Source organism: Heterodontus francisci, unplaced genomic scaffold, assembly GCF_036365525.1.
Source record: "Heterodontus francisci isolate sHetFra1 unplaced genomic scaffold, sHetFra1.hap1 HAP1_SCAFFOLD_113, whole genome shotgun sequence".
Lineage (NCBI taxonomy): Eukaryota > Metazoa > Chordata > Chondrichthyes > Heterodontiformes > Heterodontidae > Heterodontus > Heterodontus francisci.
This window is the reverse complement of record NW_027141007.1, coordinates 4,605,634-4,677,722: the sequence shown is the minus strand read 5'-3', so window position 1 is coordinate 4,677,722 and position 72,089 is coordinate 4,605,634. Positions and strand designations below refer to the sequence as shown.

Below are 72,089 nucleotides of genomic sequence, written 5' to 3'. Positions count from 1 at the left end.
CCTCATGGTAGACTGGTACAAAAGGTGAAGTCACACCGGTTCAGAGGTGAGCTGGCGGTATGGATACAGGACTGGCTTGGTCACAGAAGGCAGAGAGACGCAGTGGAAGGGTGCTTTTCTGAATGGAGGGATGTGACTAATGGTATTGCACAGGGATCAGTGCTGGGACCTTTGCTGTTTGTAGTATATATGAATGATTTGGAGGAAAATGTAGCTGGTCTGATTAGTAAGTTTGTGGATGACACAAAGGTTAGTGGAGTTGCGGATAGTGATGAGGATTGTCAGAGGATACAGCCGAATATAGATCGGTTGGAGACTTGGGCGGAGAAATGGCAGATGGAGTTTAATCCGGACAAATGTGAGGCAATGCATTTCGGAATGTCTAATACAGGTGGGAAGTATACAGTAAATGGCAGAATCCTTTGGAGTATTTACAGGCAGAGAGATCTGGGCGTACAGGTCCACAGGTCACTGAAAGTGGCGACACAGGTGGATAAGGTAGTCATGAAGGCATACGGCATGCTTGCCTTCATCAGTCGGGACATAGAGTCGAAAAATATGCAAGTCATGCTGCAGCTGCACAGAACCGTAGATAGGCAACACTTGGTTTATTGCGTGCAATTCTGGTCGCCACACTACCAGAAGGATTTGGCGCTTTGGAGAGGGTACGGAAGAGGTTTACCAGGATGTTGCCTGGTCTGGATGGTATTAGCTATGAGGAGAGGTTGGATAAAATCGGATTGTTTTCACTGGAACGACGGAGGTGGAGGGGCGACATGATAGAGGTTTACAAAGTTATGAGTGGCATGGAGAGAGTGGATAGTCAGAAGCTTTTTCCCATGGTGGAGGAGTCAGTTACGAGGGGACATAGGTTTAAGGTGCGAGGCGCAAAGTTCAGAGGGGATGTGCGCGGCAAGTGTTTTAACACAGAGGGTGGTGAGTGCCTCGAACAAGCTGCCGTGGGAGGTGGTGGAAGCAGATATGATCGCGACGTTTAAGAGGCATCTTGACAAATACATAAATAGGAATAGAGTGATACGGACCCCGGAAGTGCAGAAGGTCTTACTTTAGACAGGCATCATTTTCGGCGCAGGCTTGGAGGGCCGAATGGCCTGTTGCTGTGCTGTACTGTTCTTTGTTATTTGAGGTCATTCATCCTGTCAGATCCGAGACAGCCAACAAAATTACCCGCCCAATCTGATCCCAATCAGTACTTGGTTCATGGCCTTGCTGGTTACAGCATTTTAGGTGTCTTTCCCAGTACGCTTAAATCAAATTGGGATTTCTGCCTCCACCACCGTTCCTGGCAGTGAATTCCAGGCACGCACCATCCTCTGAGTGAAAAAGTTTTTCCTGATGTCCCCTATAATCCTTCTAACAGCCACCTTATATCTGTGGCCCCTGGTAATCGACCTCTCTGCTCGGGAAACAGGTCCTTCCTGTCTACTCTCTCGACCCGTCAGAATTCTGTACCCATCAATTAAATCACCCCTCAGCCTCCTCGGTGCAAAGGAAAACAACCCGAGCCTATGCAATCTTTCCTCATAGCTGCAACTTTCGAGCCCTGACAACATTCTTGCAAACCTCCTCTGTATTCTCTCCAGAGCGATTATATCCTTCCTGTACTGTGCTGACCGGAGTTACTTGCAATGCTCCAGCTGTGGACTAACCAGCGTTTTATACAATTCCAGCATTACATCCCCGTGTTTGTATTCTATACCTCAGCCAGTAAAGGGAAGCATTCCTTATATATAAGGTGCGAGGGGCAAAGTTTAGAGGGGATGTGCGAGGCAAGTTTTTTACACAGAGGGTGGTGAGTGCCTGGCACTTGCTGCCAGGGGAGAGGTAGAAGCAGATACGGGAGCGACGTTTAAGAGACATCTTGACAAATACATGAATCGGAAGGGAATAGATGGATATGGGCCCCGTAAGTGCAGAAGGTGTTAGTTTAGGCAGGCATCAAGATCGGCGCAGGCTTGGAGGTCCGAATGGCCTGTTCCTGTGCTGTACTGTTCTTTGTTCTTTTGTTCTTTATATGCTACCTGTCCTGCCACCTTCAGGGACTTGCAGATATGCAGTTCAATGTCTCTCACTTCTTTTACCCCTCTCAATATCTTCTCGTTTACTGTTTCCTCCCTCGCTTTATCTGCCCTTCCCAAATGCAATGCTCCACACTTCTCTCGATTGAATTCCAGTTGCCACATTTCCGCCCATTCAACCAAACCACTGATACCTTTCTGGAGTCTATGGATATTCTCTTCACTATCAACTGCACGAGCAAAGTTTTTGCGTCATCAGCAAATTTCCCAATCATGCCTCCCACATATAAGTCCAAATCATTAAAGTATACCAGAAACAGCAAGGCACCCAACACTGAGTACTGTGGAACGCAGGTGCTGTGTTGTCTTCCACTCCATCTGTATGTCTGTGTCTATGTGTATGTGTGTCTGTGTCTGTGTCTGTGTCTGTGTGTATATGTGTCTCTCTGTCTGTCTATATCGGGCTCATTGCCTGAGTGTGTGCTTTCTTTTTTATTACTATTCTTTCATGCAATGTGGGCGTCGCATGCCAAGCCAGCATTTATTGCCCATCCATAATTACCCTTGAGAAGGTGGTGGTGAGCTGCCTTCTTGAACCACCATAGTCCATGTGGGGTAGGTACACCCATAGTGCTGTTAGGAAGGGAGTTCCAGGATTTTGACCTAGTGACAGTGAGGGAACGGCGATATAGTTCCAAGTCAGGATGGTGTGTGACTTGGAGGAGAATTTGTAGGTTGTGGCGTTCCCATGTATTTGCTGCCCTCGTCCTTCTAGTTGGCAGAGGTTGTGGGTTTGGAAGGTGCTGTCTCCGGAGCATTGGTGCATTGCTGCAGCGCATCTTGTAGATGGTACACACTGCTGTCACAGTACGCAGGTATGGTGGGAGCTTGTGTGTGTGTGTGTGTTTCTGTATGTCTGTCTGTATCAGTGCCTGAGTGCGATGTGTGTGTGTGTGTGTTTGTATGCGCGTCTGTGTCCGTCTCTGTGCCTGGGGTGTGATGTGTATGCTTGTGTGTGTGCGTGTTTCTCTCGCTCTCTCTATCCCTGTGTGTATGTGTGAGTATCTGTGTGTCTGACACTGTAACACTCTGTGTATGAGAGTGTATGTGTGTCTGTATGTGTCTGACTCAGTGCCTGGGGTGCGGTGTCCGTGCACGTGTGTGTGTGTGTGTGTGTGCGTGTGTGTGTTTGTGTGTGTGGGTGTGTCAGTCAGTATAATTCTGGTTCAGTAATTGGTGTAATGTGTGTGCATGCCGTTGTGTCTGCGTGTGTCTGACTGTCAGCATGTGTGTGTGTGTGTGTTCGTCTGTATGTGTGTCTGACCCATTGCTTGGCATGTGCCGTGTGTCTGTATGTCTCTGCCTGTGTGTGTGTCTCCGTGTATGTGTGCCTCTCTGTTTGTCTATATGTCTGCCTGTGTCTGGCTCATTGCCTGAGTGTGTGCTTTCTTTTTTTGAAATTATTCATTCATGGGATTTGGGAGTCGCTGGCCAAGCCAGCCTTTATTACCCGTCCCTAATTGCTCCTGAGAAGGTGGTGGTGAGCTGCCTTCTTGAACTGATGCAGTCCCCTGGGGTAGGTACACCATGTGTGTTGTTAGGAAGGGGGTTTCATGATTTTGACCCAGCTACGGTGAGGGAACGCTGATATAGTTCCAAGTCAGGATGGTGTATGACTTGGAGAGGAACTTGCAGGTGGTTGTGTTCCCATGCATGTGCTGCCCTTGTCCTTCTAGTTGGTAGAGGTCGCGGGTTTGGAAGGTGCTGTCTGAGGATCATTGGTGCGTTGCTGCAGTGCATCCTGTTGATTTGCACACTGATGTCATTGAGCGTCAGTTGTGGAGGATGTTTGTGTGTGAGTGTGTGTATGTGTGTGCATGTCTGTCTCAGTGCCCGAGGTCTGATGTCTGTGTCTGTTTGTTTCTATCTGTTAGCATTTGTGTACGTGTGTGTGTGTGTGTGCGGGGGCAGTGGGTGGGGAGGAGGTCTGGTTCACTTCCTGTGTGTGATGTGGGTGTGTGTGTGTGTTTTAATGTGACTGGATCAGTGCCTTGGGTTTGATGTTTGTGTGTGTGTGTGTGTGTGTCCCTCTGTCTGTATGTCTGTGACTATGTACGCGTGTGCGTGTGTCTACATGTGTGTTTGGCTCATTGCCTGCCTGAGGCCTGGTGTGTGTGTGTGTGTGTTTGTCTCTCTCTCCCTGTCCCTGTGTGTATGTGTGTCTCTCTCTCTCGCTCTCTCTGTGCCGCTGCTTCTGGGCGTCATGTGTGTGTGTCTCTCTCTCTCTCTGTGTCTTTGTGTGTGTCGCTCCCCACTCTCTTTCTCTCTCTCTCTCTCTCTCTCTGTCTCACTCTATGTGTGATATGTGTGTACGAGTGTGTGTGCGTGTGCGTGCATATGTCTCTATGTGTGTGCATCTGTGTGTGTCTGTCTCAATGCCTGGGGTGTGATGTATGTGCATGTCTGTGTGTCTGCTCCTGTGCCACTCGGTGTATGAGAGTCAGTGTGGCTGCATGTGTCTAACTCAGTGCCTGTGGTGTAGTGTGAGTGTGTGTGTGTGTTTCGGTTTTATCTGCCGATATGATCCTGGCTCAGTGCTTTCATGTCATGCGTGTACATGTCTGCGTGTGTCTGACTGTCAGCATCTGATTGTGTGTGTGTGTTTCTGGTTCAGTGCCTGGGCTGTGATGTGCATGTGAGAGTGTTTATTTGTGTCTGTGTCTGGCTCAGTCCCTGGGTGTAATTTGTATGTCTGTGTCTGTGTGTCTGTGTGTGTATGTGCCTGTCTGTCAGTGTGTCTCTCTCATTGCCTGGGGTATGGTCTGTGTCTGTATGTCTGTCTCTCTGTGTAAATGTGCCTCTCTGTCTGCCATTATGTCTGTGTGTCTGTGTGTATGTGTGTGCCAGCCTGTATGTGCGTCTGTTTGTGTGTCTCTGCGTGTGTTTCTGTGTGTGTCTCTCTCTCGCACTATGTGTGTGTGTGTGTGTCTGTGTATGTGTGTTGGTGTGTCTTTGAGTAGGTGCCTCTCTACGTGTCTCACTCTGCGTGTCCGTGTGCATTTGTCTGAGTGACAGGAGTGCGTTGTGTATGAATATCTGTGTGTCTGTGAGCGTCTCTTTGAGTGTGCGTCAGTCTGTGTGGGTCTGAGAGTTTAATACACCGGTGACGTGTTACCAGGTGAACAGTAGAAGTGAAACAAGAATGTTCTCTTGATGGTTTCTTTCACACTGGACATTGCTTTCATTGCAGCAGCTTATTCGGAAGCAGAGACTGCTGAGCAAGTGATCAGCTGGGAAGGTCAGTTTCAACTTAAACTTAATTTTCCTTTTGTTTTCGGCGGACCAGGGGACTGCTGGGGAAGTAAAAACCGATATATTTGGGCTGTTTCTGATCCTGAGACACTACACGTGCAGTGAAACACCGTGCTGGCTCTGCTGTTTGGAAGTGCGGGAATAAGAGTGGAAGGGCTATAGTCATAGGGGATTCGATCGTAAGGGGAGTAGATAGGCGGTTCTGTGGTCGAAAACGAGAGTCCCGAATGGTATGTTGCCTCCCAGGTGCAGGGGTCAGGGATGTCTCAGATCGGCTGCAGAACATTCTGAAGGGGGAGGGTGAACAGCCAGTTGTGGTTGTGCACATAGGCACCAATGATATAGGTAAAAAACGGGATGAGGTCCTACAAGCAGAATTTAGGGAGTTCGGAGCCAAGTTAAAAAGTAGGACCTCAGAGGTAGTAATCTCAGGATTGCTACCAGTGCCACGTGATAGTCTGAGTAAAAATGAAAGAATAGTCAGGATGAATGCGTGGCTTGAGAGATGGTGCAGGAGGGAGGGGTTCAGATTTTTGGGACATTGGGACCAGTTCTGGGGGAGGTGGGACTATTAAAAATTGGACGGTCGACATCTGGGCCGGACTGGAACCAATGTCCTTGGGGGTGCTTTTGCTAACGCTGTTGAGGAGGGTTGAAACTAATGTGGCAGAGGGATGGGAACCAACGGTGACTGGACACGAAGCAGGGAGTAACTAAAGCCTGTAAGAAATTAGATAATGAAGTCAGCGTGACTAAGGGAAAGAGTAGGAAGGGAGCAGATGATGAACGCAAAGGGACTGGTGGTCTGAGGTGCATTTGTTTTAATGCAAGAAGTGTAGTAGGTAAGGCAGATGAACTTAGGGCTTGGATTAGTACCTGGGAGTATGATGTTATTGCTAATACTGAGACTTAGTTGAGGGAAGGGTATGATTGGCAACTAAATATCCCAGGATATCGATGCTTCAGTCGGGATAGAGAGGGAGGTAAAAGGGGTGGAGGAGTTGCATTACTGGTCAAAGAGGATATCACAGCTGTGCTGAAGGAGGGCACTATGGAGGACTCGAGCCGTGAGGCAATATGGGCAGAACTCATAAATAGGAAGGGTGCGGTAACAATGTTGGGGCTGCACTCCAGGCCTCCCAACAGCGAGCGTGAGATAGAGGTACAAATGTGTAAACAGATTATGGAAAGATGTAGGAGCAACAGGGTGGTGGTGATAGGAGATTTTAATTTTCCCAACATTGACTGAGATTCACTGCGGAGCAGCAGGAGAAGGTAGCGACTCTTCGGTGGGTGAGTGAAGGCATCAGGAGCTGTGTTTTAAAAGTAAGTACTTACTGTTTTACTTACTGTTTTCCTTGTCTTTGAGTTTCTTTTGGCGCCGGAGGAACCGGAAGCTGGTCGGCAGCGAGGACTCCTGGGTAGGTATTTTCCTTAAAGGTGCGGAGCTCCGTGGACTCGGCCTCATTTCCCGGCGGAGCAGCAGGAGAAGGTAGCGACTCTTCGGTGGGTGAGTGAAGGCATCAGGAGCTGTGTTTTAAAAGTAAGTACTTACTGTTTTACTTACTGTTTTCCTTGTCTTTGAGTTTCTTTTGGCGCCGGAGGAACCGGAAGCTGGTCGGCAGCGAGGACTCCTGGGTAGGTATTTTCCTTAAAGGTGCGGAGCTCCGTGGACTCGGCCTCATTTCCCGGCGGAGCAGCAGGAGAAGGTAGCGTTAGGGAATTGGAGCTGGAGCTGGATGAACTGAGGATCATTCGGGAAGCTGAGGGGTTGATAGATAGAAGCTACACGGAGGTCGTTACTCCACAAATCAAAGGCAGCTGGGTAACAGTTAGAGGTGGGAAGAGGTCAGTGCAGGGATCTCCTGTGGTCGTTCCCCTCAACAACAAGTATACAGTTTTAGATACTGTTGGGGGGGACGGCCTATCGGGGGCAGGCTGCAGTGACCGGGCCTCTGGCACGGGGTCCTGCACTGTGGCTCAGAAGGGAAGGAGGGAGAATGGGAGAGCACTAGTCATCGGGGACTCGATGGTGAGGAGTACGGACAGGCGGTTCTGTGGGCGCAGGCGAGACGCACGGATGGTTTGTTGCCTCCCTGGTGCCAGGGTCCGTGATGTTTGTGATCGCGTCTTCAGGATCCTTAAAGGGGAGGGGGAGCAGCCAGAGGTCGTGGTGCACATTGGCACCAACGACGTAGGAAGGAAGGGTGGCACAGATGTTAGAAGTGAGTTTAGGGAGTTAGGCTGGAAGCTGAAAGCTCGGACGGACAGAGTTGTTATCTCTGGTTTGTTGCCGGCGCCACGTGATAGTGAGGCTAGGAATAGGGAGAGAGCACAGCTGAACACGTGGCTGCAGGAATGGTGTAGGAGGGAGGGCTTCCAGTTCTTGGATAATTGGACTGCATTCTGGGGAAGATGGGACCTGTTCAAACAGGACGGGCTGCATCTGAACCAGAGGGGCACCAATATCCTGGGAGGGAGGTTTGCTAGTACTGTTCGGGAGGGTTTAAACTAGTTTGGGAGGGGGATGGGAACCGGACTTGTAATCCAGGGACCAGTGGGTCCACTCAGAAAGACAAAGAGTGTAGTGAGGTATTGGGGAAGGTAGCACTGTCACAGAGGACAGATGGGCACGGAGAAGGGTTAAAGTGCGTATACTTCAACGCAAGAAGCATCAGGAATAAGGTGAGTGAATTGAAGGCGTGGATGGGCACTTGGGACTACGATGTTGTGGCCATCACTGAAACGTGGATAGGTGAGGGGGAGGAATGGTTTTTGGAGGTACCTGGTTATAGATGTTTTCATAAGATTAGGAATGGTGGTAAAAGAGGTGGGGGGGTGGCATTGTTAGTTAGAAATAGTGTAACAACTGCTGAAAGAATTTTCGAGGAGGATCTGCCGACTGAGGCACTGTGGGTTGAGGTCAGGAACAGGAAAGGAGCAGTCACCTTGATGGGAGTTTTCTATAGGCCCCCCAATAGCAGCAGGGAGGTGGAAGAGCAGATTGGGAAACAGATTTTGGAAAGGAGCAGAAGTCACAGGGTAGTAATTATGGGGGATTTCAACTTCCCAAATATTGATTGGCAACTCTTTAGATCGAATAGTTTGGATGGGGTAGTGTTTGTGCAGTATGTCCAGGAAGCTTTTCTGACTCAGTATGTAGACTGCCCGACCAGAGGGGAGGCAATATTGGATTTGGTACTAGGTAATGAACCAGGGCAAGTGATAGAGCTGTTGGTGGGCGAGCACTTTGGAGATAGTGATCACAATTCTGTAGCATTCACTGTGGTAATGGAGAGGGATAGGTATGTGCAACAGGGCAAGGTTTACAATTGGGGGAAGGGTAGATATGATGCTGTCAGGCAGGAACTGAGGAGCATAAGTTGGGAGCATATGCTGGCAGGGAAGGGCACGGTCGAAATGTGGAACTTTTTCAAGGAGCAGATAGTAGGGGCCATTGATAAGCATGTCCCTGTCAGACAGGGAAGGGATGGTCATGTGAGGGAACCGTGGTTGACAAGAGAGGTTGAGAGTCTTGTTAGGAAGAAGAAGGATGCGTATATAAAGTTGAGGAAAAAGGGCACAGGCATAGCTCTGGAGGGATACAAGATGGCCAGGAAGGATCTGAAGAAAGGGATTAGGAGAGCTAAGAGAGGGCATGAAAAATGCTTGGCGGGTAGGATAAAAGAAAACCCCAAGGCCTTTTACGCGTATGTCAGAAATATGAGGATGACTAGGGGGACCATAGGTCCGGTCAAGGACAATAGCGGGAGACTGTGTGTTGAGCCAGAAGAGATAAGTGAGGTTTTTAATGAGTACTTCTCTTCGGTATTTACGAATGAGAAGGGGTGTATTACTGAAGAGGACGGTGTGAAACAGACTGGTAAGCTCGAGGAAGTGCTCGTTAGGAGGGAAGATGTGTTGGGGTTTTTGAATAACTTGAAGATAGACAAGTCTCCCGGGCCTGACGGGGTATATCCAAGGATGTTATGGGAAGCAAGGGATGAAATTGCAGAGCCGCTGGCAATGATCTTTTCATCTTCTCTGCTGACGGGGGTGGTACCAGGTGATTGGAGGGTGGCAAATGTTGTGCCCCTGTTCAAGAAAGGGAATAGGAACAACCCTGGGAATTACAGGCCAGTTAGTCTTACTTCGGTGGTAGGCAAGTTGATGGAAAAGGTGCTGAGGGATAGGATTTCTGAGCATCTGGAAACACACTGCTTGATTCGGGACAGTCAGCACGGTTTTGTGAGGGGTAGGTCTTGCCTCACAAGCCTGATTGAATTCTTTGAGCAGGTGACCAAGCAAGTGGATGAGGGTAAACCAGTGGATGTGGTGTACATGGATTTTAGTAAGGCATTTGATAAGGTCCCCCATGGTAGACTTATGGAGAAAGTCAGGAGGCATGGGATAGTGGGGAATGTGGCCAGTTGGATTAAGAATTGGCTAACTGATAGAAGGCAGAGAGTGGTCTTAGATGGTAAATACTCAGCCTGGAGCCCAGTTACCAGTGGCGTGCCGCAGGGATCAGTTCTGGGTCCTCTCCTGTTTGTGATTTTTATTAACGACTTGGATGAGGAAGTCGAAGGGTGGGTCAGTAAATTTGCAGATGATACAAAGGTTGGTGGAGTCGTGGATACCGAGGAGGGCTATTGTCGTCTGCAAAGGGACTTGGATAGGTTGCAGTGCTGGGCTGAAAAGTGGCAGATGGAGTTTAACCCTGAAAAGTGTGAGGTCGTCCATTTTGGAAGGACAAACATGAATGCCAAATACTGGGTTAACGGTAGGGTTCTTGGGCATGTGGAGGAGCAGAGAGACCTTGGGGTCTATGTGCATAGATCATTGAAAGTTGCAACTCAAGTGGATAGGGCTGTGAAGAAGGCATATGGGGTGTTAGCGTTCATTAGCAGAGGGATTGAATTTAAGAGCCGTGAGGTGATGATGCAGCTGTACAGGACCTTGGTAAGGCCTCATTTGGAGTACTGTGTGCAGTTCTGGTCGCCTCATTTTAGGAAGGATGTGGAAGCCTTGGAGAGGGTGCAGAGGAGATTTACCAGGATGTTGCCTGGAATGGAGAATAAGTCTTACGAGGAAAGGCTGAACATTCTAGGCCTCTTCTCATTAGAAAGGAGAAGGATGAGGGGTGACATGATAGAGGTTTATAAGATGATCAGGGGAATAGATAGGGTAGACAGTCAGAAACTTTTTCCCCGGGTGGAGCAAAGCGTTACAAGGGGTCATAAATTTAAGGTGAAGGGTGGGAGATATAAGGGGGATGTCAGGGGAAGGTTCTTTACCCAGAGAGTGGTCGAGGCATGGAATGCCTTGCCCGGGGAAGTTGTTGAGTCAGAAACTTTAGGGACTTTCAAAAGGCTTTTGGATAGGTATATGGTTAAAGGAGAATGATGGGGTATAGATTAAATTGTCCTTGACAGAGGACAAAGGATCGGCACAACATTGTGGGCCGAAGGGCCTGTTCTGTGCTGTATGTTCTATGTTCTATGTTCTATGTTCTAGTGTTAGAGTTCCAGATGGAGCAGAATTTGTAAGGAGCATCCAGGAGGGTTTTCTGGAGCAGTATGTAAATAGTCCAACTCGGGAAGGGGCCATACTGGACCTGGTGTTGGGGAATGAGCCCGGCCAGGTGGTTGAAGTTTCAGTAGGGGACTAATTTGGGAATAGTGATCACAATTCCGTAAGTTTTAGAATACTCATGGACAAAGACGAGAGTGGTCCTAAAGGAAGAGCGCTAAATTGGGGGAAGGCCAACGATACCAAAATTCGGGAGGAGCTGGGGAATGTAGATTGGGAGCAGCTCTTTGAAGGTCAATCCACATTTGATATGTGGGAGGCTTGTAAAGAGAGGTTGATTAGCGTGCAGGGGAAACATGTTCCTGTGAAAATGAGGGATAGAAATGGCAAGATTAGGGAACCATGGATGACAGATGTAATTGTGAGACTGGCTAAGAGGAAAAAGGAAGCATAGATAAGGTCTAGGCGGCTGATGAAAGACGAAGCTTTGAAAGAATATCGGGAATGTAGGACCAATCTGAAACGAGGAATTAAGAGGGCTAAAAGTGTTTATGAAATATCTTTAGCAAACAGTGTTAAGGAAAATCCCAAAGCCTTTTATTCATATATAAGGAGCAAGAGGGTAACCAGAGAAATGATTGGCCCACTCAAGGAAAAAGGAGGAAAGTTATGCATGAAGTCAGAGAAAATGGGTGAGATTTTAAACGAGTACTTTGCATCGGTATTCACCGAGGAGAGGGACATGACGGAAGTTGAGGTAAGGGACTGATGTTTGATTACACTAGGTCAAGTCGGCATAAGGAGGGAGGAAGTGTTGGGTATTCTAAAAGGCATTAAGGTGGACAAGTCCCCAGGTCCGGATGGGATCTATCCCAGGTTACTGAGGGAAGTGACAGAGGAAATAGCTGGGGCCTTAACAGATATCTTTGCAACATCCTTAAACACAGGTGAGGTCCCAGAGGACTGGAGAATTGCTCATGTTGTCTCCTTGTTTAAGAAGGGTAGCAGGGAAAATCCAGGCAATTATGGACCGGTGAGCCTGACGTCAGTGGTAGGGAAGCTGCTGGAGAAGATACTGAGGGATAGGATCTATTCCCATTTGGAAGCAAATGAGCTTATCAGTGATAGGCAACATGGTTTTATTCAGGAAAGGTCATGTCTTACCAACTTAATAGAATTCTTTGAGGAAGTGACAAAGTTGATTGATGACGGAAGGGCTTTAAATGTCATATACATGGACTTCAGTAAGGCGTTTGATCAGGTTCCCCATGGTCGGCTGATGGAGAAAGTGAAGTCGCATGGGGCCAGGATGTACTAGCGAGATGAATAAAGAACTGGCTGGGCAACAGGAGACAGAGAGTAGTCGTGGAAGGCAGTTTCTCAAAATGGAGATGTGTGACCAGTGGTTTTCCACACGGATCCATGCTGGGACCACTGTTGTTTGTGATACACATCAATGATTTGGAGGAAAGAATATGTAGTCTGATTAGCAAGTTTGCAGACGACACTATGATTGGTGGAGTAGCAGAGAGTGAAGGGGACTGTCAGAGAATACAGCAGAATATCGATCGATTGGAGAGTTGGGCAGAGAAATGGCAGATGGATTTCAATCCGGGCAAATGCGAGGTGATGCATTTTGGAAGATCCAATTCAAGAGTGAACTATGCAGTAAATGGAAAAGTCCTGGGGAAAATTGATGTACAGAGAGATTTGGGTGTTCAGGTCCATCCTTCCCTGAAGGTGGCAACGCAGGTCAATAGAGTGGTCAAGAAGGCACACGGCATGCTTTCCTTCATCGGACGGGGTATTGAGTACAAGAGTTGGCAGGTCATGTTACAGTTATATAAGACTTTGGTGCGGCCACATTTGGAATACTGCGTGAAGTTCTGGTAGCCACATTATCAATAGGATGTAGATGCTTTGGAGAGGGTGCAGAGGAGGTTCACCAGGATGTTGCCTGGTATGGAAGGCGCTAGCTATGAAGAGAGGTTGAGTAGATTAGGATTATTTTCATTAGAAAGACGGAGGTTGAGGGGGGACCTGATTGTGGTGTCCAAAATCATGAGAGGTATAGACAGGGTGGATAGCAAGACGCTTTTTCCCAGGGTGGGGGATTCAATTACTGGGGGTCATTAGTTCAAAGTGAGAGGGGAAAGGTTTAGGGTGATCTGCGTGGAAGGTTCTTTATGCAGAGGGTGGTGGGTGCCTGGAATGTGTTGCCAGCGGAGTTGGTCGATGCGGGCACGATAGCATCTTTTCAGATGTATCTGGACAGATACATGAATGGGAAGGAAGCAAAGAGATGCAGACCCTTAGAAAATAGGCGACATGTTTAGATTGAGGATCTGGATCTGCGCAGGCTTGGAGGGGCGAAGGGCCTGTTCCTGTGCTGTAATTTTCTTTGTTCTTTGTTACCAGGTATAAAGTATAAGTGAGGCGAGTGTTTTTCCCTCATGATTTAATTCACACAGGACATGTTACCAGGTGAACAGAATAAGTGAGGCGACTATTTTCTCTGATGGTTTACTTCCCACGGGACATGTTACCAAGTGAACATGAAAGATGAGGTGAGTGTGTTCCACTTATGTTTTAATACACACAGGAAATGTCACGGGATAAATCTACAAGAGAGGTGTGTGCGTTCCGCTGTTGGTTTAATACACACAGGACGTGTTACCAAGACAGCAGTATTCGTGAGGCAAGTGTGCTCGCCTGTTGCTTTGATACAGATGAGCCATGTTACCAAGTGAACAATTTAACTCTGACGAGTATGCACTCGTGATGGTTGAATAGAAATCTAACATTTAACCAGGTGAACAGTATAAGTGAGGTGAATACGTTCCCATGATGGTTTCATACACACTGAATATCTTACCATGTGCAGAACATAAGTGAGGCGAGTGAGTCCCCCTGATGGTTTAATACACACGGACATATTACCTTGTGAACTGTCTGAGTGAGGCGAGTGATCCCATGGTGGTTTAATACACACGGGACATGCTAACACATGAACAGTCTAGGTGATGTGAGTGTTTTGCACTGATGGTTTAATACACACAGGACTTGTTACCAAGTGAAGTGTATAAGTGAGCCGAGTGTGCTGCGCTGATGGTTAAATACACACAGGACTTGTTACCAAGTGAACGTTATAAGTGAGGTGAGTGTGTTCCCCTGATGGCTTGATATACACGGGACATGTGACCAGTTGTGCATGATAAGTGAGGTGAGTGCGATCCACTGATGGTGTAATACGCACAGGTCGTGTTACCTTGTGAACAGTCTAAATGAGCCGAGCTTAATACAGATGGGACACATTAACAGGTGAGAGCATAAGTGAGTTGCGTGTGTTACACTTATGGTTTAATACCCATGGGACATATTACCAGGTTAATAGCATTGCTGAGGTGAGTGTGCTGCACCGCTGGTTTAATACAGAAGGGACATGTTACTGGGTGAGCAGTATAAGTGAGGCAAGTGTTCCTCTGATGGTTGAATACACACGGGACATGTTACCAGGGGAACAGTATAAGTGAGGCGAGTGTGTTCGCCTCATTGTTTACTGCAGACGGGACATGTTACCATGTTCACACTATATGTTTGTTGCCCTGATGGTTTAATACAAACAAGACATGTAGCCTGGTGAACTCGTATAAGTGAGGAGAATGTTCTCCCCTCATGGTTTAATACACACGGGACATGCTGCCAGGTGAACAGTGTACGTGAGATGAGTGTGTTCCCCAGAAGGTGTAACGCACACGGGGCATGCTACCAGGTGCACAGGATAAGTGATGCGAGCGTATTCCCATGACGGTTTGATACAAATGGGACATGTTACCAGGTGAACACTGAAAGTGAGGTGCGTATGTTCCCCTGATGGTTAAATAAACATGGAACATGTCACCAGGATAAATGTCTAAGTGAGGTGAGTGTGTTCCCCTGATGGTTTAACACAAACGGGACATGTTACGATGTGAACATTATAAGTATGGCGAGTGTGTTCTCCTGATGGTTTAAGACAAACGGAACATGTTCCCAGGTGAACAGTGAAAGTGAGGTGAGTGTGTTTCCCTGATGGTTAAATAAACACAGGACATGTTACCAGGTGAACAGTATAAGTGAGGTGAGTGTTTTCCGCTAATGTTTTAATGTACACGGGACATGTTTCCAGTTGAACTTTCCAAATGAGGTGAGTGTTTTCTCCTGATAGCGACTTGGGCAGAGAAATGGCAGATGGAGTTTAATCCGGACAAATGTCAGATAATGCATTTTGGAAGGTCTAATGCAGGTGGGAAGTATACAGTAAACGGCAGAACGCTTCGTAGTATTGATAGGCAGAGATATCTGGGCCTACAGGTTCACAGGTCACTGAAAGTGGCAACGCAGGTGGATAAGGTAGTCAAGTAGGCATACGGCATGTTTGCCTTCATCGGTCGGGGCATTGAGCATAAAAATAGACAAGTCCTGATGCAGCTGTACAGAACTTTAGTTAGGCCACACTTGGAATATTGCGTGCAATTCTGGTCACCACACTACCAGAAAGACGTGGAGGCTTTGGAGAGGCTACAGAAGAGGTTTACCAGGATGTTGCCTGGTCTGGAGGGCATTAGCTGTAAGTAGAGGTTGGGTAAACTCGGCTTGTTGTCACTGTAACGGCGGAGGTGGAGGGGCGACATGATAAGAGGTTTACAAAGTTATAAGCGGCATGGACAAAGTCGATCGACAGAAGTTTTTTCCCAGGGTGGAAGAGTCAGTTACGAGGGGGCATAGGTTTAAAGTGAGAGGGGCAAAGTTTAGAGGTGATGTGCGAGGCAAGTTCTTTACACAGAGGGTGGTGAGTGCATGGAACCTGTTGCCGGGGGAGATGGTGGAAGCAGGTACCATAGAGACGTTTAAGAGGCATCTTGACACTTCCCAAACTCTCAGTATTTAAGAGATAGTCTGTCTTTCTGTTTTGTCTCTACCAAAGAGGATCACATTACAGTTGTTCACGTTTTATTCCATGTTCCATATTATTCGCCGTTCACTTTGCATGTCCAAATTCCCTTGAAGCCTCCTTGCATCCTCCTCATAACTTACATTCCCACCTTGTTTTGTGCAATCAACAGATTCTGAAATATTATATTTGGTTCCCGCATCGAAATCAGTTTTATAAATTGTGAACAGCTGTGGTACTTGTGATACTCCACCAGTAAAAGGCTGCCACCCTGACAATGTCCTATCAATTCCTACTCTCTGCTTTCTGCCTGTTAACCAGTTGTCAATCCATTGCAGTATATTACCCCCCAAGCTCATCTGTTCTAATTATGTTTCCTAACATCTTCTGTGGAGCCATATAAAAGTCTTCCGAAAATCCAAATACATCACATCCAGTGGTTCTCCATTATCTATGCAACAAATAACATCCTCAAATAACTGTAACAGGTTTGTCAAGCATGATTTCCTCTTACAAATATCCATGTCGAATCTGCATATTCGTTCCTTTTTTTTTCTAAGTGTCCTGGCATCTCACCCTTTACAATGGATTGTATCATTTTGCCTACTGCTGACGTCAAACTCTCAGCTCTGCAGTTCTCTATTTTCTCTCTCGCTCCGTTCTTAAATAGTGAGGTTGCATTTGTTATTTTCCAGTCTGTAGGAACACTTTCAGAATTTATGGAACTTTAATATAAAACACCAATGCATCATCATCTCTATAGCCATCTTCTTCAATAATCTGGGACGTAGCTCAGCTGTAGGTCTGTGCTCCAGATATTAGATCTACAAAAGAACAAAGAACATAGAACCATGCAGCACAGTACAGGCCCTTCGGCTCACGATGTTGTGCCGAACCTGTAGGCTACTCTAAGATCAAACTACCTACATACCCTTCATTCTACAATCATCAATGTACCTATCCAAGAGTCGCTTAAATGTCCCTAATGCATCTGCTTCTACTACCACCGCTGGCAGCGCATTCCACGCATCCACCACTCTCTGTGTAAAGAACCTACCTCTGACATCTCCCCGAAACCTTCTTCCAATCATCTTAAAATTATGCCCCCTGGTGATAGCCCTTTCTGCCCTGGGAAAAAGTCTCTGACTATCCACTCTATCTATGCCTCTCATCATCTTGTACCCCTCTATCAAGTCACCTGTCATCCTTCTTCGCTCCAATGAGAAAAGCCCTAGCACCCTCAATCATTCTTCGTAAGACATGCCCTCCAGTCCAGGCAGCATCCTGGTAAATCTCCTCTGCACCCTCTCTAAAGTTTCCACATCCTTCCTATAATGAGGCGAGCAGAACTGAACACAATACTCCAAGGGTGGTCTAACCAGGGCTTTCTAGAGCTTCAGCATATCCTCGCAGCTCTTGCACTCAATCCCCCTGTTAATCAAAGTCAACACAGCATACGCGTTCTCAACAACCCTATCAACTTGGGTGGCAACTTTGAGCGATCTATGGACATGGACCCCAAGATCCCTCTGTTCCTCCACACTACCAAGAATCCTGTCTTTAAGCCTGTATTCTGCATTCAATTTCGACCTTCCAAAATGAATCACTTCACACTTTTCCAGGTTGAACTCCATCTGCCACTTCTCAGCCCAGCTCTGCATCCTGTCAATGTCCCGTTGCAACCGACAACAGCCTTCCACACTATCCACAGCTCCAGCAATCTTCGTGTCATCGGCAAACTTGCTAACCCAGCTTTCGACTTCCTCATTCAAGTCATAAAAAAATCATCACAAAGAGCAGAGGTCCCAGAACAGATCCCTGCAGAACACCACTGGTCACCGAGCGCCAGGCTGAATACTTTCCATCTACTACCACCCTCTGTCTTCTATGGGCCAGCCAATGTTGTATCCAGACAGCCAATCTTCCCTGTACCCATGCCTCCTTACTTTCTGAATGAGCCTACCATGGGGAACCTTATCAAATGCCTTGCTAAAATCCATATACACCACATCCACGGCTCTTCCTTCATCAATGTGTTTTGTCACATCTTCAAAGAATTCAATAAGGCTTGTGAGGCATGACATGGCCCTCACAATGCCATGCTGACTGTCTCTAATCAAACCATGCTTTTCCAAACAATAACAAACATTGTCTCTCAGAATCCTCTCCAATAATTTGCCCACTACCGACGGAAGACTGACTGGTCTATAATTCCTACGGTTATCCCTATTACCTTTCTTGAGCAAGGGAATAACATTTGCCACCCTCTAATCATCTGGTACTACTCCAGTGGACAGTGAGGACGCAAAACTCATCGCCAAAGGCATTGGAGGCTGGATAAGAAGTGTGCACGGCTGTGGACTTCAATATTCATCATGTAGCAGGAGGGAGGGACGCTGGATAAAGAATGTGCATAGTTCTGGTCTCCAGATACTCAATATATAGAGGGAAAAAGGTCCAGAAATGGAGGGAGGTTGCGAGTCTGCACAACGAGCATGTCGAGCTCCGGGCTCCAGAGAGCCGATGTAAGAAGGGAAAGTGGGAACGAGGCTGGATAAGAAGGATGCACAGCTGTGGACTTCAATATTCGGCATATAACAGGAGGGAGGAACGCTGGATAAAGACTCTGCACAGTTCTGGACTCCAGATTCTCAATATATAACGGGAGAAAGGACCAGATAAGGAGGGAGGTTGCAAGTCTGCACAAGAAGCATGTCGAGCTCTGAGCTTCAGATAGCTGATATAAAAATTGACAGAGGGAAAAAGGCTGGATAACGAGTGTGCACCGCTCTGGACTCCAGCCAATTTATCTATAGAGGGAGGGAGGGGGAATGGATGAGCAGTTTGCGCAGAGATTTTCACTGGATACTAAATAAACGAGCTCGGGAGGGATGTTGGATAAGGGGTGTGCCGAATTCTGGGCTTCAGATACTTGATATGCAGAAAGATAGAATTAAGTTGGACCTCTCTGGATTGCGGATATCACATTTACACAGGGACGGAGGGAGTCTGGAAAATGAGTGTGCACAGCTGTTGGCACCAGATACTCGATATTTAGTAGGAGGGAGGGAGACAGGTTAATGTGTGTCCGCACTGCTGAGCTGAAGATACTATATAAACAGATGGAGGGAAGTCTGCATAAGCAATGTTCCCAGTCCTGAGACATATAGAGAGAGGGAGCGAGGGTGAGTGCATAAGGAGTTTGCACAGCCCTGGGCACCAGATACTCGACATGGAGAGGGAGGGTGGTTGGGAGGCCGGTAATAGGATGTGCACAGTTCTGGGCTTCAGACCTATTGAAACACAGATTGAGGGATAAAAGGAGGCTGGATAGGGACTGTGCACAGCTCTGGACTCCAGATACTAGATATATAGAGAGAGGGAGGACGTTCAATCACCAGTGTTAATAGAGCTGTGTTCCAGATTCGTAATATCTAGAGCTGGGGAACGAGGCTGGATGACTAACGGACACAGCTCTGGATTCCAGATACTAGATATATAGAGGGACGGAGGGAGGCTGGATAAGTAGTGTGCACAACTCTAGGCTCCAAATACTGGGTATATAAAGCAGGGAGCCAGGCTGAAGAAGGTGTAGGCAGATCCCTTGGCACCAAATTGAAAATATATAGGGGAGGGTTCGACGCTGGTAAAACAGAGGACACCAGATAATGCATATGTAGAGGGTGAATGGGAGGGCCGCTGAGTATGGAGTGTGCAGAGCGCTGGGCTCCTGATGTGACATGCTCGATCATGGGATCATAGGAAATAGGAGCAGGAGTAGGCGATTCAGACCATCAAGCCTGCTGTGTCATTCAAACAGATCATGGCTGACCATCAATCTTTATGTCGTATCCCCTACTATATCCATATTCCATGAACACATTAGTAAAATTATTAGCAAGAGACAGCATGGTGTTGTGAAGGGAAGGTCGTGTCTCACTAATTTGATTGAGTTTTTTGAGGAAGTGACGAAGATAATTGATAAAGGAAGGGCAGTAGCTGTTATCTATATGGACTTCAGCAAAGCATTTGACAAGGTCCCGCATGGCAGACTGGTACAAAAGGTGAAGTCACACGGGATCAGAGGTGAGCTGGCAAGATGGATACAGAACTGGCTCTGTCATGGAAGACAGAGGGTATCAGTGGATGGGTGTTTTTCTGAATGGAGGGATGTGACTAGTGGTGTTCTGCAGGGATCAATGCTGGGACCTCTGCAGTTTGTAGCATATATAAATGACTTAGAGGACAATGTAGCTGGTCTGATTAGTAAGGTTGCGGACGACACAAAGGTTGGTGGAGTTGCGGATAATGATGAGGATTGCCGCAGGATACAGCAGGATGTAGATCGGTTGGAGACTTGGGCGGAGAAATGGCAGATGGAGTTTAATCCGGACAAATGTGAGATAATGCATTTTGGGAGGACTAAAGCAGATGGGAGGCATACAGTAAATGTCAGAACCCTTAGGAGTATTGACAGGCAGAGAGATCTGGGCGCACAGGTCCACAGGTCACTGAAAGTGGCAACGCAGGTGGATAAGGTAGTCAAGAAGGCATACAGCATGCTTGCATTCATCGGTCGGAGCATAGAGTATAAAAATTTTCAAGTCATGTTGCAGCTGCACAGAACCTTAGTTAGGCCACATTTAGAATACTGCGTGCAATTCTGGTCGCCACACTACCAGAAGGACATGGAGGATTTGGAGAGGGTACAGAGGAGTTTTAACCAGGATGTTGCTTGGTCTGGAGGGCATTAGCTATGAGGAGAGGTTGGAAAAACATGGATTGTTTTCACTGGAACGACCGATGTGGAGGGGCGACATGATAGAGGTTTACAAAATTATGAGCGGCATGGACAGAGTGGATAGTCAGAAGCGTTTTCCCAGGGTGGAAGAGTCAGTTACGAGGGGACATAGGTTTACGGTGCGAGGGGCAAAGTTCAGAGGGGATGTGCGCTGCAAGTATTTTACACAGAGGGTGTTGAGTGCCTGGAACATGCTGCTGGGGGAGGTGGTGGAAGCAGATACGATAGCGACGCTTCAGAGACATCTTGAAAATATATGAATAGGAAGGGAATAGAGGGACAAGGGCCCTGGAAGTGTGAACATAGATAATTCCCCTGGGACAGATGGGATTTATCCTCGGATTCCCTGGGAAGCCAGGGAGGAGATTGCAGAGCCATTGTCCTTGATCTTTATGTCGTCGTTGTCGACAGGAATAGTGCTGGAAGACTGAAGGATAGCAAATGTTGTCCCCTTGTTCAAGAAGGGGAGTAGAGACAGCCCTGGTAATTATAGACCTGTGAGCCTTACTTCGGTTGTGGGTAAGATGTTGGAAAAGGTTATAAGAGACAGGATTTATAAACATCTTTAAAAGAATAAGTTCATTAGCGATAGTCAGCACGGTTTTGTGAAGGGTAGGTCGTGCCACACAAACCTTATTGAGTTTTTGAGAAGGTGACCAAACAGGTGGATGAGGGTAAAGCAGTGGATGTGGTGTATATGGATTTCAGTAAGGCGTTTGATAAGGTTCCCCACGGTAGGCTATTGCAGAAAATACGGAAGTATGGGGTTTAAGGTGATTTAGAGCTTTGGATCAGAAATTGGCTAGCTGAAAGAAGACAGAGGGTGGTGGTTGATGGCAAATGTTCATCCTGGAGTGTAGTTACTAGTGGTGTACCGCAAGGATCTGTATTGGGGGCACTGCTGTTTGTCATTTTTATAAATGACCTGGAAGAGGGTGTAGAAGGGTGGGTTAGTAAATTTGCGGATGACACGAAGGTCAGTGGAGTTGCGGATAGTGCCGATGGATGTTGTAGGGTACAGAGGGACTGTACCCTACAAAGGATGCAAAGCTGGGCTGAGAGATGACAAATGGAGTTTAATCCGGAAAAGTGTGAGGTGATTTTCTTTGGAAGGAGTAACAGGAATGCAGAGTACTGGGCTAATGGGAAGATTCTTGGTAGTGCAGACGAGCAGAGAGATCTTGGTGTCCAGGTACATAAATCCCTGAAGGTTGCTACCTAGGTTAATAGGGCTGTTAAGAAGGCATATGGTGTGTTAGCTTTTATTAGGAGGGGGATCGAGTTTCGGAGCCACGAGGTCATGCTGCAGCTGTACAAAATTCTGGTGAGACCGCACTGCTGAAATAGTTTAAACCCCCCCGAAGAGCACTAGCAAACCTCCCCCCCAGGATATTGGTACCCCTCTGGTTCAGGTGAAGACCATCCTGTTTGTAGAGGTCCCACCTACCCCAGAAAGAGCCCCAATTATCCAGGAAACCAAAACCCTCCCTCTTGCACCATCCCTGCAGCCACGTGTTCGACTCCTCTCTCTCCCTATTCCTCGCTTCGCTTTCACGTGGCACGGGCAACAACCCAGAGATAACAATTCTGTTTGTTCTCGCTCTAAGCTTCCACCCTAGCTCCCTGAATTTCTGTCTTAAATCCCCATCTCTCTTCCTACCTATGTCGTTGGTGCCTATGTGGACCACGACTTGGGGCTGCTCCCCCTCCCCATTAAGGATCCCAAAAACACGATCCGAGACATCATGAACCCTGGCACCTGCGAGGCAACATACCAACCGTGAGTCTCTCTCGTTCCCACAGAACCTCCTATCTGTTCCCCTAACTATGGAGTCCCCAATGACTAATGTTCTGCTCCTCTTCCCCCTTCCCTTCTGAGCAACAGGGACAGACTCTGTGCCAGATACCTATACCCCATTGCTTACCCCTGGTAAGTCGTCCCCCGCAACAGTATCCAAAACGGTATACCTGTTGTTGAGGGAAACGGCCACAGGGGATCCCTGCACTGCCTGCTGCGTCCCTCTCCTTCCCCTGACGGTAACCCATGTACCTACTTCTTTTACCTGAGGTGTGACTACCTCCCCAAAACTCCTCTCAATAACCTCCTCCGCCTCCCAAATGATCCGAAGTTCATCCAGCTCCAGCTCCAGTTCCCTAACGCGGTTCTCGAGGAGCTGGGGTTGGGTGCACTTCCCACAGATGCAGTCAGCATGGACACTCTTGGCGACCCTTACCTCCCACATTCTGCAGGAGGAACATACAACTGCCTTAACCTCCATTCCCACTATTCCAAATTCCCAACAAATCTACTGAAAAACCAAAAACAAAAAGTCAAAACTTGTTAGGTTAGCAATCCAACGGACAGAACTTCCTAAATAAAAAGCTTACCTTATCAACACACCAGAGTCCTTTTTTTCGGTTAGAGGAGGAGGGTGGGTGGGAGACACTACACGTGTAGTGTCTCGGGTACAGCCACCACACAAATATATACATTTTTCCTTACCCAGCAGTCCCCTGGTCCTCCGAAAACAAAAGGGAATTCACTTTTAAACTTGCACTGAAATTGACTTCACAGCTGTAAGCCCGTTCACGCACCTCCGTTGCTGTCAAAGCTGCAGTCACCGAAACTAAAAGAAAGAGATTTTCAACCACACAAATATATACCTTTTTCCGCACCCAGCAGTCCCCTGGTCCTCCGAAAACAAAAGGGAATTCACTTTTAAACTTACACTGGCTGTCCTACTTCATTCTGGGATGTGGCAGTCCTGTACAATTGTGTCATTTCAGTAATTAAATTACAAATGTCTCTCTCAGGTCTGCTCTACTGCTATCTGAGAAGTGGGTCGTCATCTTTAAATTTGGCTTTCACTAATCCAATCAAAATTATTACAATGTCTCTATCAGGGCTGTTTTAGTGAACTCCGGAGTGCAGCTGTCCACATTAACTGCCTAAAATCCGTCACTGCATTTGAAATTTTACAGTGTCTTTCTCAGGGCTGCACTACTGCACTCTGAACTACAGCTGTCCACTTTAACCGTGACTAAACCGTAATTAAATGCCAAAGGTTACAGTGTCTCCCTCAGGGCTGTTCTCCTGCAATCTGGACTGCAGATGTCCAATTTAACCCAGTCTATACTGTAATTAAATTCCAAAGGTTATAGTTTCTCCTCAGGGTGCTCTACAGCACTCTTATTGGCAGCTGTCCACATTAACCCAGACGAGACTGTAATTAAATTCCAAAGGTTAATGTGTCTCCTTCAAGGCTGTTCTACAGCACAATGATCTGCAGCTGTCCACTTTAACCCTGACTATACTGTAATTAAATTCCAATGGTTGCAGTGTCCCCTCAGGGCTGCTCGACTGCACTCTGGTCTGCAGCTATCCACTTTGACCCTGACAATACCGTAATTAAATTTCAAAATGTATAGTGTCTCCTCAGGGCTGCTCTCCTGCACTCTGGTCTGCAGCTGTCCAATTTAACTAAGACCAAACTGTAATTAAATTCCAAGCAGCCAGCGGGTGGTAGAGGAGCAGATATGTGGACAGATTTTGGAAAGCTGTAAAGGTAACAGTGGTGTAGTAGTGGGTGATTTTAACTTCACCTTTGTTGACTGGACTCACTTAGTGCAAGGGGATTGGATGGGTCAGAATTTGTGAGGAGAATCCACGAGGGCTTCTTGAAACAGTATGTAGAAAGCCCAACGAGGGATGGGGCCATTCTGGACCTGGTGTTTGGGAAGGATCCCGATCAAGTGGTCGAAGTTTCAGTGGCAGAGCATTTCGGGAGCAGTGACCATAATTCCATAAGTTTTAAGGTTCTTGTGGATAAGGATAAGAGTAGTCCTCGGGTGAAGGTGCTAAATTGGGGGAAAACTAATTATAACAATATTAGGTAGGAACTGATGAATTTACACTGGGGGTGGCTGTTTGAGGGTAAATCAACATCTGACATTTGGGAGTCTTTCAAATGTCAACTGATCAGAGGAAGAAAGACACGTTTGGCAAGTTTCTGGAAGCTTGAATAATGCGGGATATTGTGAGCCTAGTGAAAAAGAAAAAGGAAGCATTCATAAGAGCTGGAAGGCTATGAACAGACGAAGCACCTACGGAATATAAAGACAGTAGGAAGGAACTTAAGCAAGGAGTTAGGAGGGCTAAAAGAGGTCATGAAAAGTCATTGGCAATGAGGATTAAGGAAAATCCAAGGATTTTTATCTGTCTATAAGGAGCAAGAGGGTAACCAGTGAAAGGGTTGTCCCACTCAAGGACAGAGATGGGAATCTATTTGTGGAGCCAGAGGAAACGGGCGAGGTGCTAAATGAGTACTTTTTTCATCAGTATACACCAAAGAGAAAGACTTGGTGGATGATGAGCCTAGGGAAGGGAGCGCAGATAGTCTCAGTCATCTCATTATCAAAAAGGAGGAGGTGTTGGGTGTCTTGCAAAGCATCAAGGTAGATAAGTCCCCAGGGCCTGATGGGATCTACCCTAGAATACTGAGGGAGGCAAGGGAAGAAATTGCTGGGGCCTTGACAGAAATCTTTGCATCCTCATTGGCTACAGGTGAGGTCCCAGAGGACTGGAGAATAGCCAATGTTGTTCCTGTGTTTCAGAAGGGTGGCAAGGATAATCCAGGAAATTATAGGCCGGTGAGCCTTACATCAGTGGTAGGGAAACTATTAGAGAGGATTCTTCGGGACAGGATTTACTCCCATTTGGAAACAAATGAACTTATTTGCGAGAGATAGCATGGTTTTGTGAAGGGGAGATCGTGTCTTACTAATCTGATTGAGTTTTTTGAGGAAATGACGAAGATGATTGATGAAGGAAGGGCAGTGGATGTTATCTATATGGACTTCAGTAAAGCCTTTGACAAGGTCCCTCATAGCAGACTGGTACAAAAGGTGAAGTCACACGAGATCAGAGGTGAGATGGCAAGATGGATACGGAACTGGCTCGGTCATAGAAGACAGAGGGTATCAGTGGATGGGTGTTTTTCTGAATGTAGGGATGTGACTCATGGTGTTACGCAGGGATCAGTGCTGGGACCTTTGCTGTTTGTAGTATATATAAATGATTTGGAGGAAAATGTAGCTGGTCTGATTAGTAGGTTTGTGGACGACACAATGGTTGGTGGCATTGCGGATAATGATGAGGATTGTCAGAGGATACAGCAGGATACAGATCGGTTGGAGAGTTGGGTGGAGAAATGGCAGATGGAGTTTAATCCATACAAATGTGAGGTAATGCATTTTGGAAGGTCTAATGTCGGTGGGAGGTATACAGTAAACGGTAGAACCCTTAGGAGTATAGACAGGCAGAGAGGTCTGGGAGTAAAGATCCACAGGTCACTGAAAGTGGCAACGCAGGTGGATAACGTAGTCAAGAACGCATACGGCATGCTTGCCTTCATCGGTCGGGGCATAGAGTATAAATATTGGCAAGTCATGTTGCAGCTGTATAAAGCCTTAGTTGGACCACACTTAGAATATTGCGTGTAATTCTGGTCGCCACACTACCAGAAGGACGTGGAGGCTTTGGAGAGGGCACAGAAGAGGTTTACCAGGATGTTGCCTGGTCTGGAGGGCATTAGCTATGAGGAGAGGTTGGAAAACCTCGGATTGTTTTCACTGGAACGACCGAGGTGGAGGGGCGACATGATAGAGGTTTACAAAATTCTGAGCGGCATGGACAGAGTGGAAATTCAGAAGCTTTTTCCCAGGGTAGAAGAGACAGTTACTGGGGGACATAGGTTTAAGGTGCGAGGGGCAAAGTTTAGAGGGGAAGTGCGAGGCAAGTTTTCTGCACAGAGGGTGGTGGGTGCCTGGAACTTGCTGCCGGGGGAGGTGGTGGAAGCAGATACGAAAGCGACGTTGAAGATGCATTTTGACAAATACATGATTAGGTTGGGAATAGACGGATATGGTCCTTGGAAGTGCAGCCAGTTATAATTTAGGCAGGAGTCAAGATCGGAGCAGGCTTGGAGGGCCGAATGGCCTGTTCCTGTGCTGAACTGTTCTTTGGTCTTTGCTCTTTTGTTACGGTGTCTCCTCGGGGCTGTCCTACTGCACTCTGGTCCGCAGGTATCCACTTTAACCCTGACTGTACTGCAATTAAATTCCAACGGTTACAGTCTCTCCCTCAGGGAAGCACTCCTGCACTCTGGCCTGCAGCTGTCCCCTTTAATCCTGACTGTACGGCAATTAAATTCCACAGGTTACAGTATCCTCTCAGGGCTGCTCTACTGCACTCTTATCTGCAGCGGTCCACTTTAACCATGACTATGCTGTAATAAAATTTCAAATGTTACAGTGTCTCGTCATGGTTGCTCTCCCTCACAGTGATCTGCAGCTGTCCACTTTAACACTGAATATACAGCAATTATATCCCAAAGGTTATAGTTTCTCCTCAGAGCAGCCCCACTGTACTCTGGTCTGCAGGTGTCCACTTTAACCCTGACTATATTGAAATTAAATTCCACAGGTAACAGTGTCTCCCTCAGGGTTGCTCGACTGCACTCTGGTCAGCAGCTGTCCACTTTAACCCTGACTATACTTTATTTAAGTTTCAAAGGTGATAGTGTCTCCTCAGGGCTGCACTAATGCACACTTATCTGCAGCGGTCCACTTTAAACCTGACTATACTGTAATTAAATTCCAAAGGTTATAGTCTCTCCTCAGGTCTGCTCTACTGCACTCTGGTCTGCAGTTGTAGACTTTAAACCTGACTATACTGTAATTAAATTCCAAAAGTTATAGTCTCTCCTCAGGTCTGCAACACTGCACACCTATCTGCAGCAGTCCACTTTAACCATGACTATACTTGAAATACATTCCAAATTTTACAGGGACCCCTCAGGCATACTCCACGGCACTCTTATCTGCATAATAAAAGCAAAATACTGCGGATGCTGGAAATCTGAAACAAAAACAAGAAATGCTGGATTCACTCAGCAGGTCTGGCAGCATCTGTGGAAAGAGAAGCAGAGTTAACGTTTCGGGTCAGTGACCCTTCTTCGGAACTCTTATCTGCATGCTGTCCACTTTAACCCTGATTTTACTGTAATTAATTTCCAAATCTTGCAGTGTCTCCTCAGGGCTGCTCTCTTGCACACTGATCTGCAGCTATCCACTTTATCCCTGACTATACGGTAATTAAATTTCAAAGGAGATAGTGTCTCCTCAAATCTGGTCCACTGCACTTTTATCTGCAGCTGTCCACTTTAATCATGACTATACTGTAATTAAATTCCAATGGTTACAGGGTCCCCTCAGGCATACACTGCTGCAATCTTATCTGCAGCTGTCCACTTTCACCCTGTTTTACGGTAATTAAATTCCAAATCTTACAGTGTCTCCTTAGGGCTGCTCTCCTTCACACTGATCTGCAGCTGTCCACTTTAACCCTGATTATACGGTAACTAAATTCCAAAGGTTACAGTGTCTCCTCAGGACTGTTCTGCTGCACTCTGGTCTGCAGCTGTCCGCTTTAACCCTGACTATATGGTAATTAAATTCCAAAGGTTACAGTGTCTCCTCAGGACTGCTCGACTGCACTCTGGCCCCCAGCTGTCCACTTTAACCCTGACTATACGGTAATAACATTCCACAGGTTACAGTGTCTTTCTGAGGGCTGCTCTTCTGCAATCTGTTCTGCAGCTGTCCGCTTTAACCCTGACTATACGGTAATTAAATTCCAAAGGTTATAGTCTCTCCTCAGGTCAGCTCCACTGCACTCTTATCTGCAGGTGTCCACTTTAACCATGAATATACTTTAAATAAATTCCAAAAGATACAGGGTCGCCTCAGAAATACTCTACTCCGCACTTATCTGCAGCTGTCCACTTTAACCCTGATTTTTATGGTAACTATTTTCCAAATCTTACTGTGTCTCCTCAGGGCTGCTGTCCTGCACACTGACCTGCAGCTGCCCACTTTAACCCTGACTATACGGTAATTGCATGCCAAAGGTAACAGTGTCTCCTCAGGGCCGTTCTACTACACTCTGGTCTGCAGCTGCCCACTTTAACCCTGACAATATGGTAATTAAATTCCAAAGGTTACACTGTCTCCTCTGGGCTGTTCTACTGCACTCTCGTCTCCAACTGTCCACTTTAACACTGACTAAACAGTAGTAACATTCCACAGGTTACAGTGTCTCCCTCAGGGCTGCTCTACTGCACTCTGGTCTGCACTTGTCCACTTTCACCCCGACTATACTTGCACTCCAGGCGCTGCTTCACAAGCCACTGACCACCTCCAGGCGCGTATCCATTGTCTCTCGAGATAAGGAGGCCCAAAAAGAAAAAGAAAAAGAGAAGAATACTTTAATTAAATTCCAAAGGTTATAATCTCTCCTCAGGTCTGCTCCACTGCACTTTGATGTGCAGCTGTCCACTTTAACCTTGACTATTCTTTAATTATATTTCAATGGCTATAGGGTCCCCTCAGGCATTCTCTACTGCATGCTTATCTGCAGATGTCCGCTTTAACCCTAATTTTACGGTAATCAAATTCCAAATCTTGCAGTGTCTCCTCAGCGCTGCTCTCTTGCACACTGATCTGCAGCTGTCCACTTTAACCATGGCTATAATTTAAATAAATTCCTAGGTTGCAGGGTCCCGTCAGTCCACTGCCTACTTATCTGCAGCTGTCCACTTTAACCATGATTTTACGGTAATTAAATTCCACATCTTGCAGTGTCTCCTCAGAGCTGCTCTCTTGCACACTGATCTGCAGCTATCCATTTTATCCCTCACTATACAGTAATTAAATTCCAATGGTTACAGTGTCTCCTCAGGGCTACTCTACGGCACTCTGGTCTGCAGTTGTCCACTTTAACCCTGACTATACTGTGATTAAATTCCAAATGTTCTCGTCTCTCCTCAAGTCTGCTCCACTGCACTTTTATCTGCAGCTGTCCACTTTAACCATGACTTTCTTTCTTTGGCCTCCTTGTCTCGGGAAACAATGGGTAAGCGCCTGGAAGTGGTCAGTGGTTTGTGAAGCAGCGCCTGGAGTGGCTATAAAGGCCAATTCTGGAGTGAGTGGCTCTTCCACAGGTGCTGCAGAAAAATTTGATTGTCGGGGCTGTTACACAGTTGGCTCTCCCCTTGCGCTTTTGTCTTTTTTCCTGCCAATGGCTAAGTCTCCTTCCGTGTTGTTTCAGTCGATGTGCGGTAACTATGGAGTGACCTCTCCATGTCGCATGCCTGGGCGAATGTATGGAAGTTGTAAGTTGCCAAATCGTCAAACCCACCCCTCTCGGCCTTTCTGATGGGGTGCAAAGGTGTGCAGAGCACGACATTTGGTTCCGGTATGGCTGCAGGAACTGCTGGAAACATGCTAAAGGTGACACATGACCACCTATGGGGTTACTCTCCGGATTTTCTGTCAGGGTTTACTCACTACACTGTAATTAATTTCCAAAGGTTACAAGGTCCCCTCAGGCATTCTCAACTACACTCTTACCTGCAGCTGTCCAATTGAACCTTGATTTTACCGTAAATAAATTCCACATCTTACAGTGTCTCCTCAGGACTGCTCTACTGCACTCTGGTCTGCAGTTGTCCACTTTAACCCTGACTATACTTTATTTAAATTTCAAAGCTGATAGTGTCTCTTCACAGCTGCTCCAATACACTCTGGTCTTCAGCTGTCGAAGTGAACCCTGACTATACTGCAATTAAATTCCAAATGTTAGACTGTCTCCTCACAGCTGCTCTACTGCACTCAGGTCTGCAGTTGTCCACTTTAACCCTGACTAAACTGTAATTAAATTCCAAAGGTTATAGTCTCTCCTCAGGTCTGCTCCACTGCACTTTTATATGAAGCTGCCCACTTTAACCATGACTATACTGTAATTAAATTCCAAAGGTTACATGGTCCCCTCAGGCATACTCTACGGCACTCTTATCAGCAGCTGTATACTTTAACTCTGATTTTACGGTAATTAAGTTCCAAATCTTACAGTGTCTCCTCAGGGCTGCTCTCTTGCACTCTGGTCTGCAGCTACCCACTTTAAACCTGACCATGCAGTGATTAAATTCCAAAGGTCACAATGTCTCCTCAGCGCTGCTCTACAGCACACTGGTCTCCAGCTGTCCACTTTAAACCTGACTATACGGTAATAACATTCCACAGGTTACAGTGTCTCCCTCAGGGCTGCTCTACTGCAATCTGGTCTGCAGTTGTCCACTTTAACGCTGACTGTACTTTATTAAAATTTCAAAGCTGATAGTGTCTCTTCACGACTGCTCCACTACACTCTGGTCTGCAGCTGTCGAATTTAACCCTGACTATACTGCAATTAAATTCCAAATGTTACACTGTCTCCGCAGAGCTGCTCGACTGCACTCTGGTCTGCAGTTGTCCACTTTAACCCTGACTATACTGTAATTAAATTACAAAGGTTATTGTCTCTCCTCAGGTCTGCTCCACTGCACTTTTATAGAAGCTGTCCACTTTAACCATGACTATACTGTAATTAAATTCCAAAGGTTGCAGGGTCCCCTCAGCCATACTCTATTGCACTCTGGTCTCCAGCTGTCCACTTTAACCATGACTATACGTTAATAATATTCCACAGATTACAGTGTCTCCCTCAGGGCTTCTCTACTGCAATCTGGTCAGCAGCTCTCCACTTTAACGCTGACTATACTATATTTAAATTTGAAAGGTGACAGTGTCTCCTTATGGCTGCACTACTACACTTGGGTCTGCCGCTGTCGAATTTAACCCTGACTATACTGCAATTAAATTCCAAATGTTACACTGTCTCCTCAGGGTTGCTCTATTGCACTGTGGTCTTCAGCTGTCTACTTTAACCATGACTATACGGTATTAACATTCCACAGGTTACAGTTTCTCCCTCAGGGCTGCTCTACTGCTCTCTGGTCAGCAGCTGTCCACTTTAATCCTGACTATACTTTATTTAAGTTTCAAAGGTGATAGTGTCTCCTCACAGCTGCTTTACAACACTCTGGGCTGCAGCTGTCGAATTTAACCCTGACTACACTGCAGTTAAATTCCAAATGTTCTCGACTCTCCTCAAGTCTGCTCCACTGCACACTTATCTGCAGCGGTCCACTTTAACCATGACTATGCTGCAATTAAATTCCAAAGGTTACAGTCTCTCCTCTGGGCTGCTCTACTGCACAATGTTCTAAGATGTCCACTTTCACCCTGAACATACTGCAATTATATTACAAAGGTTATAGTTTCTCCTCAGGGCTGCCACACTGCACTCTGGTCTGCAGCTGTTCAATTTAACCCTGACTATACTGTAATTAAATTCCAAATGTTACATTGCCTCGTCAGGGTTGTTCTACTGCCCTCTGATCTGCAGCTATCCACTTTAACCCTTACTGCACTGCAATTAAATTCCAAAGGTTACGGTTTCTGTCTCAGGCCTGCTCTATTGCACTCTGGTCTGCAGCTGTCCACTTTAACCCTGACTATACAGTAATTAAATTCCTAATTTTAAAGCGTCTCCCTCAGGTTTGCTCAACTGCACACAGATCAGCAGCTGTCCTCTTTAACCCTGACTATACTGCAATTAAATTCCAAAGGTTAAGGTGTCCCTTCCGGGCTTTTCTACTGCACTCTGGTCTGCAGCAGTCCACTTTAAACCTGACTATACTGTAATTAAATTCCAAAGGTTACAGTGTCTCCTCGGGGCTGCACAACTGCACACTGGTCTCCAGCTTTCCACTTTAACCCTGACTGTACTTTATTTTAATTTCAAAGCTGATAGTGTCTCTTCACGGCTGCTACACTACACGCTGGACTGCAGCTGTCGAATTTAACAGTGCCTAAACTGTAATTAAATTCCAAAGCTTACACTGTCTCCTCAGGGCTGCTCTACTGCACTCTGGTCTGCAGTTGTCCACTTTAAACCTGACTATACTGTAATTACATTCCAAAGGTTATAATCTCTCCTCAGGTTTGCTGCACTGCACACCTATCTGCAGCTTTTCAGTTCAACCCTGATTTTATGGTAAATAATTCCCAAATCTTACAGTGTCTCCTCAGGGCTGCTGTCCTGCATACTGGTCTGCAGCTGTCCACCTCAACCCTGACTGTACGGTAATTACATTCCCAAGGTTACAGTCTCTCCTCAGGGCTGTTCTACTGCACTCTGGTCTCCAGCTGTCCACTTTAACCCTGACTATACATTAAATAAATTCCAAATTTTACAGGGACCCCTCAGGCATACTCCACGGCACTCTTATCTGCATGCTGTCCACTTTAACCCTGATTTTACTGTAATTAATTTCCAAATCTTGCAGTGTCTCCTCAGGGCTGCTCTCTTGCACACTGATCTGCATTTATCCACTTTATCCCTGACTATACGGTAATTAAATTTCAAAGGAGATAGTGTCTCCTCAAATCTGGTTCACTGCACTTTTATCTGCAGCTGTCCACTTTAATCATGACTATACTGTAATTAAATTACAATGGTTATAGGGTCCCCTCAGGCATACACTGCTGCAATCTTATCTGCAGCTGTCCACTTTCACCCTGTTTTACGGTAATTAAATTCCAAATCTTAGTGTCTCCTCAGGGCTGCTCTCCTTCACACTGATCTGCAGCTGTCCACTTTAACCCTGATTATACGGTAAATAAATTCCAAAGGTTACAGTGTCTCCTCAGGACTGTTCTGCTGCACTCTGGTCTGCAGCTGTCCACTTTAACCCTGACTATAGGGTAACAACATTCCACAGGTTACAGTGTCTTCCTGTGGGCTGCTCTCCTGCAATCTGTTCTGCAGCTGTCCACTTTAACCCTGACTATATGGTAATAACATTCCACAGGTTACAGTGTCTTCCTGTGGGCTGCTCTCCTGCAACCTGTTCTGCAGCTGTCCGCTTTAACCCTGACTATACGGTAATTACATTCCAAAGGTTACAGTGTCTCCTCAGGACTGCTCGACTGCACTCTGGCCTCCAGCTGTCCACTTTAACCCTGACTATACGGTAATAACATTCCACAGGTTACAGTGTCTTCCTGAGGGTTGCTCTCCTGCAATCTGTTCTGCAGCTGTCCACTTTAACCCTGACTATACGGTAATTAAATTCCAAAGGTTATAGTCTCTCCTCAGGTCAGCTCCACTGCACTCTTATCTGCAGGTGTCCACTTTAACCATGAATATACTTTAAATAAATTCCAAAAGATACAGGGTCGCCTCAGAAATACTCTACTCCGCACTTATCTGCAGCTGTCCACTTGAACCCTGACTTTTATGGTAACTATTTTCCAAATCTTGCAGTGTCTCCTCAGGGCTGCTGTCCTGCACACTGATCTGCAGCTGCCCACTTTAATCCTAACTATACGGTAATTGCATGCCAAAGGTAACAGTGTCTCCTCAGGGCCGTTCTACTGCACTCTGGTCTGCAGCTGCCCATTTTAACCCTCACAATATGGTAATTAAATTCCACAGGTTAAAGTGTCTCACTCAGGGCTGCTCTACTGCACTCTGGTCTGAAGTTGTCCACTCTAACCCTGACTATACTGTAATTAAATTCCAAAGGTTATAGTCTCTCCTCAGGTCTGCTCCACTGCACTTTTATTTGCAGCCGACCACTTTAACACTGACTATACAGTAATTGAAATCCAAAGGTCACAGGGTCCCCTCAGGCATACTCTCCTGCACACTTATCTGCAGCTGTCCACTTTAACCCTGATTTTACGTTAATTCTTTTCCAAATCTTACAGTGTCTCTTCAGGTCTGCTGTCCTGCACACTGATCTGCAGCTGCACACTTTAACTCTGACGATAAGGTGATTACATTCCAAAGGTTACACTGTCTCCTCTGGGCTGTTCTACTGCACTCTGGTCTCTGCTGTCCACTTTAACACTGACTAAACAGTAGTAACATTCCACAGGTTACAGTGTCTCCCTCAGGGCTGCTCTACTGCACTCTGGTCTGCACTTGTCCACTTTAACCCCGACTATACTTTAATTAAATTCCAAAGGTTATAGTCTCTCCTCAGGTCTGCTCCACTGCACTTTGATGTGCAGCTGTCCACTTTAACCTTGACTATACTTTAATTAAATTTCAATGGCTATAGAGTCCCCTCAGGCATTCTCTACTGCATGCTTATCTGCAGATGTCCGCTTTAACCCTAATTTTACGGTAATTACATTCCAAATCTTGCAGTGTCTCCTCAGCGCTGCTCTCTTGCACACTGATCTGCAGCTATCCACTTTATCCCTGACTATACAGGAATTAAATTCCAAAGGTTACGGTGTCTCCTCAGGGCTACACAACGGCACTCTGGTCTGCAGCTGTCCACTTTAACCCTGACTGTTCTTTATTTTAATTTCGCAGCTGATAGTGTCTTCTCGCGGCTGCTCCACTGCACCCGAGACTGCAGCTGTCCACTTTAAACCTGACTGTACTGTAATTAATTTCCAAAGGTTTCAGTGTCTCCTCAGGGCTGCTCTACTGTACTCTGGTCTGCAGTTGTCCACTTTATATCTGACTGTACTGTAATTAATTTCCAAAGGTTATAGTCTCTCCACAGGTCTGCTCCACTGCACTTTGATCTGCAGCTGTCCACTTTAACGCTGACTATACGGGAATTAAATTCCAAAGGTAACAGTGTCTCCTCAGGGCTGCTCGACTGCACTTTGATGTGCAGCTGTCCAATTTAACCATGACTATACTTTAATTAAATTCCAAAGGTTCCAGGGTCCCCTCAGGCATAGTCCACTGCACACTTATCTGCAGCTGTCCACTTTAACCCTGACTTCTTTCTTTGTCCTCCTTGTCTCGGGAGGCAATAGATCAGCGCCTGGAAGTGGTCAGTGGTTTGTGGAGCAGCGCCTGGAGTGGCTATAAAGGCTATTTCTGGAGTGACATGCTCTTCCACAGGTGCTGCAGCAAAACATGATTGTCGGGGCTGCTACACAGTTGGCTCTCCTCTTGCGCTTTTCTCTTTTTTCTTGCCAACTGCTAATTCTCTTCAACTTGCCACACTTTAGCCCCGCCTTAATTACTGCCCACCAGCTCTGGCGAACGCTGGCAACTGACTCCCACGACTTGTGATCAATGTCACAGGACTTCATGTCGTTTTTGCATACGTCTTTGAAGCGGAGACATGGATGGCCGGTGGGTCTAATACCAGTGGCGAGTTCGCTGTATAATGTATCCTGCCATCTTCCATGCAGCTCACATAGCCAAGCCACCTCAAGTGCCGATGACAGCAAAAGCAAGAAATGCTGGAATCACTCAGCAGGTCTGGCAGTATCTGTGGAAAGAGAAGCAGAGTTAACGTTTCGGGTCAGTGACCATTCTTCGGAACTCAAGTGCCGATGACTCAGTAGTGTGTACAAGCTGGCCATGTTGGCCGCCTCGAGGACTTCTGTGTTGGAGAGACGGTCCTGCCACCTGCTGCCAAGTATTCTCCGGAGGCAGCGAAGATGGAATGAATTGAGACGTTGCTCTTGGCTGACATACGTTGTCCAGGCTTCGCTGCCATGGAGCAAGGTACTGAGGACACAGGCTTGATACACTTGAACCTTTGTGTTCCGTGTCACTGCGCCACTTTCACACAATGTCTTGCCAGTCTGGACATAGCAGTGGAAGCCTTTCCATGCGCTTGTTGACTTCTGTATCGAGAGACAGGTTGCTGGTGATAGTTGAGCCTAGGTAGGTGACCTCTTGAACCACTTCGAGAGGGTTGTCGCCAATATTGATGGATGGAGCATTTCTGACGTCCTGTCCCATTATGTTTGTTTTCTTGAGGCTGATGATTCGGCCAAATTCATTGCAGGCAGCCACAAACCTGTCGATGAGACTCTGCAGGCACTCTTCAGTGTGAGATGTTAAAGCAGCATCATCGGCAAAGAGGAGTTCCCTGCTGAGGACTTTCCGTACTTTGGACTTCGCTCTTAGACGTGCAAGGTTGAACAACCTGCCCCCAGATCTTGTGTGGAGGAAATCTCCATCTTCAGAAGTTGTCCCTGACTATACGGTAATTAAATTCCAAAGGTTACAGTGTCACGAGATGGGCTCCTTCTCTCTGCACGTGCGCTGCGTTTCGACTTTCCAGGAATGGTTAGCACATGAGCCGAAGTTGTCATCTCGTGACGTGTGCATCTTCGGCCAATTCACCTGGTCAGCTTCTGGGCATGCGCTTTACGCGTACAGCAATGCAACCCTTATGTTTAGTTTAGTTTAGAGATAAAGCACTGAAACAGGGCCTTTGGCCCACCGAGTCTGTGCCGACCATCAACCACCCATTTATACTAATCCTACACTAATTACATATTCCTACCACATCCCCACTGTCCGTATATTTCCCTACCACCTACATATACTGGGAGCAATTGCTAATGGCCAAGTTACCTATCAACCTGCAAGTCTTTGGCATGTGGGAGGAAACTGGAGCACCCAGAGGAAACCCACGCAGACACAGGAAGAACTTGCAAACTCCACACAGGCAGTACCCAGAACTGAACCTGGGTTGCTGGAGCTGTGAGGCTGCATTGCTAACCATTGCGCCACTGTGCCATCTTCAGCCTTGCGTTAAGATCCTCTCCCCCACCCACCGCCCTCACTGCACGCCTTTACGCTGGCTCCCCCACCCCTCCCTCGCTGCTCTCTCTGGCCGCTCCGCTCTTTTGGCCGCTGCGCTCGCCACCCCCTCTGCCTATCCCCAGGCCGCTCGCTCGCGCCCTCCCCGGCCCGCTCCGCCCCGCTCCACCCCACCCCCCGCCCCCCCAGTTTGACCACCCGCTCGGCTGCCCCGTCCCCAGCCTCGGCCCAGCCCGCTCACGGCCCCCCCCATATCCCCCTCCCACCCTCCCCACCCCGTCCCCGGCTCAATCGCTTGCTTTATCCCTCCCACCATTGTGTGCTGCCCTGTGTTTTGGTCTGGTTGCCTGTGTGATTATTTGAGCAGCGCCATATTATTCCTGGCAGCTGCCTGAACTCGCAGACTGGACGTTCTCGTGGCACAAGCTGCATTTGCGCTCATACAGCTGTATCGCCATCTAGTGGTAGCATTGTCAGCAAACGCAGTCGTCTGGAATACTGTGTACAGTTTTGGTCGACATGTGTAAGAACGGATATGCTTGCATTGGAATCGGTACAGGGAAGCTTCACTAGCTCAATTTCTGGGAGAGGGCCTTGTCCTAAGATGAGAGGCTAAGTAAATTGAGACCATATTCTCTGAAGTTTCGAACAATGAATGATAATCGAATTGAAACAAGTAATATTCAAAAGGGACTGGGTAGGTTAGACATTGAAAGATTATTTCCACTGGTCAGGGAATATTAAACACGGCGGCACAGTCTCAGGATAAGGGGCCAATCATTCAAGACTGAGATGAGGGAGAGAATGCTTCATTCAAAGGGTTGAGAATCATTGGAATTCTCTATCCGAGAGGATTGTGTTTGGTTCATGGTTGAATACACTTAAAGCTGTGATGGACAGATTTTCGGTCTCACGTTGATTCAAGGGGTATGGTGAGCAGGCGGGAAAGTAGAGTTGAATCCTAAGATCAGCGATAATGTTTTGAATTGTGAGGCAGGCTCAACTGGCGACCTGTTCTACCCCTGTTCCCAATTCTTGTGTTTCTGTTATTCAGCATTATCATAACTTGCTTCTGCATTAATTCTATGCACCTACATTTAAAGCGTATCATCCTGTTTGTTTTAGCAAACATTTGCTCATCATCACTTGCCACCTTCTCCTTTAGCCCCTTTAGAATAGTATTATTGACATTATATCATGTCACCTCTTTCTTGTCCTACTAAAATTAATTACTTCACACTTCTCTGTGTTAAATTTCACCTGCCTTTCTCCACTCCTTCCAGCAGCCTGGCGATATCCAAAGGCCGAATGCTGGACCCGGAAGCCCGAACCGACCCAAACCCGACACATGCCTTCAGATCCTGTCATGGTCAATTCGGGTAGCAGGCCATTATATAAAAAATAAACTGAAATGAAAGCCTGCCACCCGACCCGACACCGACGGATTCCGAAGGCATCTGTCGGACTCGAGTCGTGTCGGGCTTCCGGCTCCAGCATTTGGATTTGAATCAAGTTTCCTTTGCACACCTCAAACTGGCAACTCCCCGTAGGTTTTGTCGATGAGCATGTGTCAATGCAGGAAGAACAAAGAACAAAGAAAACAAAGATAATTACAGCACAGGAACAGGCCCTTCGGCCCTCCAAGCCTGCGCCGATCCAGATTCTCTATCTAAACATGTCGCCTATTTTCTAAGGTTCTGTATCTCTTTTCTTCCTGCCAATTCATGTATCTGTCTAGATACATCTTAAAAGACGCCATCGTGCCCGCATCTACCACCTCCGCTGGCAACGCGTTCCAGGCACCCACCACCCTCTGCGTAAAGAACTTTCCACGCATATCCCCCCTAAACTTTTCCCCTTTCACTTTGAACTCGTGTCCTCTAGTAATTGAATCCCCCACTCTGGGAAAAATCCTGCTTGATCATGAACACATATCTCTGTACAAAACGTTCCTTTGGAATGAATCACAAGGAAAGATATCGCTGCCACGTGCTAGTGATGCTCGAAACCGAGGGCGAGTGAAGCTGAACACGTGGCTACAGAGCTGGTGTAGGAGGGAGGGCTTCAGATATGTGGATCATTGGGATACTTTCTGGGGAAGGTGGGGCCTGTACAAGAAGGATGGGTTGCATCTGAACTGGAGGGGCACCAATATCCTGGGCGCGAGGTTTGCTAGAACTCTTCGGGAGGGTTTAAACTAGTTTGGCAGGGGGATAGGAAGGAGAGCTACGGAACAGTGGATGGGGTAGCTGTTGAACAGGCAGATACAGAGTGAAGAGAGTCTGTGAGGAAGTGTATACAGTTGACAGGGCAAAGTTGCAGCCAGTATGATGGGTTGAAGTATGTCTATTTTAACGCGATAAGTGTCAGGAATAAGGGTGATGCACTGAGAGCTTGGATCAGCACTTGGAGCTACGATGTTGTGGCTATTACGGACACTTGGATATCACAGGAGCATGAATGGATGTTGGATGTTCCGGGGTTTAGATGTTTCAAAGGGAATAGGGAGCGAGGTGAACGAGATGGGGGAGTGGCATTGCTAATCAGGCATAGTATTACAGCTTCAGAAAGGGAGGTCGTCGAGGAGGGTTTGTCCACTGAGTCAGTATGGGTGGAAGTCAGAAACAGGAAAGGAGCAATCACTTTATTGGGAAATTTCTATAGACCCCCCAGTAGCAACAGAGACACGGAGGAAAATATTGGGAGGCAGATTTTGGAAAGGTGCATAAGTAACAGGGTTGTTGTCATGGGTAACTTCAACTTCCCTAATATTGATTGGAACCTCCTTAGTGCAAATAGTTTGGATGGAGCAGTTTTTGTCAGGTGTGTCCAGGAAGGTGTCCTGGCTCAATATGTAGATAGGCCGACAAGAGGGGAGGCTATGTTGGATTTGGTGCTTGGCAACGAACCAGGCCAGGTGGCAGATCTCTCGGTGGGACAGCATTTCGGTGATAATGATCACAACTCGCTGACTTTTACTATAGTCATGGAGAGGGACAGGAGCAGACGGGATGGGATAATATTTAATTGGAGGAGGGGGAATTACAATACTATTAGGCAGGAACTGGGGAGCATAAATTGGGAACAGATGTTCTCAGGGAAATGCACTACAGAAATGTGGAGGTTGTTCAGGGAGCACTTGCTGTGACTGCTGGATAGGTTTGTCCGGATGAGGCAAGGAAGGGATGGTAGGGTGAAGGAACCTTGGATGACAAGAGATGTGGAACAGCTAGTCAAGAGGAAGAAGGAAGCTTACTTAAGGTTGAGGAAGCAAGGATCAGACAGGGCTCTAGAGGGTTTTAAGGTAGCCAGGAAGTAACTGAAGAATGGACTTAGGAGAGCGAGAAGGGGACATGAAAAAGTCTTGGCGGGTAGTATTAAGGAAAATCCCATGGCGTTGTACACTTAAGTGAGGAACAAGAGGATGGCCAGAGTGAGGGTAGGGCCGATCAGAGATAGTGGAGGGAACTTGTGTCTGGAGTCGGAGGAGGTAGGGGAGGTCCTAAATGAACACTATGCTTCAGTATTCACTCGTGAGAGGGACCTGGTCGTTTGTGAGGACAGCGTGAAACAGGCTGATATGCTCGAACAGGTTGATGTTCAGAGGGAGGATGTGCTGGAAATTTTGAAAGACATGGGGGCAGATAAGTCCCCGTGGCCAGACGGGATATACCCAAGGATATTAAGGGAAGCGAGGGAAGGGATTGCCGCGCCTTTGGCGAAGATCTTTGCGTCCTCACTGTCCACTGGAATTGTACCAGTTGATTGGAGGGTGGCGAATGTAATTCCCTCGTTCGAGAAAGGGAATAGGCATAACCCTGCGAATTATAGACCAGTCAGTCTTACGTGGGTAGTGGGCAAATTATTGGAGAGGATTCTGAGAGCCAAGATTTATGATTATTTGGAAAAGCATAGTTTGATTAGAGACAGTCAGCATGGCTTTGTGAGGGGCAGGTCATGCCTCACAAGCCTTATTGAATTCTTTGAAGATGTGACGAAACACATTGATGAAGGAAGAGCCGTGGATGTGTGTATATGGATTTTAGCAAGGCATTTGATGAGGTTACCCATGGCAGGCTTATTCAGAAAGTAAGGAGGCATGGGATTCAGGGAAAGTTGGCTGGCTGGATACAGAATTGGCTGGCCCATAGAAGACAGAGGGTGATAGTAGATGGAAAGTATTCAGCCTGGAGCTCGGTGACCAGTGGTGTTCCGCAGAGATCTGTTCTGGGACATCTGCTCTTTGTGATTTTTATAAATGACTTGGATGAGGAAGTGGAAAGCTGGGTTAGTAAGTTTGCCGATGACACGAAGGTTGCTGGAGTTGTGGATAGTGTGGAGGCCTGTTGTAGGTTGCAACGGGACATTGACAGGATGCAGAGCTGGGCTGAGAAGTGGCAGATGGAGTTCAACCTGGAAAAGTGTGAAGTGATTCATTTTGGAAGGTGGAATTTGAATGCAGAATACAGGCTTAAGGACAGGATTCTTAGTAGTTTGGAGGAACAGAAGGATCTTGGGGTCCATGTCCATAGATCGCTCAAAGTTGCCACCCAAGTTGATAGGGTTGTTAAGATGGCGCATGGTGTGTTGGCTTTTACTAACAGGGTGATTGAGTTTAAGAGCCGCGAGGTTATGCTGCAACTCTATGAAGCCCTGGTTAGACCACACTTGGAATATTGTGTTCAGTTCTAGTCGCCTGATTATAGCAAGGATGTGGAAGCTTTAGAGAGGGTGCAGAGGAGATTTACCAGGATGCTGCCTGGACTGGAGGGCATGTCTTACGAAGAAAGATTGAGGGTGCTCGGGCTTTTCTCATTGGAAAGAAGGAGGATGAGAGGTAACTTGATAGAGGGGTACAAGATGATGAGAGGCATACATAGAGTGGATAGCCAGAGACTTTCTGCCAGAGCGGAAAGGGCTATCATCAGGGGGCCTAATTTTAAGGTGATTGGAGGAAGTTTTCGGGGAGATGTCAGAGGTAGGTTCTTTACACAGAGAGTGGTGGGTGCGTGGAATCCGCTGCCAGCGGTGGTAGTAGAAGCAGATACATTAGGGACATTTAAGCGACTCTTGGTTGGGTACATGGACGACAGTGGAATGAAGGGTATGTAGATAGTTTGATCTTGGATTAGGTTAAAGGTTCGGCACAACATCGTGGGCCGAAGCGCCTGTACTGTGCAGTACTGTTCTATGTTCTATGTTCGATGAAAGCAAAGTGGAATGCATTCAAACCAAGAGATGGAGCATTTTCGCTGCCACTCTGGATGTCGTGTAAAGTTTGTCTCATGCTAACAAAACAGATTCCTTCACTAAACATGCTCTTGTCTGGCATTGGCAACTCCAATTTCAGAGCGCTTTGTGTATATGTTATTGTGTAAATCAGTTGGATTTCTCATTCAGTGTCAGTTTTTTGCATGTGTCCCATTTGTTGGGTTGTCCGTCAATATAGTTTCACTGCACCTGTTCAAGAAATCCACCCCTGAGTACCCTCTGGCCCAGGAGAGACTTTCTGGGGGATGGGTCACTTTCCAAAATGGCAATTTATTTTATTACCGATGTTCCAGGTGTTAATGCATGAAGAGGCCTCTTCTAACAAGAACACCTGTTCTAATGAAAGTGATGCTGCATATAACAGGCAGCAAACCTCATCCTTTCAAACACAACAATGAAACCCGGGCATGTCCTGTATTTGTTTCGTTTCTTTTCCTTTTTTTAACCATCTCAATAAAAGATGAGCAAAGGGTTTACATTTAATGTAGCATTGTTTTTCGGGAAAACTATAATGTTTGCCTTGTAGTTTCAACTTGATTTGTACTTTTTGGAGAGGGTACAGAAGAAGTTTACCAGGATGTTGCCTGGCCTGGAGGGCATTAGCATCTGAGGAGAGGTTGGAAAAACTCGGATTGATTTCACTGGAACGACCGAGGTGGAGGGGCGACATGATAGAGGTTTACAAAGTTATGAGCGGCATGGACAGAGTGGATTGGCAGAAGTTTTTTCGAAGGGCGGAAGTGTCAGTTAATCGGGGGCATCGGTTTAAGGTGCGAGGGGCAAAGTGTAGAGGGGATGTGCGAGGCATGTTTTTTACACAGAGGGTGGCGAGTGCCTAGAACTTGCTGCCAGGGGAGGTGGTGGAAGCAGATACGATAGCGACGTTTAAGAGACAACTTGACAAATGCATGAATAGGATGGGAATAGAGGGATATGGGCCCCGGAAGAGCAGAATGTTTTAGTTTAGACAGGCATCAAGATCGGCGCAGGCTTGGAGAACCGAATGGCCTGTTCCTGCGCTGTCCTGTTCTTTGTTCTTTTTCTTTGTATTGCTATAATATCAGCTCGTTAAAAACACATATTACTTTTTCTCCTGCATATATCAGTGGCAGTTGTATTCGAAGTTGTCAACTGTCTCTTTGGTTTAAATAAATTATCTAATAATTTCAAAAAGTACTGCACTCCGTTTCTCAGCTCCTCCCTGAACTTTGCCTGGGTCAACACATAAATGAACGTATTTGTGCAGCAACTGAGAACCTCAAGCATGAGTGCAACGGCCTCGACCTCAGTGGAACCAGAGTACAAAGTGGCCGTTGTACACAGAGAGATAAAATATGCAACCAGCGTTGCCCATAACAATACAAAACTGCCAGATATACTGAAGAGCAAAATGATGGAGTTTCTTCGGTTCTCCATCTCTGGATCCTTGCGATTCTCCCCATTGTTGCAGAGCCGGAGTTTCCTGCGAACTCTACTGGTTGTTACAATACGCCTGACTGTCAGAACATTAAGAAGTAAAACTATAATGAATGTAACAAGATTAAACAAGTCAAATACGGCCCATTCAGGATAAATTAAAACGATCAGTTCTGAGACACAACCCCGAGTTATATTGTCCATTATGTATTCAGCTTCATATGCAAAGTACCAAGGAATGCTTAGTGAACAGCTGAGTGCACTCGCTACCCCAATAATAGCAGCTGCCATTTTCGCGGTGCAATATTTTGTTTTTAGCTTCTGACAACAAATGTTCACAAAGCGATCGAAGGGAAACGCTACTGTGAACCAGACAGAGGCTGATGTGACAGCACATATTAGCATCGTATTAAGACAGCACACAGGGCTAATAGTCAAGAATGAAACCGGGAAATACATTTCAAATGTGTTCTTCAAAATGGCGTCAGTAAAAACAACCAGGAGATCGGCTGCTGCCATGGCCATCATGAAGCGATTGATACATTTGGAGAGACCGCACCTCCCTCGGGAATGGATCACAATCGCCATCACATTAACTGTCAGGGAGAGAGAGACTGATGAAGAAAATTAACCGGATTTTTTTTTCACTCAGAGTCTCAGTAAAGCCTTCAGAAAAAAAGATTGTTTGCGTCCAATTTCATTTGTTGCTGCTTTGATTAATGCAAATTAATCCCTTAATCTACGCAGTGCTATTGGAGGTGAACATGTTTTGAAACTTCAAGAAATGTAAATAACCAATATTTTATGGGATACTTAGAATGTACCTGGGATAAACTAAAATAAAAGTAAAATGCTGCTGATCCTGGAAATCTGAAATTATCGCAAAAAGTGTTGTAAATAGTCAACAAGTCTTGGAACATCTCTGGAGAGAGAAACAGTTAACATGTCGAGCTGGATATGACTCTTTTTCAGAAAGGAAGGAAAGTAAAGAAGTGATGTGGTTTATGTCCCATTGATTTACTCGTAAGCAAGGAATGTAGTAGAGAAAAAACTATCTCCAAGTTACAACTTCCACTAAAACACCCGCGTTTTGTGCACCAGGGAAGATGACGTTAAAAAAAAACAAAGAATTAACGATGAACGTTCAAGAAGAAGCGGCAAGGTTAAGGCGTCCTCTAAGGCCTAGAACAAAAGAAGCAGGCTCACAGTAACACCATCACTGGAACTCCCCCACCAAGGCACATCCCATCCTACCATGGAAATATATTGTATTTCCTTCACCGCGGCTCAGGCAAAATCCTAGAAACTCCGTCTTGAACAGCACGGAGGGTGTATCCAGACCACATAGATTGCAACAGTTCAAAAATTCCGCCCATCTCCCCCTTCTCAAGAGCAATTAGAGATCGGAAAGAAATGTTGCCCTAGCCAGATCCCATCAAAGAATGGAAAGACTGGTCATGGTGATTGGGCAGCGTGCAGTTGCAATGCGCACTGTGTAGAGTGAAATTGAAATAGGCACAATGCCAGGGCAAGGTGCCATCTGCACTAGACTGGGTGAAGGTGCAATTGGAAAATAGAACTTTCTTAAGTAGATTCCAAGGTGCTGGCAACCAGGTCGAGATAAACAAAAATGCATTTTGTAATGCGGCCGTTAGAAAAAATTCTACGTGTCGAGGGCAGTGGTTCAATAAAGATGGAACTTAATGTTAAAGGATTCCGTTGTATTCAACAGTACGATGCAACATAGTGTTCTTTGTTCATGGCATGTGGGTGTCGCTGACAAGGCGAGCGTTTATTTCCCATCCCTATTTTCCTTTGAGAACTTGTCGGTGAAAAATGTTTTGAACTGGTGATCGATATGATCCTAAACAGAGTGGCAGTGAGGGTTTATTAACAATATATATGGTGGTAGTTTAAGTTTCCCAACGACATAAAGGAACCCGCTAATATATAATAGCAAACCACTCCAGCTCCCAATGCAATGAATTGATAGTTAAAAGCAAGATTTACAACTGAAAGGTTGGATGTCATAATTGAACAGAGCAGAATAATTAGACAACAGTAGTACTAAAGGTGCTGAGTCAAATTACAGCTAATTCCGTGGTGGTTCAGCGGGTAGTGGTTTCGCCTCTACTTTAGATGGCTGTGGTTTAAATTTTCTCTCCAGGACTTGAGGATGATACGTCTCTGCAGTACTGAGGGAGTGCTGCATTACTGTATGTGCCGTCTTTCACACCTAGACAGTATACACATGACCCGTCCGCCCTGCCAGGTGAGCGTAAACGTTTCCATGGGTTATGTCAAAGACAAACATGAGACTAATCTACAGAATGTGAAGCAATACTTGCCTGTCAATCAACATGCCAAACACAGAAATTTGTGTCAAAGCACTAAAGAACAAAGAACAGTACAGCACAGGAACAGCCCATTCGGTTCTCCAAGCCTGCACTGATCTTGATGCCTGCCTAAACTAAAACCTTCTGCACTTCCAGGGACCATATCCCTCTATTCCCATTCTATTCATGTATTTGTCAAGATGCCTCTTAAACGTCTCGATGGTACCTGCTTCCACCACCTCCCCCCGCAGCACTCCAGGCACTCACCACCCTCTGTGTAAAGAACTTGCCTCGCACATCCCCTCTAAACTTTGTCTCTCTCACCTTAAACCTATGTCCCCTAGTAACTGTCTCTTCCACCTGGGAAAAAGCTTCTGACTATCCACTCTGTCCATCCCGTTCATAACTTTGTTAACCTCTTTCATGTCGCCCCTCCACCTCCATCGTTCCAGTGAAATCAATCCGAGTTTATCCAACCTCTCCTCATAGGTAATTCCCTCCAGACCAGGCAACGTCCTGGTAAACCTCTTCTGTACCCTCTCCAAAACCTCCACATCCATTTCAGATTGCTGTTTGTTGGAGGTTGCTTTGCACAAATTGGCTGCCGTGCTTGCTCGAGAACTTCATTGGCTGTAAAGCAGGTTGGTCGGTCCAGTAGTTGTGGAAAGCATTACATAAATGTTTGGCTGCTTTATTGCTTCGAAATATGAATAAAAAAATTATGGAAATACCTTTAACATATCCAACTTTGAGTTTTATCAAACCTCTCGGATATTCACACTGCATAATTCTCATTACAAATGACGCTGTTCAAGAAAGTAGGTTATGGGGCAGAGTGTCCATTGTTTGCAATACTAGAAAGCCAATACCAAACATTGTTAATTATTTGAAGGCTAATATTGGATAATACCTGAAGTGCAGTGTTATTTAACTCTATATGGATATTGATAAGTTACATAATTTACATCAGGCGCCTTTGATAGTGACGTTTGATCCAGAGCCCAGAGTGAAGCATATTCACAACAGAATAAACAAGGCAACACCGTAGGTGAATGCATTATGCATGAAGAAGCCAAATTAATGAAAACGGGAATATTGTGGTTGAGCTGATAGCCCACTTGAGAAACAATGTGGCAAATATAATATATTCAATGACTTTGTATAACCACGTACCAGGAAGACAAATAACTGCGAGAATTGGGTAGTAAATGGCGAGGAACTGAGGCAATATCGACTGTCCCATTTTTGTGCAAAGTGAAGATTCTTGTTGAAATGGATAATCCAGGACTAATGGGAAGTCCAATCTGAAAAGCAGAAATCATAGTTTGCTGGACATTTAGTTCAGCAAAAACAAGAGCAACGCCACAGGAGAATATAGAGTGAACAAATGCACCACACTAATTCAACTGAAAATGGTAGGGTTAAACTGACATTGCAGTTTAGCCTCATACAAAAGCACATAATACAGATGCTAGAAATCTGTTTTATATATATACATATACATCTATGGGGAGTGAAACAATATTAAGGTTTCAGGTCGGTGTCCTTTCATCAGAACTGTCCAGTAAAGTTGCATTTACTTCTTTCAATATAGTATATTGCACTTGTAGCTCACAATTTGGTCTGCTCTAATTTGGGAAAGCATGTTTGGCGACTGCTTTTACGGAACACCTCCATTCTGACCGCAAGTATGACCTCCAGCTTCTGCTGGCCTCACTAATTTAATTTTCCACCTTGCGCTCATGCTAACCTTACTCTCCTCGGGCTCCTGCAATATTATAAACTCGAGCAGCAGCACGTTGCCTTTCAAATGAGCACTTATCAGCGTTTCGGACTTAACATTGAATATAACATTTTTGGATCATAACTTTTCCCAATTTTGTTTCTTTTTCTTTGCATGTTCCAGATTTAACCTCGTTTCTCTCTTGTTTTTGCTTTAAGACTGAAGCTGTTGATTATTCTTCCATTCCCCTCTAATCCAGACACATTTTTATTTCTTAATTAGTCCTATTCCCGCGCCTTTTGGGCCAGCACAAGCACTCTATTGTCAGTTAATCTCTCCTCTCTTCTAGTCTATCACAGACTTTCACTTTTGTTCTTTTTACATCCTATCACATTTCAATCGCTTAAAACCTGTTTCGTTTCTAACTTTTGACAGTTTTGATAAAAGGGCATCGACCTGAAATGTTAACTCTGCTTCTCTCTCAGCAGCTATTTAACAAGCTGATTATTGTCAGTGTTTTCTCCTTTTAATACCGCACTTACTTAACTGTACAGCCAAGGAACTAAGAAGGGTTGCAACTTTGCCAGGCTCACAGGTGTGTAATGAACAGGGCATTGTGCGATTAGTCTCTCTTTAAAAACTGTCACTTACCTGGTACAACAACAGCTTCGAGATTAGGTTTGCAAAAGGCCGTTATTTACTGAAGTACTCCAAAGTCTACGTACTGTGAGAGGAGAGAATTCCTGTTGTGGCAGATAGGCGAGGACTGGTTAAAATATGAGGTGATACGTGCAAAGCACCTTTTATTTACACAGCAGAAAAAGCTTAATTGGCTACATTTAGGTCCCCTGACAACTTTTATCAGTTACAGTCGATTGAACAAACAGGTTGCATCAGCCACTTTAAACCCACGTTAATGCAATTTTGAAAATAAAAGTTTCAAAGTGATTCATGAAACATTAAATTATTATCTTCGGTCAAAATGATAGAAGACTTCGATGTTAGAAAGCAATGGGTAAATGTTACAGGACCTACGTTAGGTCGGGCAAGTACTGGATGGGTTTGCAAAAACCATTGATAACGTAGCACAGAAATAGAGTCCAGGAAAATCAATGTTAATTGGTCAAATGTGCATACATTGTGAAATTAGAAAGCGTGCCATGAGTGGAGAACACAGCTCAGAAACAATTCAAAGTTTTAGTCAAACAAAATCAAGCAGGATCAATGATGACTGGTATAATTAAAAACAGGCTTGACTATGATCCCACTCCCTGACAACTGTCTGAGGCTGAACAAGAATGTTCACGACCTCCATGCCATATTTGACATCAATATGTGTTTACAATCACATATTTTGCCCCGTCACTAAAGCTGCCTCTGACTACCTCCTGAACTCCACCCCTGCCTGATCTCATCTGCTGCTGAAACTCTCATTCCTGCCTCTGTTACCTCACGAGCTGACTATTCTAATGCACTCCTTCCTGGTCTCTCGTGTTCTACCCTCCATAAATGAGGTGATCCAAAACGCTGCTGCCCGTGTCCTAATTCGCATCAAATGCCATTCACCCATTACCCCTGTGCTCGATGACTTACAGTGACACCCTGTTTCACAATTACTCTATTATGCACTTCACATCCTTGTTTTCAAAATGTCTCCACGGCCTGGCCCCTTCTTGTCATTATAATTGCCTCTCGCCCTACAACCCTCCCAGATATATTGCACGCCTCTTATTCTGGAATTTTGAGCATCCACCATTTTAATTGTTTTATCATCGGCAGTTGTGACTTTGCTGCTTTGACCCGTAGCATTGGAGTTCCCTTCATGAGTCCGTGCATCGTTCTACCTCTCATGCCTCCTTTAAGACAATCGATAAGATCTATCTCTTTGACCAGGCTTTTGTTGATCTGCACTAATAACTTATTAGATGAGTCGCTGCCGCATTATGTTTTATAGTTCGTCTGTGAAGTGTCGTAGGACGTTTTATTATGTGAAATCCATGATATAAATGCACTTTGTTGCTGTTGCTGTGATATTGCCCATATTAAATAGAATGTGGATTCCATATTAAAATGTATCGTTTTAAAGAGGCAAGAATAATGTCGAAAGCATCCTAGGAATCAAATCCTAAATAACGCCAAGCAAGGCATAACAGCAATCAATTAAATCAGTACAATGTCCATATGCAAATTATCACATTAAAGTATAGGTCAGCGTACTCACTATGTAACTGTGCACTGCTCGGCCCAGTCTTAGGATTCAGGCATCTTTCCATCTTTGGTCATGGAGACACAAGTGAGATATTCAATTTCTGGAGGCGGTGCCGAGAACAAACACGAGGTAGATGCCAATGTCAAAGTGCAGGTTTATGAGGAAAGATCGGCTGCAATTCGACTTTTCCTTCTCGAAAAGGGGGGAATGGACTTTACATATGATAATTAATACTTTGGAAAGGTATAATGAAAAGAAAAGCAATTTACTCCAAATTGGGAGCGTTAGACAGGGAACAGAAAGCAAAATAATGATGTCAGGAAGTTTTGTTTTGCAGGAAGTGTGATGAACATATGAAATAGACTCCCAGATAGAATAGTGAAAGTGCAAGATTGTATTCATCCCCAGTTGTCTGGAGATTCTGTGTTTAGAAAATGAAGTTGATTATTGAACAGCACCTGGCCTGGCTGGCATGTACTCGATATGCCGAATGGTCTCCTTCTGTGATCTAATGGCTCTATGATTCCAGGAGAATGATATATAATTTCATCCCTTCAATTCAGTAAATAAGATCGAAATATTTCCCCTCACCGGTCATGAGTTTTCTATGTTTAGCACAAAGAGAGTTGATTCACCCGTCCTTTTACAATACAACATATTCTCTTCTTCTTTGACCACCTTATCTCGAGAGACAATGGGTAAGCGCCTGGAGGTGGTCAGTGGTGTGTGTAGCAGCACCTGGAGTGGCTATAAAGGCCAATTCTAGAGTGGCAGACTCTTCCACAGGTGCTGCAGAAAAATTTGTTTGTCGGGGCTGTTACACAGTTGGCTCTCCACTTGCACCTCTGTCTTTTTTCCTGCCAACTACTAAGTCTCATCTACTCGCCACACTTTAGCCCCGCCTTTATGGCTGCCCACCAGCTCTGGCGAACGCTGGCAACTGACTCCCACGACATGTGATCAATGTCACAGGATTTCATGTCGCGTTTGCAGACGTCTTTGAAGCGGAGACATGGACGACCGGTGGGTCTGATACCAGTGGCGAGCTCGCTGTGCAATGTGTCTTTGGGGATCCTGCCATCTTCCATGCGGCTCACATGGCCAAGCCATCTCAAGTGCCGCTGACTCAGTAGTGTGTATAAACTGGGGATGTTGGCCGCCTCGAGGACTTCTGTGGTGGAGATATAGTCCTGCCACTTGATGCCAAGTATTCTCCGGAGGCAGCGAAGATGGAATGAATTGAGACGTCGCTCCTGGCTGACATACGTTGTCCAGGCCTCGCTGCCATAGAGCAAGGTACTGAGGACACAGGCTTTATACACTCGGACTTTTGTGTTCCATGTCAGTGCGCCATTTTCCCACACTCTCTTGGCCAGCCTGGACATAGCAGTGGAAGCCTTTCCCATGCGCTTGTTGAGTTCATGTGGTTGTGCATTTCACATTCCCTGGATAAATTTTTTGTTTCTTATCTCCCGATCAGATTTGTTACTGATTAGCTTATATGTAAAGGGTGTGCTGGGACGAGGGAGCAGTACCTCAAGACATGCGCGATGCCAATATCATCACCCTCTATAAAAACAAAGGTGACTGCAACAGCTACCATGGAATCTCCCTGCTCAGCATAGTGGGGAAAGTCTTTGCTCGAGTCGCTCTGAACAGGCTCCAGAAGCTGGCCGAGCGCGTCTACCCTGAGGCACAGTGTGGCTTTCGTGCAGAGAGATCGACTGTTGACATGCTGTTCTCCCTTCGTCCGATACAGGAGAAATGCCATGAACAACAGCTGGGACGAAGGAGCAGAACCTCAGGAATACAACATAATGCAGAACTAAAATCAGACTCCCCAAGTTTCAAAATGTTTTCCTACACGTTGTGTATAGCGTTTGTATTCAGATGATTATACAGGCATGATTATAAATCATGATTTGCTCAGATCATTCTCATTAGTTCAGTGACAACTTGATACAGGCACAGGCAGATAATGGAAACAATCTAACTACTAGATTTAAGCAGCACGCGTTTAGATATTTATACCCATGATGGAAGGGGCCGCAGTGTCTACATATCTTTTCTTGTTTCTGTTCTCCTTGAATACCCGTGTTTCTTTATGTGACTGTGTTCTAACCGTCACCTCCAGTGTCGAAATATCTCCAAACAGCAAAGATACGAATGGTTCCCGATCTCAATACAGCGGATGTTAACAATAATCCTGAATCAACAGTCAGATAGAACCTACCCAATTTCCTGTTACCATGTAAGGTGCCAAAATATTTTATAAGGTTGTTCGTAGAACTGGCAGGTTGCACCTAGCGCGATTGGTCTCTTTACACCAGAAGGGAAGGATGCATTTGCGCACTAATAAAGGTTTACAAAATTATGAAGGGAAAAATATAACAGATATTTCCACTTTAAGAGTCCAAACATTTGTGGCCATGCATATAAGCTCATCAATAACAAATCTGATCGGGAGATTAGAAACAAAGAATTTATCCAGGGAATGTGAAATGCACAACCACATGTAAAGGGTGAGGCAAATAGCTTAAACACATGAAATGGAAAGTTAGATAAATACATGAGGTAGAAGAGCATAAAATAAGACACTGATCATAAATAAAACATAAAATGTTGGAAATGCTCAACAGCAGATCTGGGGAGAGAGACAAAGCAGTAACATTTCAGGTCGATTATCCTTCATCATACCTGGTTTATTTCCGAGAATCTCTCCTCAGCTGGAGCCTGACCAGCTGTGCATTTGCAGCATGTTCTGCTTCCATTTCAGATTTGCATTAGTTGCAGCAGTTTTCTTTTTATGATGGATTCTTCCATCACTTAGATTTGTGACTGTTCAGCGAGAAGCCGAGCTGTTCACCATCTAGGTGGTTGTCATCCCATGTGTGATGTGAGCCAAATGTTGGTTTGAAATCTGATTGCAAATATTCCATTTCAATTCAGTGTTGGAGGCTTTGCAGTTTGTAGGGACCAAACTCTGTTCTCCATAAATATCGAAATTCCTTGATGACAGAGACTTCTCCATTTGTATCTGTCCATGGCTGTACTTCATATGTAGTGGGAGCAACTTAGAGTTTCTGTGATTGTCTTACTGAATGTCTTTGTATCTAGGTTTGAACTGTTCTATGGTGCAGGTTCCCATGTTAATATGTGGGAATCATCCAAGAGAACCACATGGGTGACCCAGCGAGGGTGAGCTCCAATGACAATGCAGTCAATACCAGGTATGCAGCACCTGACAAGAAATCCAGTGTTAGAGATTTTGAGCTGTCATTTGATGCTGCAAACACCATAAAGAACAAAGAACAGTACAGCACAGCAACAGGCTGTTCGGCCCTCTAAGCCTGCGCCGATCTTGATGCCTGCCTACACTAACACCTTCAGCACTTCCAGGGCCCATATCCCTCTTTTCCCTGCCTATTCATGTATTTGTCAAAATGTCTCTTAAACGTCGCTATCGTATCTGCTTCCACCACCTCCCCTGGCAACAAGTTCCAGGCACTCACCACCCTCTGTGTAAAAAACTTGCCTCGCATATCCCCTCTAAACTTTGCCCCTCGCACCTTAAACATATGTCCCCTAGTAATTGACTCTTCCACACTGGGAAGAAGCTTCTGACTATCCACTCTGTCCATGCCGCTCATAACTTTGTAAACCTCTATCATGTCGCCCCTCCACCTCCGCCGTTCCAGCCAAAACAATCCGAATTTTCCAGCCTCTCCTCATAGCTAATGCCCTCCAGACCAGGCAACATCCTGGTAAACTTCCTCTGTACCCTCTCCAAAGCCTCCACGTATTACTGGTAGTGTGGCGACCAGAATTGCACGCAATATTCTAAGTGTGGCCTAACTAAGATTCTGTACATCTGCAACACGACTTGCCAATTTTTATACTCTATGCCGCTATGGATGAAGGCAAGCATGTCGTATGCCTTCTTGACTACATTATGCACCGGCGTTGCCACTTTCAGTGACCTGTGGATCTGTACGCCCAGATCTCTCTGCCTGTCAATACTCCTAAGGGTTCTGCCATTTACTGTATACCTCCCACCTGCATTAGACCTTCAAAAATGCATTACCTCACATTTGTCCGGATTAAACTCCATCTGCCATTTCTCCACCCAACTCTCCAACCGATCTATATCCTGCTGTATCCTCTGACAATCCTCATCATTATCCGCAATGCCACCAACCATTGTGTCGTCCACAAACCTACTAATCAGACCAGCTACATTTTCCTCCAAATCATTTATATATACTACAAACAGCAAAGGTCCCAGCACTGATCCCTGCGGAACACCACTAGTCACAGCCCTCCATTCAGGAAAACATCCATCCACTGATACGCTCTGTCTTCTGTGACCGAGCCAGTTCTGTATCCATCTTGCCAGCTCACCTCTGATCCCGTGTGACTTCACCTTTTGTACCAGTCTGCCATGCGGGACCTTGTCAAAGGCTTTTATAAAGTCCATATAGATAACATCCACTGCCCTTCCTTCATCAATCATCTTCGTCACTTCCTCAAAAAACTCAATCAGATTAGTAAGACACGACCTCCCCTTCGCACAACCATGCTGTCTCTCACTAATAAGTTCGTGTGTTTCCAAATGGGAGTCAATCCTGTCCCGAATAATCCTCTCTAATAGTTTCCCTACCACTGTCGTAAGGCTCGCAGGCCTATAATTTCCTGGATTATCCTTGCCACCCTTCTTAAACAAAGGCACAACATTGGCTATTCTCCAGTCCTCTGGGACCTCACCTGTAGCCAATGAGGATACAAAGACTTCTGGCAAGGCGCCAGCAATTTCTTCCCTTGCCTGCCTCACTATTCTAGTGTAGATCCCATCAGGCCCTGGGGAATTATCTACCTTAATGCTTTGCAAGACACCCAACACCTCCTCCCTTTTGATAATGAGATGACTGAGACTATCTGCACTCTCTTCCCTATGCTCATCATCCACCAAGTCCTTCTCTGAAAGATATTTCTGCCTGGCTCTCAATCTCTGACCTTTGATTTTAAAGCAAATAGAGAAGCTGATAAACTACAGGACAAAAAATAAACAGACCAACTGCTGTCGTGAATTATGTGTTTATGTCATTAACAGTCCTATCCCAGCTGCAGGGCAACTTGTGCAGATATGCGTGTTTTTGTCTAATGTGTTTTTGTAACGAGATTATCCGAGATAATTGGAATTAGAAAAATGTTATAGCATAAAGCAGTGGTTTCTTAGCAAGCTCGATTATTGGCCTCCTGCAAGTAGCTCAGCAATGTGGTACATTTTGCACGGTTCAGTATTTAACTTCTTTCAGGATGTCTTTCCAAGTTATTCACAACATGAAGGGGTGAATGGTCTTCTCCTGTGCTGTGGAAATTGGAGGATTTCAACTAAATTGAGCAATCTATGCATGTGCTTGATGTGGAGATGGCTCACCAATCATATTAGTAAATTAAAAGTTTCAGGTCATCAGCGAAATGTAGCAATTTTTTTTCCAGATGTAGGTTTCAGGGCTTTTGAGGTTTAAAGCCTTAGGTAAAACTCTAAGTTGCAATTTATAACTTTCTAAGAAGGGGGGTGCTCAGTTTTTCATAACCTAAAATGGTACAAATGAACACTATCTGTGAATCAAATAGAATTTATTAATCAGGATTTGTTGAATACTTAGCATAGAATCAGTGAAGACAGTATATACGTTTCGTACCGTTAAAGGCCCAGGATTCCTTGATTGCAACCAGCACAGACGATGCCTTTCTTTTTCTTTCTCTGAAATGACATTACATTAAACTGTGTCTCAGAAGAATTGCACCACAGAAGTCATGGGAAAATATGCCAGCAAAGACTTTACGTTTCCACCGATTATCCCCAATTCCAAGAGTTTTCAAATCCCTTAGTAGTAAATGGTCTGAATTACCCCTTTTCAATGGCTTAAGTTGAGGGTGATCTGATGTTACCCCACTCTTTAACTGGAGTCATGCTGGCTAAACAAATGTCTGATTGGAGATACAGCACTGAAACAGGCCCTTCGGCCCACCGAGTCTGTGCCGACCATCAACCATCCATTTATACTAATGCTACACAAATCCCATATTCCTACCAAACATCCCCACTTGCCCCTGTATTTCCTTACCACCTACCGATTCTAGTGACAATTTATAATGGCCAATTTACCTACCAATCTGCAAGTCTTTTGCCTTTTGGGAGGAAACCGGAGCACCCGGAGAATACCCACGCAGACACAGGGAGAACTTGCAAACTCCACGCAGGCAGTACCCAGAATCGAACCCGGGTCCCTGGAGCTATGAGGCTGCGGTGCTAACCACTGCGCCACTGTGTCGCCCTCACCGCTCCAGGGACCCGGGTTCGATTCTGGGTACTGCCACTGTGGAGTTTGCAAGTTCTCCCTGTGTCTGCGTGGGTTTTCTCCGGGTGCTCCGGTTTCCTCCCACAAGCCAAAAGACTTGCAGTTTGGTAGGTAAATTGGCCATTGTAAATTGTCACTAGTATATGTCCATCAATATTATTTAGGTGATAGGAGTTACATTTCATTCTGTGAACAAATGGCACATTCTTTTAGAAACAGAACAGTTGTACAAACAATGTTGCATCCTCATCAATAATGCTGACCATCGTAAACAATTTACCTCGATTTTCCCATGAATACTGAAACAATTGCGAACACACGTTTCTGGCAAAATATCAGGAGCAGTGTCTTTCAAAAATATAACTGTTTTGGTCTAAAGACATGGCTGTTTAATCAAAGCAGTTGGTAAACTAATACCTACTAACATCAGCATGCTATTCTTTAAAGTTAAAGCGTCATTCTCAGTTAAAAATGAGTGCAATATGTTTGTTCATTTCTTTAAAGCTGACAGAGTTCTTGAGTTGCACCTAGTGTATTAAAAATAAACAATTGTTTGAAGCCAGATTTTTAGGCACCTTCAAGGCAATTTAAGTTCGCAATACTAGTTCCTTTCATGCAGCTGCTTTAACTGTTAATTCTCTCACTGTCAGATATTCAGACACAACGGTTTAAAAGGTGGTTAAGATAAAATTCTAAAGTGTTACTTCAAGTTAACACAGTACCCTAAAAAAAAGTAGTATTGTCAAAATCTTACCCTCCCCACCTCAAGAAAAAAATGTACTAACATTGATTCCTGGTTTAATCCAAAGTTTATCTGACTCTATTTGCATAAGATTCTGATAATGGACCAGCGTCGTTGTAAGCACAAGAAAGACAATCAGTTGTAACTGTCCGATCCTTTGCTTCAAAACGAAGCATTGCTAGCCCATAACATAGGACCAGGTAAATATTTATCCTTCTCGCCCCAAACTGGGACGTTACCAACAAAAAACGGTGCTGCAAGTCAGTTTGATTGACCAAGTCCCTTAAGAACTTTGATTCTACTGGACGTTAGACTTTTTCATGACTAATATACCAATGTGGCAATTGATTTCCAGATAGAATCTATGTTTCACTGGATATACTTCTGCCATGACCCTAATTATACAGAGGTTGGTCGCGAACTAATGCATAGATAAAGACACAAGGCACATCGTTCTTACTCCTAAACATAATCGTCCTTCAATAATTGCTTGCAATCTGTCTCTGATCTGTTCTGCAACCCAATTCTTGTTCGCAATTCTACAGTTCTTCCCCTGCGTGTATCTGCCTTGTGAATATTCTGATGATTTTCGTAACCCTCTAATTACCCAACAAAAATCGATTTTATTCTGTTCTATTCCCTCTATCGAATTATCGTTCTTTTAGTTTTATCCTAGTTATGGTGAAATCAGTTTCTCCAGGAAGTATGTGTCAGTTCGTTGATGATCCATAAAAGTCTTCTTGTTATACTGGCCTGTGGCTGAACATGTTTTAAACCCATTCTAAAGGGCATTCCACTATGCATTTCCACATGTTAGTCACTTCACACGTTCTTGAATGAAACTTGTCCAACCACACCTGCACACTCACATTGGTATCTCAGCATCTTGCCATCCTTTTCAGACTTCAATCGAACTAATCGAAAGATTAACGTGTGTGTATATGGGTGGGAGATTCTACGACAGAGTCTTTGCTTACCTCCCACCTCATGGTCGAAATACCTTGGGTTCAGGCCAGGCTATCAACTTCAGTTATCTTAAAAAAGTATAGACAAGGACATACATATCACCAAGAGAAAAATGTAAAATTGCTGGTGTAATGTACACTTTCCTGATTTTCACTCAAACGTACATGATTCCAGATTACACCATTGATGTTTCAACAAAATTTGTGATTGTATGTTTTTCCTTAGCTCCATCTCCTACACTAAATCATGTTTTGCTCAAACAATTTACAAATGTCATAAGTTATTAAAATACCCCATTCATGAGTCATAGAGTTATAAAGCACAGAAACAGGCCCTTCGGCCCATCGTGTTCGTGCCTGCCATCAAGCACCTAACTATTCTAATCCCATTTTCCAGCACTTGGCCCGTAGCCTTGTATGCTATGACATTTCAAGTGCTCTTCTAAATACTTCTTAAATGTTGTGAGGGTTTCTGCCTCTTCAGGCAGTACATTCCAAATTCCAATCACCCTCTGGGTGTAAAGTCTTTTCCACGAATCCCCTCTAAACCTCCTGCCCCTTCCCTTCAATCTATGCTGCCTGATTATTGACCACTCTGCTAAGGGAAAGAGTTTCTTCCTATCTAATCAATCATTGCTCCTCATAATTCTGTATACTTCAGTTAGCCACCCCACCATCGCCTCCCCCCTCCCCACACCCCTCTGCCTTCTCTGCTCTAAGGAAAGAAACCCTAGCCTTTTCAGTCTATTTTCATAGCACAAATGTTCCAGCTCAGGCTATATGCTGGTGAATCTGCTCTGCACACTTTCCAGTGCAATCAAATCCTTGCTATAGTGTGGTGCCCACTGTACTCCAGTTGCGGCCTAACTAGCGTTTTATACAGCCCCATCATAACCTCCTGCTCTTATATTTTATGCCACAGCTAATGAAGGCAAGTATCCCACATGTCTTCCTAACAACCATATCTACCTGTGCTGCTGCCTTCAGTGATCCAGAGACAAGTGCACCAAGGTCCCTCTGACCCTTTTTACTTCCTAGGGTCCTACCATCTATTGTATATTCCCTTGCCTTGTTAGTCCTCCCAAAATGCATCAACTTACACTTCTCAGAATTAAATTCCATTTGCACTGCTCGGCAATCTTACCAGCCAATCTATATCGTCCTGTAGTCTAAGGCTTTCCTCCTCATTATTTAAAAAACCACCAATTTTCGTGTCATTTTTGAACTTACTGATCATACCTCCTATATTCACGTCTAAATCATTAAAGTACATTACAAACAGCAAGGGTCCCAGCACCGGTCCCTGCGGAACACCACAGTCACAGCCTCCCAGTGACAAAAGCAATCCTCGACCATCACACTCTGCCTCCTTCCACTAAGCCAATTTTGGATCCAATTGGCCAAATTGCCCTGGATCCCATGGGCTCTTACCTTCTTAACCAATCTCCCATGCTGGTCCTTCTCAAAAACCTGACTGAAGTACATGTAGACTACATAAATGCTTTACCCTCATCTGCACATCTAGTCACCGCCTCGAAAAATTCAATCAAGTTAGTTAGACCCGACCTCCTTCTGACAAATAAAGGCAAAATACTGCGGATGCTGGAAATCTGAAACAAAAACAAGAAATGCTGGAATCACTCAGCAGGTCTGGCAGCATCTGTGGAAAGAGAAGCAGAGTTAACGTTTCGGGTCAGTGACCCTTCTTCGGAACTGACAAATATTGGAAAAGTCACAGATTATAAGCAAGTGAGGTGGGGGTGGGGCAAGAGATAACAAAGGAGAAGGTGCAGATTGGACCAGGCCACATAGCTGACCAAAAGGTCACGGAGCAAAGGCAAACAATATGTTAATGGTGTGTTGAAAGACAAAGCATTAGTACAGATTAGGCGTGAATACAGTGAATATTGAACAGCAGCAAGTGCAAACCTGAAAAAAACAGTGGGTAAGCAAACTGAACAAACTAAGATGAAATGAAATAAATGCAAAATAAGATTGTAAAAAATGTAAAAAAGAATGTTGAAAAAAGGAAGAAAAAATTAAAAAATATGAAAGTAAAATGGGGGGCTGTCATGCTCTGAAATTATTGAACTCAATGTTCAGTCCGGCAGGCTGTAGTGTGCCTAATCGGTAGATGAGATGCTGTTCCTCGAGCTTGCGTTGATGTTCACTGGAACACTGCAGCAATCCCAGGACAGAGATGTGAGCATGAGAGCAGGGGGGAGTGTTGAAATGGCAAGCAACCGGAAGCTCAGGGTCCTGCTTGCGGTCTGAGCAGAGATGTTCCGCAAAGCGGTCACCCAGTCTGCGCTTGGTCTCCCCAGTGTAGAGTAGACCACACTGTGAGCAGCGAATACAGAATACTACATTGAAAGAAGTACAAGTAAATCGCTGCTTCACCTGAAAGGAGTGTTTGGGAACTGGGATAGTGAGGAGAGAGGAGGTAAATGGGCAGGTATTACATCTCCTGCGATTGCAGGGGAAGGTGCCCTGGGACGGGGACGAGGTGGTGGGGGTCATGGAGGAGTGGACCAGGGTGTCGCGGAGGGAATGATCCCTTCGGAATGCTGACAGGGGAAGGGAGGGGAAGATGCGACTGGTAGTGGCATCACGCTGGAGGTGGTGAAAATGGCGGAGGATGATCCTTTGGATATGGAGGCTGCTGGGATGAAAAGTGAGGACAAGGGGAACCCTGTCACGGTTCTGGGAGGGAGGGGAAGGGGTGAGGGTAGAGTTGCGCGGAATGGGTCGGACACGGTTGAGGGCCCTGTCAACCACAGTGGGGGGAAATCCTTGGTTGAGGAAAAAGGAGGTCATATCAGAAGCACCGTCATGGAAGGTAGCATCATCAGAGCAGATGCGTCGGAGACAGAGAAACTGGGAGAATGGAATGGAGTCCTTACAGGAGGTAGGGTGTGAAGAACTGTAGTCGAGGTAGCTGTGGGAGTCGGTAGGCTTATAATGGATATTGGTAGACAACCTATCCCCAGAGATGGAGACAGAGAAGTGGAGGAAGGGAAGGGAAGTGTCAGAGATGGACCATGTAAAGGTGAGAGAAGGGTGGAAATTGGAAGCAAAGTTGATAAAGTTTTCTAGTTCGGGGCGGGAGCAGGAAACGGCACCGATACAGTCATCAATGTACCGGAACAAGAGTTGGGGGAGGGAGCCTGAGTAGGACTGGAACAAAGAATGCTCGACATATCCCACAAAAAGACAGGCATAACTAGGACCCATGCGGGTACCCATAGCGACACCTTTTACTTGAAGGAAGTGCGTGGAGTTGAAGGAGAAGTTGTTCAATGTTGGAACAAGTTCAACCAGGCAGAGGAGGGTGGTGGTGGATGGGGACTGCTTGGGCCTCTGTTCCAGGAAGAAGCGGAGAGCCCTCAAACCATCCTGGTGGGGGATGGAGGTGTAGAGCGATTGGACGTCCATAATGAAGAGGAGGCGGTTGGGACCAGGAAACTGGAAATTGTCAAAATGACGTAGGGCGTCAGAAGAGTCACGGATGTAGGTGGGAAGAGACTGGACCAGCGGAGAAAAGATTGAGTCTAGATAGGAAGAAATAAGTTCAGTGGGTCAGGAGCAGGCTGACACAATGGGTCTGCCAGGACAGTCCCGTTTGTGGATTTTGGGAAGGAGGTAGAAGCGGGCTGTCCTGGGTTGTGGGACTATGAGGTTGGAAGCCGTAGAACGAAGATCTCCAGAGGAGATGAGGTCAGTGACTGTCCTTTGGACGGTGGCTTGATGTTCGGTGGTGGGGTCATGGTCCAGAGGGAGGTAGGAAGAGGTGTCTGAGAGTTGGCGTTGAGCTTCTGCAAGGTAGAGGTCGGTACGCCATACAACAACAGCACTACCCTTGTCTGCAGGTTTGATGACTATGTCGGGGTTAGACCTGAGAGAACGGAGTGCCTCAAGTTCAGAGGGGGACAGGTTAGAGTGAGTGAGGGGGGCAGAGAAATTGAGACGACCAATGTCGCGCCGACAGTTTTCAATGAAAAGATCAAGAGCGGGGAAGAGGCCAGGGGAAGGGGTCCAGGTAGAGGGAGAATGCTGGAGGCGGGTGAATGGGTCTGCTGGTCGGGGGGTGGACTCCTGGTCGAAGAAGTGAGCCCGGAGGTGGAGGCGACGGAAGAAGAGCTCAACGTCATGCCGAGCGCGAAATTCATTGAGGTGGGAGCGTAAGGGGATAAAACTGAGACCTTTGCTGAGTACAGAACGGTCAGCATCAGAGATGGGGAGGTCAGAGGGTATAGTGAATACACGGCAAGGGGACAGATCACAAGGGGTGGGGTCAGAGGGAAGTGAAGCGGAAGGAGGATCTGGAGGGGCATTAGTCCCCTTCAGCTGCTGGAGCTTGTACACCGGTGGTTTTTTTTTTCATGTCCCCTCTTCGCTCTCATAATTATTATTAGTAAGTACTCCCCTCCACTTTCTATACTCCTCAAGTGCCTCCGCTGTATTCAGCGCTCTCAGTCTGCAATCAGCCTCTTTTTTTCCTGATCCATTCTTCGACATTCCTTGACATCCAGGGCTACCTGGACTTGTTGGTCCTATACGTCACCTTAACGAAAACATGTTGGCTCCGAACTCTCACTCTTTCCTCTTTGAATGACTCCCACTGGTCTGATGTAGACTTTCCTACAAGTTAGCTGCTCCCAGTCCACATTGGCCAGATCCTGTTTTATCATATTGAAATCGGCCTTACCCCAGTGCAGTACCTGTATTTCTAGTCCATCTTTGTCCTTTTCTCTAAGTACCTTAAATCGTACAGAGTCATGGTCACTATCCCTGAAATGCTGCCCCACTGACACTTCTACCAGTTGTCCGGCTTCATTCCTTAGGATTTGTTCCAGTACTGCCCCTTCAATGGTAGCACTTGCTATGTGCCGGCTCAAAAAAGCTCTCCAAGATGCATTTTAAGATTTCTTTATACTTTAAACCTTTCGCCCTAAGAAAATCCCAGCTGATATTGGGGAATTTGAAATCCCCTACTATTATTACCCTATTATTTTACACCTCTCTGAGATTTGACTGCATATCTACTCCTCTATTTCTCCCTGACAGTTTGGAGATATGTAGTAGACTCTCAGCCATGTATTTACCCCATTTTTTATTTTCATATTCTACCCATATGGCCTCATTTGAGGAACCTTCCATGACATCATCCCTACTTACTGCAGTAATTGAATCCATGATCAACAGTGCAATGCCACCTCCTCATTTATTCCCTCCCCTGTCATGCCTAAAGATGCTGTAGCCTGGAATATTGAGCTGCCAGTCATGCCACTGCCTCAACCACGTCTCTGTGGCAGTAATAATATCATAGTCACATGTGCTAATCAATGCCCGCAATTTATCAGCCATGTTAGTGAGACTCCTTGCTTTAAAATAGATGCAATCCAGCCTTGCATTTTTCACCTGTGCCTTAACGAGTCTATATGTGCGCTGCTTTCCAGATGGACTCAGTTTTTCTTCTATATTTGACTGAGCCTCACCAACTACTGTAAATCCACTCTGTATCCCATCGCCCTGCTAAATTAGTTTAAACCTCCACAACCACCGCCCCCCCCCCCACCCCCTTCCAATAGCACTAGCAAACCTCCCAGCAAGAATTTGGTCTCGTTCAGATACAGGTGCAACTCGTCCAACTTGTACAGGTCCCTCTTTCGCCAGAAACAGACCCAGTGATCCAGGAAACTAAAGCCCTCGCTCCCTCACCATCTCTTCAGCCACGCATTCATCTGCTCTAGCACGTGGCACGGGAATAATCCAGATATTACAACCTTAGAGGTCCTGCTTTTTAATCTGCTATCTAGCTCCATAAATTCTCGTTGCAGGACCTCATCCCTCTATCTACTTATGCCGCCGGGTCCAAAGTGTACCACGACCTCTGACTGTTCACCTTCACCCATCAGAATCTCCTGCAACCGCTTCGAGACTTGCTTGACCCTGACACCACGGAAGTAACATACCATCCTGGAGTCGCGTTTGCGACTACAGAAACGCCTATCTGCGCTCCTTACGATTTAATCCCCCATCACTCTAGCCCTTCCACTCCTTTTCCTCTCCTCCTGTGCAGCTGAGACTTGGCTCTTGCTGCATTCCCCTGAGAAGCTATCACCCCCAACACTATCCAAAGCAGAATATATGTTAGATCGGGAGATGGACCCAGTGGACTCCTGCACTACCTGCCTTGTTCTTCGACTCTGCCTGGCGGTCATCCATTCCCTTTCTGCCTGACCAGTGTTTACCTGCGGTGAGACCGCCTCCCTATATGTGCTATCCACGATGCTCTCAGCATCGCAGATGCTCCACAGTGTCTCTAGCCGCCGCTCCAGACCCGACACGCGGATTTCGAGTAGCTGCAGCTGGAGACACCTCCTGCACATGTGTTCGGCCTGGCACAAAATTCAAAATGCTTGTATTTTTTTTCAAAAATCAACACTCCATTTGATTCCAGGCCTTCCCATGTTTTGTTTGTACATTCATTTGGTTCCTCTAAAAATCATTCATTTGTCTTTGTCGCAGCTGTTGTTGCACTTCTAAATCCCAGTGGTCATATACTTCAATATGTTCTCTCCTGTTTGCTTGACATAAGTTAGGTTAAAACAGAAACTGGATTTTCTTATAACTCAAATGACTTATTGCAAGTTGCTGCACAATAGTTTCCTATTTAAAGATAAATGCAGCTCAACTGATTTTTATTTCACCTTAGTAAATTCATATTGTAGATGGATGTTTAATTGTGAGTCCAATAAAAAGTTACTAATCATGCTATCATTCCCAGAATTATAAATTGACTAATTCCTTTCTTATTAAGTCCACTCATTAATTCTTATGAGGATTAAATAACATTGGCCATTTGTAAACACGTTACCAAGAACCTCCAATTCCCCATAGGACAAAATCTGAATCCTCCTTAAACAGATCATTGTTGTTGACCACTCTTCCTATTCTCTTGCTCATGAGTGGTGTGATCTGCACAAATTTTAAATTTTATTACCTTCGAAAACCTCATAACCCTAAATGACTCCTGATAATGAAAAATACCATCATCTGTTAATTCTTCATTGACGCTCCTCATAAAGAAGATTGTCACCCCACTTGCAGATCACGTCACTCGATGACATTCATTATCCTTTCATAGGAGTGCTGTTAATTCCTAAGTTATTATAAGGTAAGCACATGCAATTGAAACAACAGATTATGCACGTGTACTTATTATTTTCCTCAGATACCCATTTACTGTTGATAGGTAACCCACCGAATTATACTGATTCCTTTTTTTAATGTAAGTTACCCACATTCAAACAATAGCATCCTCAGTTGACAATATCTTCCATTTATTTATCTTGAAATAAAAAAGGTTTTCCCTCAATACTCAGAAACCACCAAGACGGTTGTTCCATTAACTTTTTGAAAATTATTGATTTTTCTATCCGTTTATACTCAGGTAGATTTCCTTTTGCGCACTTGGAATAGCAACTCATATTAATTAAGTTATTATTGATTTAAATGTCATAAACAATTATTTCCATGTTTCGTGGTTTCAGATGAATTTCTCAGAGACAGTAATGTCAACAGTTGTTGTGGAAGCTGACTGCACATAACTACAAAGCCTTTCTCCAGAAAGATAACAAACTGAAACTAATGTATGAATGAATTAAGGCCAATTCCTGGCTTTTTAAATAAGAAGGCCAAGACTTCAGTTCAAAATATTACCATACTGTGATAATTGTTGCAAAAGTCTCTGTGATTTATTGTCCACCTATTTAGAGAAACAACGAACACAGGACCCATTCGGCTGGGAGGCAGATGAGTTCATTCAGTCCAGATATTTGTGGTAATTTAGAAACAGTAATTCTCACAAAATCCAATACACACACATCCATCCAGCAAATGGTTAAGCTGCTAGCACAAACTACTAGTTTGTAAGTGGTGAAGCAAAAGTTCTCTGGATGTAATGACATCCCACCTCTATTTTTAAAAGCAAAGAACAAATAAACACATGTTCAAAACAATTCGAACCACTTTTTAACGAGGGAGAATCCTTAAGGGACAACATGCTTTTTTCCTTGAATAAAGATAGCTTTATATTGTTTTTTTTCTCTCCAAATTCCACGCCTTCAGATTCTTCTTTGCATCTCAAGTGCTCTTCCTTTTTACAGTCTGAGCTTAATTCACCCAGACTGTTTCAGTCTCAAACTATTTATATATACGTAGCTTTCTCAGATTTCCACATTCTAAATCATCAATTTTAAAGCCCTTTTACCTTAGTGCGAATTGTGTCAGGGATAAAATTCCTAACTATTGGTCATAATATACATGCAAGCAGTGATTGTGCCCAACAAACACGACTTAAAATTAAATGATTCAAATAATTTCTCCATATATTTTAAATTAAAGTTCCTTTTTAACCAAGTACACAATTCTCATTTAAAAAAAAACTTAATGTTTTGAAACTGCTTTTGTGACATCACAATTTCATATGCAAGGTCCCATCCAGGGCATACACCATGCTGAATTGTAACTTTATTGCCGTTCCTTCACTGTCGCTGGGTCAAAATCCTTGAAATCTCTCCTTAACAGCACTGAGGATGCACTGATACCACATGATTGCAGCGGTCCAAGAAGGCAGCTCATCATCCCATTGTGCAATTAGGGGTGGGTAATGAATGCTGGCCTAGCCAGCGAAGCCCATATCCCGTGAATGAATAAAACCATCCCGAAGAAGAACACATTTAAACGTAAAACACACAGACACATCATCCACACAAATACGTTATTTTACACAAATAGACCTGAAGCTTCCTATACTGTACTTCTGCATTCTGCATTCTCACTTCTTATCCATTTAAAACTAAGTAAACACAATAGATTAGTACATGCTTATAAAAGGCAGAAAACTAAGGCAATAAATTACGTCAATGGTCTTGATTCTTTTTTCTTCAAGTTATGTGTCAAGCAACTGTAATGAAAACTTAGAAAATAAGTACATTTTCAGAGGGAAACATTGTAACTTCAGACAAAAGTTTAAATCTCTCTCTTTCTCTCTCTCTCTCTCTCTCTGCCAGTGCTGCACAGTTGTTTTATTTCGCACTCCAATATCCATGTTAGCATAACTTACTCTTCTCACTCATCCGATTCAATACACAGTATCGAAACAAACTAAGCAACCAACTATTTTAAGACCATATGCAAAACACCAGAACTCATTGGGTTAATAAACCATTAGTGCACGGACAGAGACACTGTACAGTGACTTGCAGACACACAAAGAAACCAAACAGCCATAAGAATTACCCCTCAACAAAATAAACAAAGAACAACTTACTCACACACAAGCATGTAATATTTCCTTTTCACACAGCATTTTATACTCAGATGTGAACCTTGCAGCTTAACTTTCTCAACCCGTTATTTTTAACTTCAAAGTATATTTTATATCTCTCACCTTCTCTTTGTACACACAAAAAGGTACAGGTCCAGAACTGATCACTTTAAACACACTGAAATTAATTATGCTATATTCTGCTCTGAGTGAATGTCAAGACACCTTCGAACAAAACTCTCACCTCGGAATCTGAACGGGTAATACGTGCATTCAGTAATTTCTTGATGTTATCAATATTACACTCCCTGTACAGATTTCCTGCCCACGTCCATCAAATGTGGCCATATGGATTCAGCTAAGGAACACAAAAACGTGTAATCACACTGCTGGGAGTGTATTTTAGACCCCCAAACAGTCAGAGGGAGATAGCAGAGCAGAAATGTAGGCAGATTTCTAAGAAGTGAAAGAACCAGAAGGCACTAATAACAACGGATTTTACTGCTTGAGTTATGTGCCTATCATAACCTCTGCATCGCCAACTCGTTCTTTCATACTAAACCTTTTCACCAGGTCTCTTGGAGGCACCCAAGATCACGTCGTTGGCACCAGCTGGACCTCATAGTCACAAGGTGAGCCTCTTTAAACAGCGTTCAAATCACTCACTGATTCCACAGTGTGGACTGCGACACCGACAACTCCCTGGTGTGCAGCAAGGTTAGACTCAAACCAAAGAAGCTGCATCACTCCAAGCAGAAAGGCCACCCACGCATCAACACGAGCAGTATTTCTCACCAAAGCTGTTACAGGAGTTTCTAAGTTCACTTGAAAAAGCCCTTCAGAACACTCCTACAGTGGATGCAGACATCAAGTGGGCCCACATCAGAGATGCCATCTATTACTCAGCAATGACCACCTATGGCAAACGTGTGAAGCGGAATGCAGACTGGTTTCAATCTCACTTTGAAGAGCTGGAACCTGTCATAGCCACTAAGCGCTTTGCACTGCTGAACTACAAGAAAGCCCCCAGCGAGTTAACATCCGTAGCACATAAAGCAGCCAGAAGCGCTGCACAAAGAACAGCCAGACTCTGCGCAAATGACTACTGGCAACACCTATGCAGTCATATTCAGCTGGCCTCTGTCACCGGAAACGTCAGAAGAATGTACGATGCATTAAGAGTGCTTTTGGGCCAACCATCAAGAAGATTGCCCCCCTCAAATCTAAATCAGGGCGCGCAAGCAAACAAATGGACTGCTGGGTGGAGAACTACCTAGAACTGCACTCCAGGGAAAAGGTTGTCACTGAGAATGCCCTCAATGCAGCGCAGTCTATGCCAGTCATGGATGAGCTGGACGTACAGCCAACAAAATCGGAACTCAATGATGCCCTTGGTTCTCTAGCCAGCGGAACAGCCCCTGGGAAGGACGGCATTACCCTGAAATAATCAAGAGTGCGAAGCCTGCTATACTTTCAGCACTCTACGAACTGCTTTGCCTGTGCTGGGACGAGGGAACATGCGCGATGCCAATATCATCACCCTCTATAAGAACAATGGTGACCGCGGTGACTGCGACAACTACCGTGGAATCTCCCTGCTCAGCATAGTGGGGAAAGTCTTTGCTCAAGTCCATTTAAACAGGCTCCAGAAGCTGGCCGAGCGTGTCTACCCTGAGGCACAGTGTGGCTTTCGAGCAGAGAGATCCACCATTGACAGATGCTTTCACAGGTCAGCGCAACATCGAGGGCCGAAGGGCCTACACTGCGCTGTAATGTTCTAATTCTTCTAATTCTTCTAAATGCCGCGAACTACAAATGCCCCTCCACATTGCTTTCATTGACCTCACCAAAGCCTTTGACCTCGTCAGCAGATGTGGTCTCTTCAGACTACTAGACAAGATCGGCTGTCCACCAAAGCTACTAAGTATCATCACCTCATTCCATGACAATATGAAAGGCTCAATTCAGCAGAGCGGTGCCTCATCAGACCCCTTTCTTATCCTGAATATCGTGAAACAGCGCTGTGTTCTCGCACCTACACTGTTTGGGATCATGTTCTCCCTGCTGCTCTCACATGCTGTCAAGTCTTCAGAAGAACGAATTTTTCTCCAAAACATTGCCCATCTAAGTGCGAAGACCAAATTATGAAAAGTCTTCATCAGAGAACATCTCTTTGCTGACGATGCTGCATTAACATTTCACACTGAAGAGTGTCTGCAGAGACTCATCTAAAGGATTGCGGCTGTTGCAACGAATTTGGCCCAATAATCAGCCTCAAGAAAACGAACATCATGGGGCAGGACGTCAGAAATGCTCCATCCATCAATATCCGCGACCACGCTCTGGAAGTGGTTCGAGAGTTCACCTACCTAGTCTCAACTATCACCAGTAACCGGACTCTCGATGCTGAAATCAGCAAGCGCATGGGAAAGGCTTCCACTGCTATGTTCAGTCTGGCCAAGAGAGTGTGGGACAATGGCGTACTGACACGGAACACAAAAGTCCGAGTGTATCAAGCCTGCATCCTCAGTGCCTTGCTCTACGGCAGCGAGGCCTGGACAATGTATGTCAGCCAAGAACGACGTCTCAATTCATTCCATCTTCGTTGCCTCCGGAGTATCCTTGGCATCGGGTGGCAGGACCGTATCTCCAACACAGAAATCCTCGAGGCGGCCAACATCCCCAGCATATACACCCTACTGAGCCAGTGGTTCTTGAGATGGCTTGGCCATGTGAGCCGTATTGAAGATGGATCCCCAAAAACAGATTATACAGCGAGCACGTCACTGGTATCAGACCCACCGGCCGTCCATGTCTCTGCTTTAAAGACGTCTGCAAACGCGACATGAAGTCCTGTGACATTGATCACAGGTCGTGGGAGTCAGTTGCCAGCGATCGCCAGAGCTGGCGGGCAGAAATAAAGGCGGGGCTAAAGTGTGGCGAGTCGAGGAGGCTTAGCAGTTGGCATGAAAAAAGACAGAAGTGCAATGGGAGAGCTAACTGTGTAACAGCCCCAACAACCAATTTTATCTGCAGCACCTGTGGAACAGTCTGTCACTCTAGAATTGGCCTTTATAGCCACTCCAGGCGCTGCTTCACAAACCACTGACCACCTCCAGGCGTTTACCCATTGTCTCTCGAGACAAGGAGGCCAAAGAAGAAGAATAAGCATTAACTGTGTGAAAGGAATTGAGGGAGCAGACGTCTTGAGGTGTATTCAGGAGAACTTTTTTGCCCAGTATGCAGCAAGTGGGCGGCACAGTGGTGCACTGGTTAGCACCGCAGCCTCACAGCTCCAGCGACCCGGTTTCAATTCTGGGTCTTGTCTGTGTGGAGTTTGCAAGTTCTCCCTGTGTCTGCGTGGGTTTTCGCCGGGTGCACCGGTTTCCTCCCACCACCAGAAAACTTGCAGTTGATGGGTAAATTGGCCATTGTAAATTGCCCATAGTGGTGGTAGGGGAATATACGGACAGATGGGGATGTTGTGGGGATATGAGATTAGTTAGGATTAGTAAAAATGTGTGGTTGGATGGTCGGCACAGACTCGGTGGGCCGAAGGGCCTATTTCAGTGCTGTATCTCTAAGAAACTAAGAAGTGCAACAAGGGAGGGTGTAGTTTTAGACTTAGTTTTAGCAAATGATCGGCAGCTAGAAAGGTAACCGTGAGAAAGCAATTTGGTGGCAGAGATCATAATTCAGTCAGTTTTAATATAATTATGGAAAAGGAGACAGAGAGAACAGGAGTTTGAGTTCTCAATTGGGGCAAGGCAAATTGGCTAAATCGAGTAGTGATTTGGCGAAAATTGACTAGAAACAGCGACCTGAAGGTAAATCAATGTCTGGATAGTACACGGCATTCAAAGGGGAGATTCAAGGAGTTCAGGGTAAGCTTATTCCCACCAGGAAAAAGGGTGAGACGGCCAAATCTGGAGCCCCATGGATGTCAGGGAGCCTACAGGGTAAGATAAGGCAGAAAAGAAAAGCTTATATCCAACGCCGAGAACTGAATACGAAGGAAAGCGAGAGGAGTACAGAAAGTGGAGGGGTTAATACAAAAAGGAAACTAGGAAAGCAAAGAAAGGACATGAAAAAATGACAAGAAATATAAAGTTGAATCCTAAGATATTTTATCAATATATTAAGAGTAAAAGGATAACTAAGGAGAGAGTCTTTTTCTTTGGCCTCCTTGTCTCGGGAGACAATGGGTAAGCACCTGGAGGTGGTCAGTGGTTTGTGGAGCAGCGCCTCGAGTGGCTAAAAAGGCCAATACTAGAGTGACAGACTCTTCCACGGGTGCTGCAGATAAAAGTAGTTGTCCGGGCTGTTACACAGTTGGCTCTCCCCTTGCACTTCTGCTTTTTTTTTCCTGCCAACTGCTAAGTCTCTTCGACTCGCCACACTTTAGCCCCGCCTTTATTGCTGCTCGCCAGCTCTGGCGATCACTGGCAACTGACTCCCATGACTAGTGATCAATTTCACAGGACTTCATGTCGCGTTTGCAGACGTCTTCAAAGCAGAGACATGGACGGCCGGTGGGTCTGATACCAGTGGCGAGCTCACTGCATAAT

At 45.5% G+C, this 72,089-nt stretch overlaps 1 protein-coding gene across 1 annotated transcript; it reads right to left on the bottom strand.

The window, feature by feature from the left end:
- Positions 1–43,499: 43,499 nt before the first annotated feature.
- LOC137361811 (cephalotocin receptor 1-like) lies at positions 43,500–44,435 on the bottom strand. The gene has a single exon (XM_068026423.1). It carries the CDS (start codon positions 44,433–44,435, stop codon positions 43,500–43,502), a length of 936 nt encoding a protein of 311 aa, XP_067882524.1.
- Positions 44,436–72,089: the final 27,654 nt, after the last annotated feature.

Excerpts from the sequence above, each read along its gene's own strand:
- LOC137361811 (XM_068026423.1), bottom strand. The coding sequence starts at position 44,435 with ATGGCGATTGTGATCCATTCCCGAGGGAGGTGCGGTCTCTCCAAATGT.